At 38.3% G+C, this 72,089-nt stretch overlaps 5 protein-coding genes across 6 annotated transcripts; 2 read left to right on the forward strand and 3 right to left on the reverse strand.

Moving 5' to 3' along the window:
* The first annotated feature begins 4,704 nt into the window (after positions 1–4,704).
* LOC143555760 (uncharacterized) lies at positions 4,705–6,742 on the forward strand. Its single transcript, XM_077045264.1, has 5 exons — positions 4,705–4,957; positions 5,487–5,737; positions 5,842–5,980; positions 6,186–6,405; positions 6,490–6,742. The coding sequence occupies exons 1-5, from the start codon at positions 4,705–4,707 to the stop codon at positions 6,740–6,742; spliced, it is 1,116 nt and encodes a 371-aa protein (XP_076901379.1).
* A 3,348-nt stretch (positions 6,743–10,090) lies between these two features.
* On the reverse strand, positions 10,091–12,922 carry LOC143555751 (DNA-directed RNA polymerases I, II, and III subunit RPABC5-like). Its single transcript, XM_077045255.1, has 4 exons — positions 12,841–12,922; positions 12,669–12,727; positions 10,935–11,029; positions 10,091–10,359 (listed from the first exon to the last, which is right to left on the reverse strand). Exons 1-4 carry the CDS (start codon positions 12,874–12,876, stop codon positions 10,334–10,336), a joined length of 216 nt encoding a protein of 71 aa, XP_076901370.1. The 5' UTR covers positions 12,877–12,922; the 3' UTR covers positions 10,091–10,333.
* A 9,697-nt stretch (positions 12,923–22,619) lies between these two features.
* On the forward strand, positions 22,620–26,323 carry LOC143555752 (FHA domain-containing protein FHA2-like). The gene is made up of 3 exons (XM_077045256.1): positions 22,620–23,247; positions 25,534–25,691; positions 25,929–26,323. Exons 1-3 carry the CDS (start codon positions 22,680–22,682, stop codon positions 26,136–26,138), a joined length of 936 nt encoding a protein of 311 aa, XP_076901371.1. The 5' UTR covers positions 22,620–22,679; the 3' UTR covers positions 26,139–26,323.
* A 693-nt stretch (positions 26,324–27,016) lies between these two features.
* Positions 27,017–29,535, reverse strand: LOC143555753 (uncharacterized). 2 transcript variants are annotated; one of them, XM_077045258.1, is made up of 4 exons: positions 29,409–29,535; positions 29,138–29,200; positions 27,383–27,487; positions 27,017–27,287 (listed from the first exon to the last, which is right to left on the reverse strand). In XM_077045258.1, the coding sequence occupies exons 2-4, from the start codon at positions 29,184–29,186 to the stop codon at positions 27,028–27,030; spliced, it is 414 nt and encodes a 137-aa protein (XP_076901373.1). In that variant the 5' UTR covers positions 29,187–29,200; positions 29,409–29,535; the 3' UTR covers positions 27,017–27,027. The 2 variants fall into 2 exon arrangements, with proteins under 2 accessions (XP_076901373.1, XP_076901372.1); XM_077045257.1 differs by lacking the exons at positions 29,138–29,200; positions 29,409–29,535 and adding an exon at positions 27,620–27,856 and having other exon boundaries at positions 27,383–27,582.
* Positions 29,536–31,317: 1,782 nt separating this feature from the next.
* LOC143555754 (ethylene-responsive transcription factor-like protein At4g13040) lies at positions 31,318–59,133 on the reverse strand. Its single transcript, XM_077045259.1, has 7 exons — positions 59,060–59,133; positions 58,221–58,284; positions 57,964–58,079; positions 57,397–57,496; positions 56,829–57,003; positions 56,426–56,547; positions 31,318–31,761 (listed from the first exon to the last, which is right to left on the reverse strand). The coding sequence occupies exons 5-7, from the start codon at positions 56,942–56,944 to the stop codon at positions 31,622–31,624; spliced, it is 378 nt and encodes a 125-aa protein (XP_076901374.1). The 5' UTR covers positions 56,945–57,003; positions 57,397–57,496; positions 57,964–58,079; positions 58,221–58,284; positions 59,060–59,133; the 3' UTR covers positions 31,318–31,621.
* Between the last annotated feature and the right edge of the window lie 12,956 nt (positions 59,134–72,089).

The raw sequence follows: 72,089 nt of genomic DNA on the forward strand, positions 1-72,089 counted from the left end.
AGAATATAATTTTTATTTAAAGTTGTATAATATTTAAATATTTGTTTATATATATAAATAAAAATACATTTGTATTGTTATTAATAAAGATTTCTTGTTAAGTAAATATTGTAAATAAATGATTAATAGATACTAAACAATTTATAAATAGCATCCCTTACAAATGACTTTTTTTTGAACGGCCAACTAAGTAACGCCGGGTACTCTATACGCGGCCCCCATTGGCTAAAGGTAGCCCGAGCCAGCCACTAGTCCGGACGGACGGAGCCCCTAGCGGTCCACCTATTGAGGGATTCACCGGATAAAACCCGACCCTCAAGCCCGCCAAATGGCACGACAGCGAGGAGCCGGTAAAACCGGGTGAGATCAGGACTCGAACCCTGGCAAGCCAAGGTCATCCCTCATATCTCCCATATAATATATATTTTAATTATGTTAATTTACGAGATTATATTATGTATTTTAAATTAAAACCTTATTACGATCATAAATCCTTTAACAATTTTTAACAAATATTATATATTCATATATATATATACACACACATATATAAACATGGTTTTTAACAAATATTCGAAAAACGGCTAGTTTTCATGTAGGTTTTAACAAAATATAATTTATTCATTGATCAAGATGATTATTATTAATTAAAATTGATTAGTTAACAAAAATTTCCTAAAATATACCAAAAAGGGGACGGCTGGGACTCGAACCCACGTCTAGCCGTCTCACTGTGTTTAACTCAAAGGTGCACCACCCAAGTTGGCTGGTGGCTAACACACTTACAAACCAGAAACTTTAATTATTATACGCACAATTTAAAAATCCCCAAATCAATTATAAAACCTAATAATCCAATCGTTTAATCTACAAATCCTTTGATTAGTTAACCATAGGGTTAACGTAGTAGGATGAACGACGAACACAATCAAACATTTAATTACCTGTTTGATGATCCAATGCGGGTTAACAAGATCGAAATAATATCGGCCCTAAATGGATCAACAACTCAGCTCCAGAGGTTGTTATAATCGAATTGGTTAGGAAATTTTTTGTTGACGAGGTAAAGAATATTTGCAGTTTAGTCCTTGTTGTATGAAGTTGGAAACATATAGGGTTAAAATTATTGTTTAGGGTCATTTTTGTATATACTTGAAAGTTATTATTGTTAAATTAAATACATATAATAAATAATAAGAATAAAATAATACTAACTTGATAAATGTGACGTTTATTAATTAAAATTTTTCGAAAATGAAAACGGGTCGGGTAGTTTAGATTTGGAAAACCCGAGTTGTTACACCAGGTTTCGGCTCAACCCGAAAACTTTTAGTTTTAAAATCATATGTATTTTTAGGTATTAAAGGCTAAGCCTTAGCCGCTGACGCTATCAGAATTTAGTCCAAGTCGATTGTTCTCATTCCACATATTATGAATCGAATGTTTATTGTTTATTATTTTGAGTATAAACCATAATAAACACTTTAATTAACACTTCAAAATTTACTAACCGTCTCTTGTCAATCCATATGGAGAATACTTATTGTATGTAGTAATTGATTTAGTTGGAATAAACTTATAACTTTAATGTCATATATTGAAATGATTTAAAAGATAACGACCATATATGAAAATTGGTTGAAAAAAACGTGAGGAGGGTTATAGTATTAACAAGTGACAAAAATGATAGGTTTTTATTAGAATAGATAGATATGTCGTATTCAATATGAGCGTATTAAATGACAACTTTCCTTAATCGGACAAAGGGCCTCTTTCTAATTTAATACACATGTTGAGTTTAGTTTGCTTTTTTGTCTACATATATACAAATGAAACGCAACTGAATTCAATTTGTGATTATTCATTTTGCGAAGTAACACTTAAGCTGTAAAATAAACTTTATTTTTCTTTATTTGACTTTATTTTAATTGTTTGGTCGGTGAATCTATGTTGATAGTTTTACTGTAAATGATTATATAAAAATATATAAACGGTAATTATCTCTTTTGCTAGTATTTTACGTTCTAATTTCTTTGATAGGTCTATATTTTAAAAGGGGAAAATTTCTAAACTAGCCCTTTTCTTGAGGGAGAAATATGTTTTAGCCCAAAATTCTCCAATATTCCAAAAATAACCCACATAATATTGACTGAGGTGACACATTGGAATAAGATCCGACGAGATTTCTAAACAAGTTGTATTTTGACACGTGTAAGAATTCCTAAAAATCCGGCCAAATTTTTGAAAATCTTGAGGGACCCGTCCATATTTTCTCACTAAAACCTCAAAAGCAGTCTTCGCGGACGATTTTTTATGTTTCCAAACTTATCATTCCAAATTCTAAAAACGATGAAAATGTTCATTTAAATTTCGCCTTTCAAGACGCATTTGAGACGAATTTGTACCAAGGAGACGATATTATGGTTTTCTTCTTATAAGTTGAAATCTCGTCCACACCGACAAGATTTAAGTTTAATTCGTTCACACCGACATGTAATATAAATACTTTTGATGAATTGATTTTCCTCATTTTTCATGTTTATATATATTATCCTTCATCTTCTTCTTCCTTTCTTCATTCTTCCATTGTTCTATGAAATTTGACAATGGAACAATCTCTAACACATTTGAGAAATGATGTCTTTCAGCATTAGAGAAATCAGACACCAGTTGAGTCTTCATTGGAGAATGTTAGTAATGGATCGAGATTACTTCAAACAAGCGTACTAACATTCTGTTATGGCTTTATTAACTGTTCTAATATTAGCTTAGTATTATTGGAAACAAGCAACTTCTTGTTTTATGGCATGTAGTATCTATAATCTATCTAACGATGACACTTGTCTCTGTGTTGATGCATTAGCATTCTAAATGTATGGTTCTTTATGTGCAACCGCGACATACATGCCTACATGTGTATTTTATTTTTTAAAGATCAGGTGGTATGAGAAGTCGGTTATCCTGTTTGCCTTGCTAGCCATTTTCTGTAGGTTATTTTTATCATCCATTTATTGGCATAGGCATTAGTCGAGGGTCCCTTTGTCATGGGACATGTTTTTTTTTTGATGATTGAATTACCATATCCACAGGTAACTTGTATATCTGCAAATTATTGCAATGTGATTAATTTAATCATCAAAACAAACATGTCCCATGACCAACGGACCCTCTAGAGCCTATGCCAATAAATGGATGGTAAAAATAACCTACAGAAAATGGCTAGGAAAGGCAAACAGGATAATTGACTTATCATACTACGTGATCGTTAAAAAATAAAATACACATGTAGGCATGTATTTTATTTTTTCATAGAACAATGGAAGAATGAAGAAAGGAAGAAGAAGAAGATGAAGGATAATATATATAAACATGAAAAATGAGGAAAATCAATTCATCAAAAGTATTTATATTAAATGGCGGTATGAACGAATTAAACTTAAATCTGACGAGATTTCAACTTATAAGAAGAAAACCATAATATCGTCTCCTTGGTACAAATTTGTCTCAAATGTGTCTTGAAAGACGAAATTTAAAGGAACATTTTTCAAGGTTTTTAGAATTTGGACGGTAAGTTAGGAAACATAATAAAATCGTCCGCGAAAACTGCTTTTGTGATAAATATTTAGTGAGAAAATATGGACGGGTTCCTCAAGATATTCAAAATTTTGGCCGGATATATTAAAGAATTTTGGGCTAAAACACATTTCTCTCTCTAGTATGGGAATTTTTTCCCGTTTTAAAATATAGACCTATCAAAGGAATTAGAATGTAAAATACTAGCAAAAGACATAATTACCCTTTATAATATTTTTATATAATCATTTACAATAAAATTATCAACATAGATTCCCTGACCAAACAATTAAAATAAAGTCAAATAAAGTAAAATAAAGTTTACTTACGGCTAAAGTGTTACTTCGCAAAATGAATGATCACAAATTGAAATCATTTGCGTTTCAAATGTATATATGTAGACAAAAAAAGCAAGACAGAAATAGAAATTTTGTCCTTTAAACAAAGTCAATTTACGGTTCGTGTCCTTTATTTAGTTTGTTTGCAGGCCGTGTACTTTGAACATTTTTTTCTACACGTTATTTCATTTACGTTAACTAGGTTAGAAAAACTCAGTTAAATACCCTTACATGAGGCGCATGTGAGGGAATATTGGTCTTTTCGTTTGTACCTGCAAACAAAAACACTTTATCAGTTTCCCCCACCCTTCTTCGATTCATTTTCCGGTGATCCTTCAAAAACCCCTATTAGAAATCAAAAACCCTAAATTGAATGCTTTAATTGAACAACATTCTCCTATCCGAAATCAAAAACCCTAAATGGATGATCCATGATTCTTCATCCGTGAAGCTTTTGAACAATCGGATGCTGAGAAGTTTTATGGTAAGTTCGAATTTTAGGGTTTATAATCGGGATTATAGTAGAGATATTATACAATATATACTAAATATATCTAACTCTATTATCTCTATTATTTTATTTAGCTAATAATTGTTTAATCTTTTATGTGTAGTAAATAATCCTCATTTGTTCTCGATCAAGTTGCACCATGGTGGTACTTTCACCAAATGAGATATGAATGTTCTAATGATGATGAACATGTAGAGGTTTGTCCAGTTAAGAAATCAAAGAATGCTAAGAAATCAAAGAATGTTAAGAAATCTAAGAATGTTATGAAAACTAAGGAGGGTGATGAAGATTCCGGATAGTGATTTCAAGTATGAAGATGGTGACACAGATGATGTAGATGTAGATATTAGGGATTTCAGATTGCATACTGATTTTGAAGTTGAACAGCAGGATGCAATTGGTAGTTTAAAGGGTTTGGACATTGCAATGGATGATGTTATGTTGGATAATGATAGGTTGTATATGAAAAACAAGGAGATGAGAGGGACATGGATTCTCTTTTCCATGTGGGACAAGTTTTGGTACAAAAGCAGAGGTGAAGGATATGATCAAGACACATGCATTTGAAACAAGAAGACAAATTAGGATAAGAAAAGATGATCTGATAAGGGTGAGGGCAGTATGTGAAGGGGATATGGAAGATGGGTCCCACATGCAGGGGGTTGGATCTAGCAGTGCCAATAAAGATCAGGGACCAATCCAGAAAAGTATTGGGGGTAGGGGAAAAAGGAAAGACACACTTGTTAATAGATGCCCTTGGGTACTGTTGCTGTCATACCAAAAGAGAACAAGTTCATGGAAAATTACAAGGTTGGTAACTGAACATAAATGCCTTCAATCTAGGCAAATTTATGCTTGCACAGCCGGGTTCCTCTCAAACAATTTGACTACTGATCTTCAAGATGACCCAAAGCTGAAAGTTAAATCTATCAAAGAAAGGTTTTAAAGGAGGTTTGAAGTTGGTGTGTTTAACATGAAAGCTTATAGGGCAAAGATGTTAGCCAAGGAACATATAAATGGAAATTTCAGAGGCCAATAAGGGTTACTGAGGGATTATATTGAAGAGTTGAAGAGGACTAATCCAGATACAACAGTGAAGCTTGAATTAGAAGGATGCACAGATCCAACATCTGAGACAAGACAGTTCAAGAGGATATATGTTTCCTTGGGGGGGTCTTTGAAAAAGGGTTTCAAAGCAATAGGTAGGGATCTCTTGGGACTGGATGGGGCTTTCCTTAAAAGTGCTTGGCCTGGTCAACTTTTAACAGCAGTTTCTCTAGATCCAAACAATGGATACTACCCTGTTGCAAATGCTGTAGTTGAAGCTGAAACAATGAACTCTTGGGAATGGTTCTTGGAATGCCTTGGTGATGACTTGGATTTGAACAACAGATATAAGTTTACCTTTATGAGTGACAGGCAAAGGGTCTTATACAAGTTGTAGATAAGTTGTTTCCTTCTGCAGAACATAGGTTTTGTGTTAGGCACATTGAAGACAACCTAAGAACTATACTCAAAGGAAAGATTTACAAAGATGCTCTTTGGAAGCTAGCCAGATGTACAACACCTACACATTATGAGAGAGAGATGAACAACCTAAAAATTTAAACAAAAGGGCACATCTTTGGGTATCTAAGATCCCACCAGAAACATGGTCAAGGTCACACTTTACCGGTAAATTTTCAATTTTTATCATTTATTCTCTTATAACTTTCAACTTTTGTCCTTTATTTAACAATGTTTTAAATGTTTTGTTATAATAGGTAGAGCAATGTCTGATGTGTTGGCCAATAACATGTGTGAATGCTTTAATTCAAAGCTGGTAGATGGAAGGGACAAGCCTATTATAACTTTGTCGGAATATATCAGGGAATATTTGATGAGGAAGATTGTTAATGTGTTGAAGGTAATTGATAGGTCATCAAGGTTACCAACACCATATGCTACACAAATGACGGAGTCGGTGAAAAAGGAAGCAAGCAGGTGAGTTGTATGTCAATTTTTACATGTGTTGGAATGGTGAGTTGTATGTAACATGTGTGAATGTTTTACATATTTGGATGATAGGTACTCTGTGCATTGGAATGGTGAGGATCATTATCAGGTCACAGGACCAAATGGTGATCAGTATGTAGTGAACATGACCACAAATACATGTGCATGTAGGAGATGTGAGATAACTGGGATACCTTGCAGACATGTGGTGACAAGTATTTGGGTGAAAGGTGCACATGACCGAACTGTTGGCAGGCTAGAAACATTTGTCAACCCAATTTACACAATGGATAGGTGGAAGGAAGTGTATAGCTACAAGGTGTAACCTATCAATGGTACGAGTATGTGGCCCACATCACAAGTCCCAATATAGATCATAGCTCCTAAATTCTAAAAGCAAACTGGAAGACCAAAGAAATCAAGGAAAAAGTCAACAGTGGAGAGGGAATATGGTGGTTCAAGGAAAAAAGTCAAAGGTTAATGCAAAGGGCAATGGAAAGGTTGTGGAGGGTGAAGGTCAGAAAGCTAAGGAAGTGAGAAAGTCAAGGCCAAAAGGATCCAATACTTGTGGGACATGTGGTCAAAAGGGTTATAACAAGAGATCATGCATGGCTTCAGTTGATGATTAATGTTATCTGACTACTGTTTGACTTTTTATGTAGCTTTTAAGTTGTTGACTTTATGGACAAGTTCCTTTTGTTTAGTGTTTTATGGATGTTTTAAGTTGTTATCTGACTAATGTTTTATTGATGTGTTACATGTGTAATGGTTGTTGAATGTTTAATAGTTGTTTAATTGGCAAGTAGCTTTTAATATGGTTGTTCATCATTTAAGTTAGTTGTTGCTCATCTTTTAATGGTTGTTTTTGGTTTAAAATTGTTGTTGGTGATTGTGACTTATGCTTGGACATATTTGCCCTTGGGTCAGATTTGAATTATTTTGTGCATATTGCACTTGAAACTAATTTTACTTATTTAGGACATATTTTCCCTTGGACCAGATGTGAATTATTATGTGAATATGTGCAGATGGATGTGAATATGTGCATATGGATGTGCATATTGTGCAGATGGATGTGAATATGTGCATATGGACCTGCGTATTGTGACTGTTTGTGCAGGTTGTGCAGATTGTGCATAATGTGTCAACACATTGAACAAACTTATTCAGCACACTTGGATCATACTTTGGCAACACATTATTCAAAACACTTGAACACATTATTGAACACCTTATTTAGCATTAACACATTACATCCATTACATCATACTAATGATGATACATTGCTTAAAAGGATCCCAAATTACTTCCAAAATAAAGTCAAAATACATAAAGTCCAAAATAAACTAATAAAGTCAAAAAACAAATAGTCAACAACTTCAAATACAGTCAAGTAGCTACATTTTCATTGCAATTACAATTGCAATGAAAATGACCCAACTAATGACCAATCTCTTCTTCATCTTCCTTGCTTCTTCTTTATAACTCTTTAAACTTTGTTAAACGTTGTTTTTTGACTTCAACAAGCCCGGGATAATCTCCATTGCCCGTTCACACATTGGCGGGTCACACCATCCAAGAAAGGGGCAATCTGATGTCTGGAAAAGAGGAGAAAGATGAAGGATAAATGATTCACTAGAACTGAAATCGAATTACAAACTTACCATGTTCGGACAAGAGAAAAAGCGACGACCGGGATTTCTATCAGTCCATGAAGTTCGAACAACAGCTACCTTGCCACAAACACAGTAAGTCGTCCTTAATTGAGCCCTAGTATTTGAATTTCGCATCGAGCCCTAATTTGGGTAATTGAATTGAAGCCCTAATCGGGGTTGGGGGGTTAAAAAGAGGGGGAAACTGATAAAGTGTTTTTGTTTGCAGGTACAGACAAAAAGACCAATATGCCCTCACATGCGCCTCACGTGAGGATATTTAACTGAGTTTTTCTAACCCAGTTAGCGTAAAGGATATAATATGTAGAAAAAAATGTTTAAAGTGCACCGCCTGCAAACAAACTAAATAAAGGACACAAACTGTAAATTTGCTTTGTTTAAAGAACAAAATTTGAAATCCTGTCAAAAATCAAACTAAACTCAACTTGTGTATTAAATTAGGAAAAGGGCCCTTTGCCCGATTAAGTAAAGTTGTCATTTAATATGCTCATATTGAATACGACATATTCACCCATATACAATGCTTTTTAATATGATCAAATCACATCATATGAGGGTTTTCTTAGAAATTAGGTTGGTGTACAGGTTGGTGTACGTGTAACCATGCCCTTTCGATACACAATATATATAAATCGTTTTATGATTGATTTCTTCTTTTTTTTTCAAAACAAAAAACTATGAGATTAACATATATTCTTTACTTGTATAAAAAGGACTTTTTATAGGGTTGCAATTCGACCGGCTATAATTAGAGTAACCGAGAAAGATTAGAGGTCATCGGTATTGCGAATAAAACTAGGGAGGGGAGATTGGGATGGTTTGTACATGTGAAGGGGGGGGGGGGGGGGGGGGGGGGGGGCGATGACAACACCGGTTAGAGCTGTGGAAACCCTCATCATGGAGGTGAAGAGGGGTACTAGAGGCAAACCCAAACTGACTTGGGTCAAACGAATTAGCCAGGATTTGCTAACTTTCACATTTCTCAGGACATGATCGGGAATAGGGCTTTGTGTAAACGTATGGGTTCAGGATCTCTAGGGGGTGTATAAAGTTATTAGAGTCAGAGTGCTGGTGATTGTTGCATGTTAATTTATAATTGTCGTTTTAGATGGTTGTCTATTATTATAAAAGTAAACATGCGAACACACGTTGTCACATAGATCATAACAAGATTCTCAAACTTTGTATTTGTTTTTTTTGTAAGGTACATCTTAATCACAATTCTATAGGTTTTCTAACGTCTTTATGTGTCAACTACGACTTGTTCACATTTCTGTGAGAATGATCGTGTGGCAACTTGTCTTCATGGGTATGTTGTTAAAAATATCATAAGATTTATTTTACATCAAAATTCAATTTTGGGGTGGAGTCATGACAAATGCTTAATTAAATGCATGTGAAATAGAGGAAAATAATACGTTTAAAGTAACTATATTAAAGGCGTTTTTTTACAGTTTCTTATATCTTGTTTCTCTTATATATCTATTAAATGTTTATGTAGTGTGCATCGTGCCGTATGTATACCTTACTTGTCCCGTCCATTCATTAAAAAGAGTATGGCTTCACTTAATTATGCTAAAATTGTACCAAGTTAATTTGAATCTACTCTGTGACCATCATATGTGGCCACCAGTACCGCCTATAAATGCTGCCACCACCATTGCCGCCACATTATTCTTTTTAATAAAACTGGCATTTGACACCATAGTTTTAAAATATGGATAGACACATCATGCATCAAGCAAAAAACAACATGAAGAATATTTTATTTGATTGCAAACATGAGTCTGCATACACATTACCATATCCACATGTAACTTGTATATCTGCAAATTATTGCAATGTGATTAATTCAATCATTAAAACAAACATGTCCCATGACCAACAGACCCTCTGGAGCCTATGCCAATAAATGGATGGTAAAAATAACCTACAGAAAATGGCTAGCAAAGGCAAACAGGATGACCGACTTATTATACTACCTCATCTTTAAAAAATAAAATACACATGTAGGTATGTCGCTATTGCACATAAAGAACCATACATTTAGAATGCTAATGCATCAACACAGAGGCAAGTGTCATCGTTAGATAGATTATAGATACTACATGCCATACAACTAGAAGTTGCTTGTTTCCAATAATACTACGCTAATAATAGAACAGAACACAAAGCTATAACAGAATGCTAGTACACTTGTTTGAAATAATCTCGATCCATTACTAACATTCTCCAATGAAGCCTCAACTGGTGTCTGATTTCTCCAATGCTGAAAGACAAATCATTTTGGTTAAAAGAGGTAACAAAAGAACAAATTTACTAGCGGTTAAGAAAACAAAACTGATTATATGCATTCATATTGTCCAATAAATCAATAATAGTTAGTTAGACTTATGCAGCTCTACTAGATTGTGGCTTCACATTAAATCCTCATGTGTACCATGAACAAAACAACATTTTCCATAATTGAATTGTCGCAAGATTAATGATTTAAAAATATCCAAATTAAATAGAGTTTTCAAGTTACAATTACTTGGAGAGCATTCTCGATGTTGCAACCTGTCAGAGAACTGGAGAAGAACATCCGGGTCCCAAGTATTCTCACATTTTTTTATATTATTGCAATAAAAAATTTAACATAGGCGCACTGCGCAATAAAATGTTGCAAACTTAATGGACTGAATATAATAACTAGTTTAATCCTAGCATAAAAACTGAGTCCCATGTAGCCAGCTATCCCACCCCACCCCACCCCACCCCAAACACACACATTTTTTCTTTAAAAAACAAATGTATTTGGGTGTGTGTCTAATTTCAAGTTGATAAGGAAGGAAAAGAGATTACTGTTGTAGTTGAGAAGCTTTTCAATGAGATCAACATGAGTCATAAGCATTCTTCTGCAACAGTAGCGAACAAGCCCCAAAGCATCAAGAGCGTCTCTGAACAAATCATGTAGCAAAATTGGTAATTTAAAGTGCAAATGATTCATAGTTCACATGAAATAAAAAACAATTCATAACTTCATCGAGACAAATTACTAAAAGTACAAATCATGTAAGCATTTAAACCTATCTGCATAAATGGATAGCGTTTGATAGCATAGATCGCCGGATACTAGAAATGTCCCATATTTATAGGTGTACATCTATCACTATTTATAAGGACTCAAGATGTGTTAAAAAAAGTTATGGGTGTGGTATAGAGATTACAAGATCAAAAACATGTCATCTATGTAACATGTATTAATACAATGCACATGTTACATAGAAGAAAAAAAAAACTAAAAAGAAACCAGAAGGCTCTACTTAAAGTTTCAGTAAGTTTACACCTCACATGAATATCTAAATATCTAATAACTTCACACCAGAGCAACAAACACTACCAAAAACCTTATAAGCTCTGATGTGATTCAAACACAACCACACAACAAACCCACTTCGATACCTCACCAACTACATCCCTAGGTGAACTACCACAAAAAAACTACTTATTTCAATAGCAAGAGTGTGATCGTGGTTAACTAATACAGTTTACAGTATACTTTAAACTTATCACATTCATAACACCATCTCCTAGCATACCTCAATCAACAAATATACCCCAGCAAAACTGTGCCACTTCCGACTCTCACAACTAACAATTTACATTGTTTCTTCTTGTATAGATTCATAATGCTTTTAAAAAAGGTAAAAAGGTCATCACTAAATAATTAGCAAGAAACATACACCCGAAACCTAGAAGTTACCAAAAAAAAGGTAATTGAAGAAAATACATACTTAAAACATGCACATCTCTTACTTTTTATAAGGATTCAATACATGTCAAAATAAAGTATAGGTATGGTGTACATACTATAGAGCCTCAAAATCATGTCATTCACGTAATATATATCAATACATTGCACATGTTTTATAGAGAAAAAGGAAACCAAAAGGCTCTGCTAAAAGTTTCAGTTAGTCTACCCTCATGAAAATTTAATTTCACATTGTGGTTTTACGCATCAACAATTATGCAGCCATACAAGTGTGTCAATTCCAAGTTCCAACTACCAAAACTAACATTGTTTCTTCTTGCAGAGTTCCATAATGTTTTAACAAAAATAAAATATCATCAGTAACAAATAAGCAAGAAAACAAACAACCGAAACCTGAAGTAAAATGTTCCCAATCTTTCTTCAAAACCTTTTTGAAAGAAAAAAAAACAATAACAGTATTTATCATAGCGCTGTCCAGTGGCTTTCGTGTACTATTATTTAATAATGCAGCAACAGCAAGGGCAACATAACAATATAAACCGACTGTAGTAGTTACAATAACCATATCATAAGACCTATCTCAATGCAAGTTTCACTCTAACAACCATTGAACTTCATAGAGTGTATAACTAACTAAAGCAAGCAGAACTATAAATTACATATTCAACACGGTATCGGTTTTAGGTAAACAACTAACAAATAGAACATGGTGACATGAAATTTACATTCACATAGCAATTGCACAATACACATCACAATCTTCAGTGTTGAATGTTCTGTAAACCCTAACTTATTTCCATAAAACAAATCAAGTAACTACATACCCTTCGGTGTAATCAGACTGGAGAAGGTCAAGATACGTGTCCCATTTGTTTCCAATAACCTCACAAAAGAAGAAGAAGAAGAAGAAGAAGAAGAAGAAGAAATTATTAATATTTACATCATTTTAGGAAATTATGAAACCATGTGTGTGTATACTATTGAAGGATTGATTACCTTGCCGTAGGTGAAGCATCTGACCGGAATAATCATGTTTGACCTGGTGATTTTCGCCTTCACAAATTCAAGCAGAAGCTGCGGTTTTTCCCGAGGGTCTCATTTAACGAGGGGAGGGGAAGGAAGGGAAAGTCAAATAAAGTCACGGATAGGAAAATATGTGATTTTATTTCGTGTTCCCGAGTTTAATGAAATGGAAAGGGAAGTGAGAGAAATTAAATATTTTAGGTGTTCCTGAGTCAAGAGGAAAAGAAAAAAAAGATACATTTTCTTATTATACCCATTAAGTAAACCATTATATGAAGTTAGATATAAAGGTAATTTAGGAATTGATAAAAGTTATAATTAGACATAAGCATTTTCTCACCTAATGTGACAATCGTCAATTTCAGGTTAACTCCGTCAACTCAACTCCGTCAATTCAAACTTAAGATCATTGAATCTATAACGCACACCTCATTACATTTAAACTAGGGTTTAAATGACGCTTAACATTTACTACATGTGTAGTCTTTCGGGAATTGCACCGAAACGCAAACGAGTTGACGCAAACAATTGGTGAATAAACGAAAAACGTCAAAACAATAATTATGTGATAATTATGTGTTAGACTTATGTGTTATGTGGTAACATTGTTATAAACGTTAACTCAATATGCTAGAACTAGTTAATTAAGCTAGAAAAGTAACATTTGGAAGTGGAGGGACCTAGATGTAACATTATTATTAATAATATTATAAAACCCTAAACTCTCTTCTCTCTTTCTCTCCCAAACCTAGCGGCAGCCTCTAACCCCCCCCCCCCCCCTTGCGATCGGCCTTCATACACACACATACAATCAAGATTTTTCAAGTTTGATTGAAGATTAAGGTGCTAGGAAGGTATAAACGACTATCCTATGCATCCTTTATACTTAATTTCGATTTTTAATGGGTTAATTACAAACCCTAGATTCCGAAAATTTTATATATTGTGTTCATATGATTTTTGTTTGATTTGATGATGTATTGATGATGATTTGATAACTAGAATTGATATTGTTACATGTTAATTGTTGTGTCTTTGATTTTGAGATCAAATAAAACCCTAACCATGTATGTATGGTGTAATTGATGTGCATGGATAGTGGTTATGGTGTCTAGAGTGTCATATGAACGGATTATGGTCTATAGATGATTACTATGTTGAACTTTGTTGCAAACAGTTTATGGACAGATTGTGTTGTTGATGTTCAATTGACTGTAACGGGGTGTAAATGTAAAAATTGGTTGAGATTATTGATACTATAGTAAACTAGGTTGAGTCTAGTTTCTAAAGAATATAAATTTTCAATTTTTGGACGTGTAAAAGTTAACCTTTATGATTTTACAAAAACGTTGTGCAAAGCTGAGTTGTTAGACCTGCTGTTAGGTTGTTTTGTAAATGTTATATCTCATGAACCACGAGACCAATTGGGTTGGTTCCACTTCTGGAAGTTGACTTGTTGAGTTAGGAACCTAACCCAAGTGGTCTTGCATTTGTTGGATTTTTCATTTAACGGGAATTTCAAATAACATTCTGTTGCGCATGAATTTGACTGTTATGAGCTTGCTGTAATGTTTTGATCATTATGAGAAATCTATGTGGAATAAAAATAAAATAAAACATGTTCTGGAAATCTAACACATATATGCTTTTGTGATGATTTTTGGTAAATTAATTGAGATGCTATGATCGGCGGAATAGTACAATCTTTCAAGTAGAATTTCTGTCTCGGTGAAACTAGCTGTTGAATTTTGTGAAAATGCATGAAACATGATACTTGCTATATAATTGTTATGTTTTGACCAAATTGCGCCTGTGGGGAATACTTGTTAAATAGTTGTCGTGTTTTGACCAAATTGCCCTTGCGGGGAATAATTGCTAGTTAATTGTTATGTGTGACCAAATTGCCCTTACGGGGAGTAATTGCTAGTGATGTACATTATTAATACATGACACGTAAATAATTGTTCACACATGTATTGTATCACGAATGTACTGGTTAAAGTCACACACGATTCACAAACGAAACACGAAACACTTTGTGTGCATAGGTATTATGTGCCGAGTCTAGAGACTCGATAATAGTTCCGACACTTAGAAAAATCTCTTTGTTGTTTTAGAACGCTAGAGAGAGTTTTTCTGTGACGCGCATCCTTTGGTGATTTATTTTGGGAATTCTTCGCAAACAGTGAGTTCACTTACCCCTCTAAACTATTTTCAAACGCTTTTCACTTGGGGAGATAACATACTCCGAAAACGCATTTAAGATTTTGTTAATATAAATTATATATCACTTGTAAAGACTAAGTGGCAAACGCAATAACTAAAGTCCTTCATTCACATCGAACCGTTTAGTATTGGATAATAGCGAGTCATTGTTGAGTAGTACTACTGAGTTTGACAAACCCCACACAACGCTAAACTCGACTGGAGGTCGAGTGGGTGTAATCTTGGCTAAACACATACCATGGTCGGGATAGACCTGGTGGCAAGGCAAATGATAAACAGTCAGCTTCGGTGTCGAACACTTAGTAATACTTGTTTTATAGGCTAGCTACCTATAGATATATAATTGACATAACACTATCTGGTAACGCAAAACGCTGAACGCAAAACGCTGAACGCAAACGCTAAACGCTTTATTTTATATAAACTTGTGAACTCACCAACCTCGTGTTGACACTTTTAGTATGTTATTCTCAGGTAGCCGAGGCGGGCGCGCGGTATAGGATCATGCATGGTTTTTGAACATTCTGATATGCAAACATGTTTTTAACTATTATTACTTGAGTTTTAAGTCGTCATGCGTGACGCAACTTTTGTCTTTTGGTTTTTACGCTTCCGCACTTATTTTCATTTAAACGTTTTTTTATGGTTTGATTATAACTAATGATTCTGATCCTGTTAGTTCACACCCTCTGACGGTAAAACTCCGTTAGTGGATTTTGAGGGTGTGACATCTAATCTCTCCAATTTGGGAGGATGATAATATGCTTAAATATTCTAGCATTTTCCCTCCTTTCCCCTCCCCTCCCTTTCTTAGAAAATCTCTGAAACATTAATTTTTTATATTTTCCTCTCTTTTCCTTCCCCTCCCCTCGTTAAATGAGACTCGGGAACACAATGAGTTTGCAATTAGGGGGTGTTTGGGATTCCTTATTTTCATCAACTTATAACTTATAAACTTTTTGAAAAGTTAATAAGGTGTATAAGGTGTTTGGCAAACCATAAGGCCTTATGAGTTTTAACTTATGGGCAAGGCAGAATAAAGAGGTTTTGAAAAGTTAGGAAACTCTAACTTATTAACTTAATGGGTTTGATTTACCTATCACACCCTTCTAACCTTCAAAACTCGTTACACTTCTTTTAAAAATGAGTGTCCTTTTTAGTCATTTTGGTTTTCTCCAACACATAAGCTAATCCAAACATTTTTTTAAAACTTCTTTTAAAAAATTCATAAGTTAATAAGTTCTTTTAACAAGAAGTCCTTTTTCACTTAAATAAGGAATCCCAAACACACCCTTAAACTAGTTTTTATATATATTTATTATCAGGGGTGTGCGGGGTGCGGTTTTGGGTTAAAACCGAACCGAAAACCAAAACTTCGGTTTTTGGATTTTTTGAAACCGTTCGGTTTCGGTTTTTTTTTGTTTCGGTTTTTCGGTTTTCATTTTGGTTTCGGTTTTTTCCAGTTTTGCCATTTAAGCTTAAAAATTTTAGGCCAAAAAAAAAATTGACATAAAAATTAATGAATTACAGTATAAATAATTTTTTTCATTGTTAACTAAAAGACTATTATACATTTGACTAAAAATATTTGAGTTACATATTTAATAAATTCTTATAAATTACCTAAATAAAAAATAAAAATTTAGGAATTCAGTTTGGTTCGGTTTTTCAATTTTTATTCATGGAAAACCAAAACCGAACCGTTAGCTTGGTTTAAAAAAAACATAAAATCAAACCGTCGGTTTTTGTTTCGGTTCGGTTTCCAAACGGTTTTTCGGTTTCTTGCACACCCCTGTTTATTATCATATTTTGACCAGTCTTATAAACAAATTATGATTGTCCTAAATCACATGTATTGATATTATAGGTTTACGAAACAACTAGTCGAAAACGACAACTTATAAAACTACAATAGCCTATGCATCAAACAACAAAATCGACTACACCCAATATAGCAAAGCAAAGATGTATGTGTGCACGATATAACATTTTACTTTTGAGTTGATGACACAAATAACCAATATGGTTTTGTAGTGGTCATACATTGGAAGTCTAAATTTTAAAAGTTGCATATTTTGATGTAGTTTTATTTTGTAATGCGTTTAGGTTATATGACTAGCTTTCATTGAAAATATGTTGACTTGGGTCCGAATAAGTATGTTACCTTTTGAACATAAAAGAGTTCACCCGTTTATTTTCGTAGAAAATCAATGGTTCAATCTTATCATGCAACTTTTTATTATACTCTGTGCCATATACACCCAACCTGCAACAAGTCAACTACATCATGATTAGATGAATAAGCAATATACACAAAGCCAAGGCCTACCCGTTAGTGTTAAAAGGTGAAGCTAGGGCTTTAGACCCCCAAAAGTTTGAGGTACAATTTAATAAAAGAAAAATAGATAGATTATATACATTATATAAATATTGTTTTGTATGCCTAAAGAATAAATTGTTCCGGTGAAGTGGTGATAGCGCAGTCTGCTTTTTGTAATACCAATAGACCATTGTTCGATTCCCATTCTCCACATTATTTGAACTTTTGTATATTAGAGCAACAACTGGCCAAATCAGCAACAGCTTAACATTTGGGAATAAAAGTCCAAATCTTTTATTGATATATATATATATATATGTTTTCTAGTATTTTTAAGTAAATTTTCCTTTTTTTCTCTCGAAACAATGATTAATTCAATAACTGTTTTTTTACAATTTCAAGTACTTTTTTTTGTGGTATTCATATATTCGTCGATAAATTTATAATCATTACGTTTACATCTTTCAGCACCTTACACTTATGTTGGTTTCTTTTAAAAAAACAAATGTAATATTCATGCACTGGTTTATGTTATATAAGAGTGACAAATCAAACTATTTGGGTTTCATAATTAACTTGCTCATGTAATTGAAAGTGCATCAGGATGAATGAAATTTTCGAAAGCAAAAACCAAATTTTTATATGAATAAGGGCCTCAATTTTTTTATTCGCTTTAGGTCACTAAAATAGTTAGGTCGTCTCTGCACAAAGCTTTGTTGCCACCCTGTCCCCATTTTGATTTATATATTTAGGATAAAGGCATGCATCCACATTCAAATTGAATGGTCGTTTTAAGGTTTTGTGCGACTCATTTTTTGTGAAAGAGGTTATGAACAAGAACAGGGCCTTACTTTGTTCCCCACGTATACTAGCGGAGGTCTTTGGTGTATTCAAATTTGGAAACGGGAGATGTGTTGGGGTTGAGGGTTGTTTGTTTTTATTTTAGTTTAACTAATTATATAACACATGTATATTTCTTAAAAGTATGCATTGTTCATTTAAACCTAACTTAATATGTTTCTACCGACATATTGGGTTATAAAATTTATTTATATATACAATAAAAGCCACTTAGTATTCAATTTAGCCTGCTAAACTTATGTGTATAGTGTGCAGTTATGGTTTTTGAAAACTATTTGTATAGTTGACTCCTTTTTACTTTTTAATAACCTAATATACACTTTTAAACAGATATATAGATACAAATCTACAATTATGCTTGTATTGTTCAGAGAATATGTATCAATCAAATTTCAGTATACATATATTAAAAACAATTTGTTATATACTCACTAAAGTTATGATCCATAACATCTTTAAAGACAACTATACACTTATTATCTATATAGAGTAAAACACAAATTTTGACGCCACAGAATCAAGGTCCGTATATTTAATATATGTTAGATATTTGTGCTTAGTAAACAAATTGATAAATTGTCAACTCTGACTAGGTGGCTATCTTGGTGTTGTGGTTTGACTTTTATTTCATAAGCTTCTCAGGTTTGATTCCCGTCAAAGACACGTATTTCAATTTTTTTTCTTTTTCTTTCTTTATTGTTGTTTGTGTGCCACATATAACAAGATGTCCTTTACCTGTTTCTTAGTTTTTTAATTGCATGAAACAACATATTCCTCATTTTCTAATTAGGTTTTTGTCTACTAGTTATTTACTGTTTCTCTTAATTTCATATAATTATAATTTTTCATGAGTGTTGAGTTTTGTATTTTGTATGTGTTTATGCTTATGATCTATATAAAATTCAAAAGTTTGGTGCTGCAAATGGCCCGTTTTGGTCGGTAGATTTTGTTTTTTCTCTTTTTAGTTTAGTTACCATAATAAACATAATGAAAACGACCAAATATCAAATATTTTTTTTGTTTTAGTTTCAGTACCATAACAAATCTGAAAGAAACCGACCGAGTTCATGCAGACTCACTGCCTTAGGTTTATATATTTTCGTTTCTTAGTTCTGGTACCGTAAGATGCAAATCAAAACCGACCGAATTCGTGTCAAGTTATCGCCTCAATGTCTGAGACCGACAACGCCTGAGTTTTACCACCGACCGGGTTTGGCAACCAAAGAAACATCGTCTTAAATATTTTGTTTTTTTATATGTTAATGTTTTTATATGTTACTTTGACGAATTTACTTCCTGGGTTAAACCTCAAATTTTACCAATGATGTCTATATCGTAACGAACGCAGTCAGTCCTGACCGAATTTGTGTCGATTCATCTTCATAACGCTCGGGTTTTACCAACGGTCGGGTTTCAACGTTGGAATTTTACCAGCTACCCGGCGCAATGCGACAGGTGAAAAACTAGTTCTCACTATTTTCTCTTTTTCAAATCAACTCAGGTCTTATTAACCACACATCTCATTCTTCTATTTGACTCACGTTTTTCCCTCTCTCAATTTAATATTATATACTTAGCATCTATTTATTTTCAAACTTTCTAAGCATAATGATTTTTTTATGGCAATAAGTGATGATTGCATTATTGTTGTGATTTTCTACCATGCTTGTAACATTTGAAGTAGCATATTAAATGCATCACAACTAAGGTTGGTTAATTAGAGTAATGTTTTATATCTTACAGGTATATATAAAAACTAGTATTGATGTTCCCGCTTTGCGGCGGGGTGTAAAACCGTTTATTAACTCATCCACCTCACTTGAAAACATGAAGTCACCAACGTCAACTCCTCCTTCGGTCACCATACCCTCACATGTGGCCTGAAGTTGACATAAAAATGTTGAACAATTTATGCCTGTTGCGGTGTGTTAATGCATAAAAGTTAGATCGAAACGTAAAACACAATACGACTATTAAACGGGAAAAGTTAGAAAACGTTAAACCACACACTCATGTTGTGGTGTGTTAACTTGCAAATTTTATACCAAAACGTAAAACGAAAAATGTGTAAAAGATTAAAAAGTATAAGGGACCACACATGGCCGTTTAATATACAAAAATACACCGAAACATAAAATATAAGAGAATAACTGAGTCGTCAGGGTTGCTAAACGGAAAATAAAATACACGTAAAAATAATGACGCACGGCCAATTAATGTTCAAAATTACACGGAAACGTAAGAACCGATAAATGAAAAAAATAGATGTAAAAACAAATAAAAATTTATGACAAATTTGTAAATTATTAAAAGTAGGATGGTTAAAAGATATAAAGAAACAAGGTTAGAAACCACCAAGTGACCAACTACAAAATGGTACAATAAACTAAGCTTGTGTTACAACAAACATTGCACAACCATGTTGCTAATTGTATATATATGTAACGTTGAAGAGAAATGAGTCGATATGATCATTTACTAGAGTCTAAGCGTGGGGTGGTAACCAACCGCCCGACATGGGGCTTAGAATACTTGTTTATATAAAATCTTAGCATTTCCCTTTCTTCTTTGTAACGAAGAGTTGTTATCCAATTCATTAACGAATTACAGTTTTAAGAATATACCGAGTTTTGTTCTTTAGTTGATTTTAGGGCAAAGATACGAACCAAATAAAGGTGTGTGTAATGAGCATAATGTTTTCACGATGCTCCCATCTTCCTCTCTAGATCCACGACATCTTCCCTCAACCTCTCTAATCCCTCCCACGTTAAACTTCATGAACATCCGCCGTCATAGACAAAACTGACTCTTTAATGCAACAAACACCCCACAAATCATCCATTAATGGATGTTATAAAGGACCAAAAGTGTGAGAAGTTTTTTATTAGGACTTGGCTTTGGTACACCACTTAGGATTCATACATCAAATGAGTTGTGTTGTAGACCCTTGTTTACCTTTGTATAACTGATAATTCAAGGATGTTTAGTGGTGTATAAAAACATAATTCTTTTTTTTTAACAAGCAACAAATCCTCTAATATACTACTGGTACAATATCGGGACATACTTGCTTTTCGATTTGGAGAAAACTCTTACCTAAGGCCAACGCTTATAAACACTTGCTCAAAGGCACGACAGTGCAGTAAGATAAAACCCGTCAGTTCATAATCCAACTAGTGAACACCACCTACTTGTCTAGTATCACATCATCACTCGGTACCGTCAAAACTAAATATTGTGGACAAGAATCGGACTTCCACTCCATCACAATATATTTAAAATTACATTATTTTAATGACAACCAACAAAAAATTGTTTAAATACTCCATACAAGGTGATCCAATGGCAAAATGTCACCGTCAGCTGTGGATCGCAAAGATGATGGGGGAAAACCCAATCGTCCGAATTCCTACTGGTGGTAAAACCTAGACGCTATGAAGATAAAAAAGATCCAAAACTCCCTTCATTAATGCGCTAGCACCCTTGACAGGCACTCAGAACCCGCCAGGCCATCGACGCTCATGAAAACCCGGGTCGGTCGGTCCTCCATTCATCCGACCGGAGAGCCACCCAAGTCTCTTGAAATATTGTAAATGAAGATTACGCTGTGTTCCAGAGTCTTATTTAAAGAGGGGAGGGGAAGGAAATGAGAAGAAAATGTGAATGAATCATGTTCCAGAGATTTTTTAAGGATGGGAGGGGAGGAGAATGGAGAGAAAAGACTAGAAAATTTAAGTGTATAATCATCTTTCCAAATTGGAGAGATTAGGAGAGAAAATGTGTTTGTATCATTAATTGCCTATTAACTCCTACATTTTCTTTCCCTTTTCTTCCATTTTCATTAAACTCGGGAACACGAAATAAAGTGACACATTTTCCTCCCCATCTCTTTCTTTTCTCTTTTAATTCTCCTCCTTTTCTTTTCTCTACTTGTAACAGTGTTCTCGAGTCTTATTTAAAGAGGGGAGGGGAAGGAAAGGAGAAGAACATGTGAAGGAATCATGTTCCAGAGATTTTTTGAGGATGAGAGGGGAGAGGAAGGGAGAGAAAAGACTAGAAAATTTAAATGTATAATCATCTTTCAAAATTGGAGATATTAGGAGAAAAATGTATTTGTATTATTAATTGCTTATTAACTCCTACATTTTCTTTCTCTTTCCTTCCATTTTCATTAAACTCGGGAACACGAAATAAAGTGACACATTTTCCTCCGCGCTCTTTCTTTTCTCTTTTAATTCTCCTCCTTTTCTTTTCCACTCCTTAAATAAAACTCGGGAACACATATAACCACATTTTTAAGATAATATATAAATTCAAATACATTTTTCCTATTTTTATAAACATCCCCATTTCACCATCATAATCATCATCTTTCCAAAGCAAACCCTAGAATTGACTTCCTCCCATGGGAAGCAGTAGCAGCGATGTAGAAGCCGGATTCGCGAAGCTACAAGGCGAAGACTTCGAATACTACATGCAAACCTACTCCATCATCCTCGGCCGCAACTCCAAGAAATCCACCGTCGACGTCGACTTATCCTCCCTCGGCGGCGGCATGAACATCTCCCGCCACCACGCCCGCATCTTCTACGACTTCCAACGCCGCCGCTTCAACCTCGACATCCTCGGCAAAAACGGATGCTTCGTCGAAGGCGTCCACCACCTGCCCGGCACTTCACCCGTCAAACTCGACTCACAGGATCTCTTACAAATCGGTGATAAAGAGTTTTATTTTCTCTTGCCGGTCAGGAGTATTTTATCAGGTGGTCCGATTGCCCCGCCACGTCAGCAGTTTTCGAACCCGAATGCGGTGGTTAGTTATGGTGGTGCTAGGGTTTCCGGGATGAAGAAGAGTGGGAGGAGTAGGGGTGAATTTGAGGATGAGTATGAGGAGGATGATATTAGTGGTGGTGGTAAGAAGATGAGGATTGGCGGTGGGGATTACGCCGGTTCGGGTGGGAAATCGCTGTCTGGTTAGTGATATGTTTATTAGGGGGTGTTTGGGATTTGCTTATTTTTAAGCAACTTATGACTTTTTTTGAAAAAAGTTAAAAGGTGTTTGTGACTTATTAACTTATTTGAAAAGTTATAAGGAGGTCGAATAACGAATCCTAAACACCCCCTTATGTGTACACAATTTGATGATATACTTGATGTGGTGAATGGGGTATAATAGTATTATAGTGATGAGGGTTACACGAAATAAATGTGGTTTAACAAGTTCATATTATATATATAGTCTTTATTTGTGGATTTTGCAAGTTTGTTTATAAAAGATAAAAAAGAAGCAAATTTGAACTTGATGTTGATAATATAAGTTATTACTTGGTAAAATTACCAATAGGCTTTTGTTTTTGTGGAATGGCGATGGACTAACAGGCTTTTAGATACTGTTACGCGTATATCAGGATGTTGTCATGGTAGTTAGAATGTTAGATTGAATTATGAGTTGTAATCTAGAGACATTGATTATGCGATTAATATGTTAGGCAGAAATAGTTGTTTCACGAAGTTTGTTTATACCAGATAAAAATGAAGATAATTGGAGCTTGATATTATCACTATAGGTTAACATTGGATTAAATAATATGTTGTAGTCTAGTGACGATTGTGCAAGTAATATGTTTGGCAGAAGCTTAAGTATTGGCTGCACAAACATGTAAAGTTGCTTTAATATGAACTGTGTTATCTAATTATAGTAAACAGAGGCCAGTAACTGAAAGCCAGTAAACAGAAGCCAGTAACAAAAATATGAGATATGACTCTTTAAGATAATGACATAATGCCAATTCTGTTTTTAAGTTCTTTGATTTGTTCCATCGAATGTCCATAACATACATAGTTAAATGTACTATAATTTATTACTGCATAATAACCTTGGAGAGTTCTTGGTTACACCTTTTGGCAGTCATCAACGTCTGTCAAATTGGTTAGTGATATTTTATTATATGTGCACAATTTGACATGTGGTGAATGGGGTATAGTGATGACGGTTACACGGAATAAATGTCATTTGAGAAGCTGATACTACACAGTTTTTAATTTTTTATTTGTGGATGTTGCAAGTTTGTTAATACCAGATAACATTACCAATAGTGTTTTGTTTTTGTGGCGGAATCAAGCTTTTAGATACTGCCATGCATATATCAGGATGTTATTTTGGTAATTGCTAGTTAGATTGAATAATGTGTTGTAGTTTAGAGATGTTGATTGTGCGATTAATATGTTTGCAGAAGCTTAATTAACTGTTGCACAAAGCCTCAAAGATTTGCATGAACACGTAAAATTGCTATAGTTTGAAGCGTGTAAAATTTAATTAATGTGAGTGAACCGTGTTTTCTAATTCTAGTAAACAGATGCCAGTCGTGGATAGCAAGTTAGTAGAGTCAGAAAGTTATCTCTGAAAAATATACAGTATTGTTTGAGTTGTTAATGCTTAATGCTCTAAAGTGGAGGAAAATGAAAATATGAAATATAGCTCTAGGAGATGTTTATTTTGTCTGTAAAGATCTTTGATTTGTTTTAACTACTATGTCTATAACAATATAACATACATAGTTAAATTCTCTACAATTTATCACTGCATAACCCTTGGAGAGTTGTTGGCATACACCTTTTGACAGTTACAAACGTTTGGTTTATCTTCTTTTTGCATCCTTTTGAAAAGTTTAATTTCTTGCAACATATTGTGTGTTTTAGGATTTTAGCTCTGAAATCAAATAGGGGAGGTGGTTTGAGAATTTTCAGTTCAGAGCACATGATTCCGGTCTGAACAAGCATAGAGTGCATTCTGCTCAAATTCTAGTCTGAACAGCTGAAAGTGGTCTGAAAGACTGAACCATTCGAAAATGGCCTGGAACTAATCTAAACTAGCCTAAAATGTGTCTAAAACCACTAAAAAATAGTTTGTTTATACACTGTGCTGCTTTGCACCTTGCTTAAAAGTTAAAAGTCATTATTGACCAAAATATTATTTTGTTGATCTATATGTGTAAGCATTATTTATATTCGGTTTTCCTGGTAGAGCCTAGACTACTGTGTCATACTAATGCCATAATAGAGGTGGCAAAATGGGCGGGCCGGAACTCGGGTTATGGCTCAAAAATTGTCATGGTCAGGTTGGTTGGGTAGTTCTTTTGATCCATTTAGATTGATTTTTATAGATAATAAAGTGCTTAACATGACTACAAAAGCTATATTATTACGGTAGTTACATAGCATTTGATTAATATTTTGACTGAGATGAATTTTTTTTATAGATAAAAAGTCTGAGGGAGGATCAAGAGTTGCTCGAGAGGCTGACAACCTTCAGCTGTTGCAGTTAGAAGAGAAAGATGTTGTATCATCTGTGGCTACTGTGTTATCGGATCTTTGTGGGCCCAGTGAGTGGATGCCTATGGAGAAACTTCATGCTGAGGTAAGATCCATTTTATCCGTTGATCTGTGGGTCCACATTGAGGTGGCAAGTTGCTGGTTGAATAACGGGCTCATGTCAAATTGGTCGGGTTGGGTCGATTCACACTATTATGTTCATTTTTGATAGTTTGTTAGATAAGTATTCTAGTGACATATGAACCTGAATGTACTTGTAGATCAATCACAACAATGTGGTCATTGTGATTTTTTGACTAACGAGAACGCTTTTGTGATGCAGTTGGTGGAACAATATGGTAGCATATGGCATCACGGTCGTGTTAGGAGATATTTAACATCTGAGGATCACACGAGTCCTGAAGCCAAGGGTAAACCATGGTTCGGGCTGCTTATGTTGTTGAGGAAATATCCCGAACACTTTGTTATAAACACTAGGTCTAAAGGCAGGGTCACATTGGAGTTTGTATCACTTGTCTCTCTTATTTCATGAGATGACAACACTGCAAAGGATCAAAGTATTGAGTTTTAGCATTTTTATTGCCTTTTCATTGCTTGTAAATTATTAGTGTTTATAGAGCTGTATTATTAATATATCTTTCGTTTTTCCTATGTAATGAAACATATCATTTGATGTATTGGTGACCGTAAGTGAACGGAACATGTTTTTTTATATTATTAAGTAATTGATTTGAGTTTGGCTGATTTCTGAACACTTTAACACATGTTTGGTTTGCGGAAATCAATGAAATGCGGTTCGAATGTTATTTCTTAGCATGTTTGGTTTGCCTAAGTTGTTGAAATTTGAGTATAAATTCTGTTTTTAATATGTTTGGTTTATAAAGTGGAGTAGGTACATTGTGGGTTTGTATATTTCATTTAGACCTGAAGTTGAAAATTCGTCCGAGACTGCCTCCACCAACCAGAACACTTAGCAGAGCTCCTGTATCAATTACGCCCATTTCTTTTGTTAGATCGTCATAGCTTCGGCTCTAACTCGATTGCTTCCTAATAGCTAAACGAACGTTAAAGTCCATGTCTTTTTAAGTGTTTTCCAAGAATTAAATCAATACAATTTTTTTTATGTTTTTACATTGGTAAAATAATATTACTTGTGTCCGTTTATTAAGATGCTAAACAAACATAGAGCCTACAACCAAATTGGGCATGAAATAAACAAATGCTACATGTTCAGGCTTTTATGATCTGAAAATTACTATCATTTTTCCAACATAAAGCATAAAAACAAGTTCTCTAAAGAAGAATTTACATGCTTTCCTTCAAATCTTCAATATGGTAACAGATGCTTAGCAAAGTGTATACTGTATACAACTATTATTAAAATTCATAACCAATACTCATCAGAAAAAACAATAATAAAACTATGACTCTTCTTTAGTCAGATCACGGATCCGGGCCCGCAATGCTTCCTCTCGTGCACGCTTTGCAGCAAGAGTTTCCTCATCAAGAACTTGAAAGGGCAACCATTCGGGCCACTTGAACCAGCCCGTTTTTTTCTCATCACCAGCTACCGACTCGTACATGTTCTTGAAAACAGGCCTTAATCTGATAGCAGCAAAATCGACCCCGGTTCCCACAACACCTATCACAATGGAGTAACGAACCGTACCAGCCCGACCACCTGATATCAACATTTGAGTAATTGGCATTAAACATACAGAAGAAACAAATAAATAGTATTAATCTATAACCCTAAAACACATATCAGTAACTAACCTTGCAGTCCGCCTAGAATAGCACCCGCAGCAGATCCAGCAATTACTGAGTCAAGTAGATCATCAGGCTCAGAATGCCTGCAAAGTCTTACAACCTCTCGAGTACCTGTCATCAAAATAGGCAAACTCAAGGTTCCGATTCTTTGCATCATTTTCATCATTCTCCTTGCACAATTTAAAGACACCCAAAGCAACATTTAACTTTCTTCTCACATTGTATAAACAGAACTCACAAAACAGAATGTTAATTGTATTGATTCTCTTAGAGTCACTGTCATCAAAATGTAAGACATGTCATGTCCAATCAACAGTTGTCATACACTTAGTTTTAAAAGCGTGTGGCGCTTCGATGTGTTTAGATCCCAAAAGTCAATGCATGCTGAGCGTGCGTTATGTATAACGTTTAAACAGTAAATTATAAGATATCCTCATCATTTCTAGTCAGATTTGTTCAATTGACGGTCTAATTTGTTCAAATACTCATTTACAGAAATAAATGAGATTTGATGGTGAGATTTGTTCAACTCTCACCCATTGCTCAATCGATGGTGAGATTTGTTCAATCAAATTAGAAAAACTCATGACTCATTGCAACCGACAGTGTACTATGTTCAAATACTAGTTAACTACATATAGTGCCACATCTGCCATATCACATGCGCATCATGTGATGCGCACATTTTAAAGCCATGTATATATATATACCAAATAGACAAATACATCTATAACACATTTACAGAAATTAGAGTATGGAGACTACTGTTTTGCACTGATATTTTCCATTAGGGGTGGCAATTGTGACCCATTGGGTTGAATGGGTTGTATTAAAATGTATATAATGGGTCAGAATGGCTTAAACTAAAAAAAGAAAATGATTGAAACGCGTTGACATTTCTCAAGTTTTTTTTATGGAACGAGAAAAACGGAGGAAACATTTTAGTATTTTTACTTTTTAAGTTTTTGATTTGTATTTCGAGTTATAATTTTTTAATTATTTTTTTTTTGAATTTTTTAATGAGGGGTTTCTAACATCTCAACCCATTTTGACCCATTTCAAAAGCCCCTCATTAAAAAATTCAAAAAATATAATTAAAAAATCATAACTCGAAATATAAATCAAAAACTAAAAAATTAAAAGTACTAAAAAGTTTCATCTGATTTTCTCGTTCCATAAAAATAAAAAAAATAAAAAAAAACCTTGAGAAATGCCAACCCGTTTCAATCAAGTTCTTTTTTTAGTTTGACCCATTTGGACCCATTATATACATTTTAATACAACTCATTCAACCCAATGGGTCACATTTGCCACCCGTAATTCCCATAGCATAAGATCTGTTGATCCAGGAGCCGGTGAATACACCGTGTGAGTTAATAGATAAACTGCAGCAATCCCATGGCTTTATAAATTGTAATCATTTGATGCTTCCAAAAACAACATTCACAACATCTGGTAGTGAAAAGCCTCTATTTTTGTCTCCCATTGCTACCGGTTGGTCTTAAACTGTGTTTTCTGATACCATGTAAGGAAATTAAAGTACATAGAGTAATGTTTGTACTAATATATTCTGCATACTCATCAATGAAGTGACTCACGTCTGTATCCGGTGCGAGTTTAGTATAGTAGATAGCATAAGTTAACTGTTGTAATAACATTTACTAGAGTTTCTTTGACTTCATCATGCAAAAGGTTTTCACTAATGATAGATTTTATAACAGTTTGATACAATAATAATAGTAGAAAAGAGGAGATGATTACCGCAATAGCAACCGGTGATTAAGGCAAGATTGGTGGCAAAGGTAGACATTACTCTCACAATTCCTAATAAATAATATTACTTCAAAAGATGATTAATAATAATAATAATAATAATAATAATAATAATAATAATGTTATAGTGAAAGCAATTGGTGTAGTGTAGCTATAATTGGTTGCATATAATAAGGCATGCATATGACATGTAAATAAGTAAATGAGCTTTGTGTTGTGTTGTGTTGTGCTGTTGGTATTGCATTAAATTAAATGAAACCTGAACTCACACGACTTCTCCAACTGATTCCGTTAGGGTTTTGATTTCACCGGCCGGTCAGCAAACTGGTTGATCGAGGTGCTTCTGTTTTCATACTCCAACCGGCAGGTTGGTTTAGTAATGTAAAGGCAAACTGAACCGCTTCTGTAATTGATCAATTTTTTTTAACGGATGCTTAGGTTGAATTTGACTAAATAATAACTTAAGTTTCATATATCTTTTATTTAGTTCCTTTTTAGGGGCGCGTTTGTTTCACGGAATGGAATGGAATGGATTGGAATTGGAATTTGTATAAGATTTGGAATCTGAACATTCCAATAAGAGTTGGAATTGGGGGGAGTTAAAATCTAAATACATTCTTAATGTGTTCGTTTGACAAATGAATAGAAATCAAGTTTTTTTTTAACAATGACAACGGCGAAAACATTTTAGCTTTTTTAGATTTTTTGTTTTTTATTTATATTTTGCGTTATGATATTTTTATAATTTTTTTTTGAGTTTTTATATGGGTTTTCTATTAAGATTAAAAACCCCTCAAAAAAATATTCAAAAATAATAATAAAAAAATCATAACTCAAAATATAAATTAAAAACAAAAAATCTAAAAAACTAAGATGTTTTGTTCGTTGTCCTCGTTAAAAATAAAAAAAAATAAAAAAAAACTCGAGATAAGATTCCAATGAATTTCCTTGAATTCCTCCACATTTTGGAAGGATTTGAAATCCTTATATTTAAAGGAATTTGAAGGAATTGAATTCCAATTCCAATTCTTTGAACCGAACACACCACAATGGAATTAAGATTCCAATTCCAACGAAACGAACACGTCATGTAATGAGATTTAAATTCCAATTCCTTTGAATTCCCACGAATTTCGTGAAACGGACACGCTTGCTAGAAAAAGTAAGAGTGATTTTATTAAAATACCAAAGGGTCTAAAGATATCTATAATTAGACCATGTGTAGTGTATGGAGCTTCTATAGAGACGTTTTGTACCATATGATGTCACGTCACCTTCAGGATTTTTTGGTTAAAAAGAGTATAGTGGATGGAGCACATTCAGATCATTACCTTATTATTATTATCCTTATATTGAAAAAACAAGTAAAACCAACCAACCAATCAACAAAAGCCATCTTCGAAGCGCCCCCACCCCAAAACAGTCCATAACGCCCCAGGGGGCGGTGTTCTCAGTGCTATGAGGGCTTTTAGGGTGGGGAAAGCGTCACACTACGCATGGTCTAAATATATTGGATATGAATTGTACTTTAATCAATTTGAGATCTAGCTCATTATAGAGAGGCTTGATTTCTTATGTGGGTCATGCTTTAACACTCTGCTCTCACAAGGTGAAGATGTAGAATGCACACCACCTAGCCATTCATCAATCTGTCAAACTGTTATATGCCGGTTTAAATTGCGATACATAGCCCTGATGCGGGAGCATCTTGTTTAAAATTAAAATTTTGTTATCTTTTATTATTTGTTCAAATTTCAAATTCCTAGTTTTTTTCTTGTTTAGTATAAAACTATAAATAGGGCTATTAGGATTATGATTATTGTTTAGTTAGTTGAGAATAATTTGGTTCAGGTTATTTGATAATGATCAATTATTTTGAGCCATTTGAGTAAAGCTGTGAATTCAGTATCAAGCCCGCTCTTTTGACGCATACTATCTTTTAGTGCTTTTTTTTATGTATTTCTGTTGTATATATTTAAAAATTAAACAGATGCTCTCTACTTTAATACAACCATTTATTTATTTACATATTAAAATGCCCCAACACTTTCACTAAGCAGTTCTTTTTTTCTACTTAAAATGTGAATTCAGATTCTTACCATATAAACCAAAATCAAACAGGATTCACTCTAAGATTATTAGGTTTGCCAGGTAAAGAAACTTAACCTGAGAAGCACAAAGTAACCAAAATTCGACCCGATAAACACCTTTGTTGTATATAAAATTATGATAAAAATAACACATACATCACACAGGCTAACTCTTTTATCCATTTAACCATTTGTTGTCAAATGCCAGACCCCGACCAAAAACAAATGGCACAGTTATTGCGGATGCCTGTTTTGTGGTAAGGGTCTACAAGCATCACCAGATTGTATCAAAACTAAATATTAACAACTTTCATGTTTCGTCGACAAATAATCAAGGGTTCAAAAATCATTAATAAAATATAGTTCTAGAATAGATAAAGCATCAAGCTGGTGATGTATCTGTATCATCAGAACCCGAGGAGCCATTTCTCTCTTGATCTGCTTCTGCTTCTGCTTTTGCTTGTGCTTGAGCTTCTAAATAATGTTCAAACTTCATCCTTGAACTGATCCTTCTCTGGATTTCTGAATATTAATGTTCAACATAATTAATCAAAATATGGTTCAATTATTGACCAGAATCAATTACAGGTCAATCCTGATTTTCACAGTTACTATAAGTTAAGCTAACGGTGTAAACGAGCCAAGTTGGCTCGTGAGCTACTCGACATCGGCTTGTAAAAAGCTTTGTCGAGCACGAGCTAGCTCGCAAGCATAGACGAGCCTATTATTTTTATAACTTTTATTTAATATATCAAATATATGTTTATATAATAATAATTAGTCTATATAAAATTATGATAAAAAATAAAAAAAAAATTAGAAAAAAGTACATAGATTAATTTAATAAATGATAAAGAAGCCAAGCCCGATCTTGAAAAACCGACTCACGAGCCGAGCTCAAGCTCTTGTAAATCAAAATGAACTGACCTCTGGCTCGGCTCATTTGCACCCCGAAGTTAAGCTAATATGTCATATATTTGTTTCAGTTCTTCAACTAGTAATTCTAGTAAAATTATTGGTTGGAAATTTTATGTCATAAGCACATTTTGGCTCATACTTATAACCATTTTTTGTCAATTTTGTTTAATCATTATTTTTTTGTCAAATTGATAAAAAAATTGAAATTAAATTGATCCCTTGCTCGACTTTCATGCCTATGTGGCTATGTGTATTATCTGACACTGTAGATTTCTAAATACAATATGAAGGGGTATGTACCCGCCTTAACATCGAGCGGGGCGGGTCAACCCACAAGATATAGACAAGAGGCTTGAAATCAGGATGTCATGAAGACACAAAGCCAAAACCTATGCGCAAGCGCATGAAACATCTGCGAGTGGCGCATATCACATATGCACACAACACACACATTTAGTGTGAGAATAAAGAGAAGACCTTGCGCATCCCCGGGATAGGCGCATAAAGGCCGCGTAAGCGACACACAACAAATGAGACAATAGTCTAATCCAAATCAGGATAAGGACAACCATGATTGTACTCATCAGACAACCTTCCAGAAGGTATCTTTTAAGGAATAAAGAATGTGCTGATGTTGACAGCTGCCAATGAAGGGTGGACAACTCAGCAAAGCCCATGTGCCACCGCGTGATGGCACATGGGTCAGGTGAAATACCTTGGTCAGAGAATAATCAATGAAAAAGCACCAGGTGTCCTAAGTACACGTGGCGCGAAGCAATAGGAGGAGGCCAAAAAGGCCCTAATTGGGTCTGAGCCCAATCATTGGAAACCCTAATACTATAAATACCACACCACCTCCACAGTTGGAGGCAGGCAAGAAAATATATTCTAAGTCCTTTACTCATTTTCAGATTCTGATTATCCTCTCCTACAATATCTGATTCTCACACCGGAGGGTTACCCCAAAGAGGACCCCTCTGTCCCTTTCTGAGGGGTAAGCTCACGGTACTGTTCGTTTTGTAGGTGGAAGAACTTGTATCTCGGAAAACCATCGGTGATATAGCACACTCGTACCCGAGGAACGTTGATCGTATACAAGTAAGTCGATACACGCTTCTTCATTGGCGCCATCACCTGTTACAACGGCAACAAAACTACTATTTCATCAACTTTCTCTCTGAAATCTTCACCATGGTTTCCGGTGTTCGAAACAACGATCAGGTTCTGGAGGATAATGAGCTTGAGGATGTTAATGAGGGACATCAGGTTCTGAGGGCGCCGCGTGACACTGCGCGCACCACCAGTAACCATCCCTTCAACACAACACCTCATAGTCAAACTGAAACTCCCCCAGACGATCTCACGTTCCAAAATCTGACTGGTACAAAACAAAAAGGACCAATGGGCCCTGAAGTTGAAACCAATGACCCTAAAGAATGGCTCATAAACGAACAACGGCGTTTAATGGACAAATACAATGAGTTGGTAAAACACAAAAAGTTAGCCGATTTAACACAAAGGCTCGCATTTGATAAACAAACCATTCAGAGAACAACAAAAAAGACGCGCGCGCTGGAAGACGGTCATTCTGTTCACACCGAACAAGTTGATATTAGTGATGAGGAAGAGGTGCACAGCATGAAGAAGACGCGAGATACTCATGAAGGAGGTTCACAGCTTCACGCACACATGCACATAGCACCTGGAGCCAAAGCTGATATGGATTTATACACACCATACAACCCACAAGCGAAAGGGCAAGTGGACGTAACCACACCATATAGGCCAGCCATCTTGGTAAAACATTCAAAATTCGCTGAGCGCATTGCGAAGGCTCCCATTCAACACAAAACCAAGATGCCAAGTGGTTTAGGCAAGTACGATGGTATAACAAATCCAGATGATTTCTTACAAGGTTTTTATAACACTGGAAACTTAGAAAGTTGGACGATGCCAACATGGTGTCACATGTTTGCTCGCTGCCTCACGGGTGCAGCGCGTGTCTGGTTCGAAAGCTTGCCGACAGGACAAATCGATGGGTTCGAAGAGCTATTGGAAAAGTTCCAGGCTCACTTTGTACAGCAGCGCAGACACACGCGCGACCCCGATGACATCATGCACTGCGTACGCAGGAATGATGAAACCATTGAAGACTACATAACTCGTTTCAATCAGGAATCTCTTGCAATTAGAGGCATCACTGAACAACTCTTGCGCGTGGCCTTTATACAAGGTGCGCGCAGTGATCAACTCCGCAGAGCTCTCGTGAGCAGAGAGGGCATGCCAACCACTTGGGCTAAGCTTATGGAAGCATCGCGAGTCTTCGCGCGAAATGAAAAACAAATTGCCCAAGACAGAGCAAGAGATAAAGGGCATCAAACAGAAGCACCACGCAACAATGAAAGGAGGGGCAAACAAAACTCCGTATGGTCCAGGTTGCAACAAACCAATTATTCTCCTGCAGAAAAGCAAGCGCAACAAAGTTCACCCCAACCCCAAAAAGACATTCTTAATCGCGGAGAAGGTTACAAGAAGGAAGGCGGCAGAGAGCTTAACAGACCTCTACCAAGAATATGGACTCCCCTCACCAAAACGCCCTCACAAGTGTTAAGCACAGAGAATGTCCAGTTTAAAAACCCCAGGCCATTACTCCATAAGGGACCACCGAACAGTGGCAAATATTGTGAGTTTCACAAATCCACAGGGCACAACACCGATGCATGCCATCATTTGAAGGATGCGATCGAAAAAGATGTGAAATCAGGCAAGTTGGCTCACCTGGTAAAAAATCCAAGACCAGAGAACGAACAACCAGACGGAGCCTCAGCCAGTAAAAAATTCAAAAGAATCTGTGTAGCTGAAGGAAGAAGGCAAGGGCAAGGATCGAGGAAGAGAAGCGCGCAAATCCAAGGGGATTGGCGCGAGCAACAAGTAATCTTTCCAAGAATCAGAGGAGGCCCGTCTATCAGCAGTCCTCTAGTCATCACTGCACACATCGCTCATTATGAGGTGTCAAGAATCCTGGTGGACACCGGTAGTGAGTCAGACATCATGTATGAGCAATGTTTCAGGAAGTTGGATCCAGCGGACCAAGCAAGGCTCGAAGTTGTGAGTGCACCAATCTCGGGTGTCTCAAACGAAATTATTCACCCCCTAGGTCAGATACAATTCGAACTAACTATGGGGGATGAGAAGCACAAGCGAGCTGAAATTGTCAACTTCCTGGTCTTGCCCACCACTTCATGCCATAGTATGATCTTGGGTAGAGGAACGATTGCCCAATTCAACGCCATACCGTCACCAGCGCATGGCGCGTTGGGGTTCCCAACACCAACAGGAGTAACATTTGTGTACCGAGATCATTTATGCGCAGTAATAAGTATACCTCGAGAGGGGAGAATGAAGCTTCCAGTGGCAAACAACGCGCCAGAGGAATGGATTCTCAACCCAAAATTCCCAGAACAAACAATCACAATCGGAGCTACGATATCAGATGACACAAGAGTGAGAATGAAAAGATTGCTCACAACGTATATGTCAGTCTTCGCGTGGCAACATTCTGATATGACTGGGGTCCCGCGAGACCTGGCGCAGCACTCTCTCAACACATTCAAGTCCGTGGAGCCAATTGCTCAAAAGAAAAGAGTCATGGGAGACGAGAAGACAGAGGCCATGAATGAGCAAGTAGAAGATCTACTGCGCGCGAATATCATTCGCCCAATACGATATCAAACATGGGTAGCCAATCCTGTGATGGTAAAGAAGAGCAATGGGTCATGGAGAATGTGCATTGATTTCAAGGACCTCAACAAGGCGTGTCCAAAAGATTGTTACCCCCTCCCAAACATTGACATGAAGGTGGACTCTGTGGTGCCATTTAAGCTCAAATGTTTAAAGATTGAGAAATTGCTTAAAGAAAAGCCATTTCAAGTGGACACCTGAGGTCGAGCAAGCTTTCAGTGAGATAAAAGAATGTCTGATAAATCTGTCTGCGCTCACAGCTCTACTACCTGGTGAAACTTTAACGTTGTACCTGTCAGCAGGAGAGCGCGCCATTGGCGCAGTATTATTGGTGGATCGCAAGGGAATCCAAACACCAATTTATTATATAAGTCGGGTGCTGACAGATCCTTAGACGCGCTACACCATCATAGAAAAGTTAGTTTTATCACTAACGCATGCGTCGCGCAAGCTTCACAGATATTTCAATGGTCATCCTATTGAAGTCCTGACTGATTACAACATCCAGCAAGTCTTGCGACGTCCCGCGCTCTCAGGAAGGCTGACAAAATGGGCGCTGGAATTAGGGGAGCACATGATCACCTATAAGCCTCGTCCAGCAATCAAGGGACAAGTCTTAGCTGATTTCATCGCAGAAATCCCTGAAGGAAAAGTCGAAGAGGCTCAGCGCGAAGTAGACCCTCCGCAAGCCAATAATGAAGAAAACGTTTGGAGATTATTCACTGATGGAGCTTCAAACAACGAAGGGTCCGGCGCAGGCCTCAAACTGGTGGATCCAGAAAATCATGAGTATACTTACGCAATCAGGTTGGATTTCAAGAGCACCAACAATGAAGCTGAGTATGAAGCCCTGCTGGCTGGTTTGCGCATCGCGCACAAGTTCGGAGTTAAAAAGCTAGAGGCTCATGTAGATTCATACCTGGTAGCAGCACAAGTTATTGCCTTTATGATGCCAAGGAGAACACCATGCCTCTGTATCTAGAGCAGGCGAAGGAACTCACCGAAAAATTTGACTTTTTCAAAATCATACACATTCCGCGCAGTGAAAATAAGTCTGCCGACGCGCTAAGCAAGATGGCATCAACCAGCTTCGATCATTTTGGCAAAGATGTCAGGGTGGAAGTAATGAGCAACCCGTCAGTGGGAGCGAAGTCTGTTCTTGTAATTCATACAACACCTTCATCATGGATAACTCCAATAATGGAATTCTTGAAGGAGGGAAAGGTACCAGACGATCGCGCACAGGCGAGGAAGATAAGACACAAGTCGCAGAACTACGAAATGCTCGATGGTACGTTATATCGACGCTCTTATCTTGGACCACTCATGAAATGCCTAGACGCTGAGGAAGCAAGCTATATGATCAGAGAGATACACGAAGGAATCTGTGGAATACATGCTGGCCCGCGCATGGTGATCGCCAAGGCAATGAACGCAGGTTACTATTGGCCAGGCATGTACTTGGACGCGTTAAAAGAGATCCAAAAATGCAAAGCGTGTCAGAGCTATGCGCCAAATACCATGCGACCAAAGAACAACTTGATTCCGGTGACCTCTGCATGGCATTTCCACAAGTGGGCAATCGATATTGTGGGTCCCTTACCACAAGCGCCAGGGCGAGTAAAGTTTTTGGTAGTGGCAGTAGACTATTTCACAAAATGGGTTGAAGCCAAGCCACTGGCAAAAATCACAGCCGAGGCAATGAAGCAATTTATATGGAGTCACATCGTATGCCGTTTTGGCCTGCCCATGGAAATCGTGAGCGACAATGCCAAACAATTCACTGACATGAAGATATCCAGTTGGTTCAAAAAATTGCACATCAATCAGGTCTTCACTTCAGTATACCACCCTCAAGGGAATGGCCAAGTGGAACGCGCGAACCAAAGCTTGCTGAATGAGCTGAAGAAAAGGTTGGAGGGAGAGTCCCATGCATGGGTCGAGGAGTTACCTAATGTCCTGTGGGCGCACAGGATATTAAGCAAAACCAGCAATGGCGAGTCCCCGTTCAGCCTAACCTATGGAACGGAGGCTATGATTCCAGCAGAGATTGGATGCCCATCCTATAGAGTGCTCATGATGAGTAAGACGGATAACGAGCAAGAAAGGAGGTTGAATCTCAATTTACTTGAGGGACGCAGAGAGGCGGCTATCATCAGTGAAGCCAAATACAAGAAAAAGCTAGAAAAATACTACAATCAGCGCGTGAAAGAATGCCACTTCAAGAAGAATGATTTTTTCCTTCGGAACAATGAAGCTAGTCGCGCAATACCCCCGGGAAAGATGTCTCCCAACTGGGAGGGACCTTATCAAGTCTCGGAAGAATTGGGAAAAGGCGCATACGCTTTAAAAGATTTAAATGGAAAGAAGATCCCGCGCACATGGAACGCAACACAACTTAGAAAATGTTTCATGTAAAAGTTGTCAAGTTTGTAATCAAGGCTTTTTAAGCCATTATGAATAATGATACGCTCTATGCGTTCTATTACCTTTTGCATACATGTTTCACACTTCCCTTTATTAATTTTGAGCAATATGACAACATTGTATTGACATCAAACTAAAAATAAAACGAAGTAAAACATACATGCGCGAGCTTCAAGCTCAGACGCGTTAACGAGTTTTAACTCTAAAACGTCAGGGCCTTAGCCCAATAATATGAGCCTTAGCTCAAATTACTCATAGCATCCATCCTACGTATTGCGCAGCTGGACCATAAAAATACCTAAAGCACAACTAAGGCAAAGCACATGCCAAAGCATAGTTGTTAAGGTCTCAGGTCGGGGCCGCGCATAGGATTATAATGGATATAGGCAGAGTAACACATACTGACACGTAAAGGCTAAAAAACTCATTCATAATTCCCTATAATAAATGCACGATAACGTCGGGCAAAAGAGGAATAATGAAATGCCAAGACACGTGTCAGCATATTCAGAATATTGCAAAATAACTTGAAATATGACAACTGTTAAGGATTAAGTAAAAATAATTTCCTTACAACCTTGTTCAAGTTTCAATGTGTAAGCATACCTTATATTCAACAAGCACACACATGCAATATAAAGAGATGAATTGGGAATGCGCAAGATGCGAATAAGGGAAAAACAAAATTTCATTCCGAAACATAGAAGTTTACAAATTTACAAATGATGAGGTAAAAACTACAAACACAAAAAAAAAAACAAAAAAAAACAAGAAGGGCTTTTCAAGTTTCTATGTTAATATCAGCCTCTTCATCTTCCTCATCATTATTTCCTCCCTCAGCATCTGGCGCAACCCGCTCCTCGTCATCTCCAAACTTACCATAATCAAGCTGTTCGTCTTGAATATAGTCGTCTTCTGTCATGATAGCGTCAGGAGTAGGTCCTTTGGCCACGCCAGAGCCGCTGGCAGAGGTAGCGTTGCCCGCGCCATCATCATTGCCACCAGTCCCTTCACATTCATCAAGTAATTTCTTTAAAGCGCCAAGATCGGGCTGGTCAGCAAGCGCGGCTATCTGCAAGTCAAAAGGAACAGTATAAGTACAAAAGATTATGAAAATAAGTCAGGTAAACTCATTAAGGTTAAAATACCTGCTCAAGGATGGGAATTGGAGTATTCAAGTACTTCTCCCCCACCTCAGCCATGTCAGCGCAGACAGCGTCGAGCTGATAAGGGTAGTCGGATGGATTCTTCTTTAGCATGCCATATTCATAACTATCCTTAAACCCCTCAGCCCGACCCACCAAGCGCGACGCCGCATTACAGTCCATCACAAGAATCTGAAACTCGTCTGAGTATTTCATGGCATAAGCGCAACGAGTCACACCCTGTGAAATCAGCCATTGACGGTCCTGTGCGAGGGAAGAAACAGACGTCTCAAGAGCAGGGGTTTGAGAGTTTAACAACTTAACAGTTTCCTTGGCTTGTTTTAGCTCTTCTTTGTCAAACGCTGCTGCCGCCAAGGCTTCATTCTTTTCCGCTCGCGCAGCATCGAGCTCTTTCTTCAGGCGCGCAACCTCACTCTCCAATAAAGATTTTTCAGTATTAACCTGCGCAATAATTTGGTCATGCGCCTCCACTGCCAACTCCAGGTCACGCGCTCGACGCGCGTACTTGGCCGCATCTGCCTCTGCCACTTGCAGTTTCTCCCGCGCAGTTTGCAGCTCAAGCCCGCGCTTCATAAAAGCAGCGTTGGAACTTGCCCGGTTCTCGCTAAGTTCTGCTTGGAGTTTCTCAGCTTTCTCTCGGGCATCAGAAAGATTCCAAGCAGAAATCTTAGCCTCTTGCTTGGCCTTCGCAAGGGCATCACGTATTTATATAATCATTGCGAAGCTCTTGGGAGGCAGCAAAAAACGCAGACCCAGCAAAAAGGTGGTCATTAAGCAAATCCACGCGAGCGCGGTCCTCTTGAAACCTCCTTTCAGCTGGAGGAACAGAGTGAGCCCAAAAGTCTTCACATACGCCCAAGGATTGGAATGAACTCTCTTCAGTGATACTCCAGCTCGGGCGGTATATGTGATCGGCTCCCTGTAGGTTCCTGGACGGATCGTACACGGGATATCGCTAACAACGCAGGTGCGGAATCCCTGCGCAGGTAGTTACGAGTGTAGAGATAGAATCACACAAGCAATAACTCAACCACGTTATATTGATAACCGAACACGTGACTCACGGTCACTGTTACAGACTATGACACGAACACCAATATGAAACACACTGAAACAAACCCTAAACGACCAACACTCAAACTGTTTCAGCGAAACAGTTTTATACACGACAACTTCGCCATTGGCGAAGTTGTCCATAACTTCGCTGATTCAACAAGTTCGCCATAGCGAACTTGTTGACAACTTCGCGTATTACAAAACAATCATAAACAAAACATAATTACATTACAGACTCGATTACAAATGCTAGACTATGAACTACTGACACACATGTACCAACAGACTCCCCCTTGGCAGTAGCTTCATATCTTGATCTTCAAATCTTGAGTCTTGTAATCTTCACCTCTACGCGTGCGCCCCTTCTCTCACACATACCGACACTACCCCTTGATATTTCCTAGCTTGATCCTTCCAAGCAGGAATGTAGAAGATCTTCTTCTCGTTGAGCACTTTCAAATCAGCCTGCGACAGATTAACAAGATGCATCGGGTCGTAAACCCGAAGTACTTCTTGTTCATCCTCATCTTCCATTACTGCCTCAGCTGTCTCGCAATCTACGTACCACCATTTTAAATCTTTTAGGACGTTCTTGGGCATAACTTTCATCGGTACTTCTTTCAAATGACGGACTGGTTTATACTTCATAACCATCCATGGTTTGCCGTCAGCCCTCATTCCACGATCTTTGTCTTCTATCAACTTTCCTTTTTGAGGCTTTAGCAGTTCAAACTTTTTGTCTTTAATGGCTTCTTTCCATACAATCTTCTCAATGATTCTTGCCATATCATCATTGCTTCTATTGATCAGCCCCAATCTCGCTAAATCTTTCACCTCACATTCTGGTAAGGAATTCAGAGATCTCAACAATCGCTTAAAGTACTGAATGCCGTCGTACCGTTTGATCACAAATAGTTTCAGCTCTTTGTCGTACAACCAGCATATGATTCCCTTCTTTGACTCTGCATAGCCCTTTATATTATAAGTCTTTCTGAACATCGTTGGCACTGCAGGCTTCTTGGTTTTAACAAACCACTGAGCACAGCCTTCTTTCCAGTTCGGCTGCTCCTCCCATACTGTATCTTCTATCACACTCTCATCCCCCAATTCTGATCTCTCAACAGCTGGAATCTCATGTTCCACTGAATCATCCACAATCTCACCTTCTTCTAATACATCTTCCACATTAATCTGTTCTCCAATCCTCTCAATCTCATCCATAGGCAACACGTCGTCATCATCCATCAACTCATCGTCCTCCTCCTCATCCAACTCCTTCAAAGCATCGATAACGTCTTCAACATCAGCGTCGTCATCCACAACTACAACATCATCACCAGCTGCATTTGTAGACTCCCCCTCAGTTGTGGAAGCCCCAAGAGCCTGAGAGGTTCTTGGCAGCTCATCACCTGCACCGGAAGGTGCATTGGGATCATCGTCATGATCTTCTCGTCTTTTCGTTCTCAACTCATCGCCCCTACAAGTATTCTCCCCCTGAGATGCCAAGTAATCCTTGAAGGCATCTATTATTCTTCCATGTTCAACCAGGAGGGCAGCTTGTAGTCGATTGGATTCCACTAGGCGGTCAATAGTCTTTGACTGTTCAGTAAAAAACCGCTCTAGCGAAAGAATCCTCTCGGTATCTGAAGTAGGCAATGGAGTTGGTGGAACATCAGTAGCTGAAGTGACCGCAGGTGGTACACTTGGTAACACTGCAGTAGAAGTGATTGTCGACTCCACAAATCGTGCAACTACCACCGGTGGATTAAGCGGTTGGGGTGGTAGGAACACAATTGCTGGGGCCGACGTCTCGACCGCTGTAACCTGTGCTGTAGTAGTAATAAGAGACATACCAGACAAGGCAGGTGGAGCAAAACGTACTAGTCTTGAAGATTCTCCAGCTCCCGAACCTATATCTCTCTGTTCTCTTCTTGAACGTCTAAGCACAATCTGCACTGCCTCCTCTTCATCAACTTCTTCCTCATCCTCGTTTTCCGTTCTCGGCCTCTTTCCCGTAGTCCGTTCCCGAGACACCATAAGTCTTCTTGCCTCAGCAAACGTTTCGTCTAAATCGGAGTCAGCTACCGAAGTAGCTCTTCTAGTAACATCAACCAACTGAGGACCCGAGATATCCATATCAAACAAACCATGTCCACTAAAAGCAGCATCTAGATCAACGTGTTCAGCAGTGGACACAGCCTGAGATATAGTAGCTGGCACAGCAGCAGAAGATACAACAGGCGCAGCTGATACAGCATGAGGTGCTGCCGCCTGATGTGGTTGCGGATCCCTGAACTCGTCCCCTCCTGCAGGAACATACTCCGGGTTGATGAGATACCCGAAAAGTGGAGTATGCCTGGGACGCCGCTCAGGGTTGCTACGAGTGCTCGACGTCCTGCACTGAGCAAAGATACGTTTTGTTACGCACTCAACGTATCTGATAGGGCGTCTTTGCGGTATAGACGGAGCGACATGATTAATAATCATTTGTAGAAATCGAGGATACATAGTAAAACGCTCGCGCGCCGTCGCCCGTCTCTGACGATCAATCTCGTAAAAGATTAGCTGACTAAAAGAATATCTGCGGTTGTAAGTCAGCGCAATCATGGCCGATTGCATCGTCGCACCCATCCCGTCTGTTCCTGCCTTTCTGCCGGACATGCATACTATTAACACATGCATCAGAAAGCGCCATTGATCCAGCAGAAAGCCTTTCCTCCTCTGCGAGTCCCCCAGCGGACCCGAATAACCCATCCTCAAATAAGCTCCATCCCGGAAAGGAGCTACGAACTCCGTTGGGTCATCTCTAGTTTCTTCACCGAACTGCAGAGCCAACCGTATGTCTTCCGAGGAAAACTGTATGTTGTGACCATTTACGGTTGCTCGCATCACCGGAGGCTCAGGTCTGCAATCATAATACACCGTCTGCCAGAAATCTTCAATGTTAGGCAGAGATATGGGTAGTGTATTAGTGATCGCGTGAAAAACTCGTGATCGTTGGAGAAATGTGATAATCTCCCTATAGTCTTCAACGCCTCGTGCGTCTGGATCCAAAGTGATGTATTGGTTATGGGCTGGAAAGAATTGTCGTTGCTCATCACCATCATCACCACCAGCACCTCCAACAGCAGCCATATCTGCATAAAACAAATCAAGTTAGAGACCATATAACCATCTCACAAGTTCGCTGTGTACCATGTGCGAAGTTGTGATGTACACAGAACAGGCGAATTTAAAGGTGAGGCGAAGTTGGGAACAACTTCGCTTCATCTGTAAGTTCGTCTGAAATCTTATAAAAAAAATTTGAAATAGGCGAAGTTGTGTTCAAGGCGAAGTTATGGATAACTTCGCCATAGGCGAAATTAAGCTTCAAGCGAAGTTGTGGATAACATCGCTGAAGGCGAACTTAAGCCACTGGCGAAGTTGAGAATAACTTCGCGTAAACCTTAACTTCGCCTGAATCTGAAACGGCGACTGTTCAGATTCAAACAAGTTTTATCCGACGTTTCGGACCGATTTAAGGATTATAACAATGTAGTCCAACATATTTCAATGGTGTTAGGACGAAAAGGTCGTCCATGAACACGTAACGTGAGGTCGAAAAACTTGGTTTCGAAGGTTCGACGGCCCGAGAGTCTCGAACCGGGTAAAACAATAAAGAGAAAGATAGGATGATATTGACAACACATACCACTAGTATAGTAGAAACAAGGAACACAAGATCGAAAACGGAATGAAAACAAGATCGCCGGATATAATGTATTTGATAATATGTTCGCCGGAAAATAAGAATTTATGTTACTGATACTGTTTCAAAATCCTTATATAGGGCAGAGTTTGTTCAGGCGAAGTTACGTTTAACTTCGCCTAGGCGAAGTTAAGCACAACTTCGCCGAATTCAACAACTTCGCCCGTATTTTCAAAATCAGCCCTTTAAGTTTGAAAAATCTTGCAGTTAACACTAGAAGTTTCCAAAAAGAGTTAAACAAATATGATCAAGACCCAGTAACCAACAATAAAATAATATAACTACAAAAACTAAAAAACTTAGAAAAATTTTAACGAAATAAGGGATCAAATTTCAGTCTAGTCAGAGACCACTACGTTTTAGAAAAGATCTTAACAGGAATCATACTAACGATGTGACTGTCACTTAGATCCGTGTTTAGCTGTATTATGACATAGAGACACAGGTTGTAAGCATGTAAATAACGTAAATGGTTTTCATCGTTTCTGTGATACGGATTAAGGTTCAGTTAAGCTCAAAATTTTAAGGTGGCAACAACTCAGAGATAATGATGTCTTCTATCTATTCTCAAAGCGTATTTGGCTATACCCAAGTCACCCCGAGTTGACTTCGACCCATAGTGTCTGATTAATTTGTATATACTCGTTGACTGCATCCCGTTCTCTTCTTACTCCAGACATGAGAAGTCTTGATTGTTACTATGTCTCATAAGTACTAAAAATATACATTTTTTTTTTTTTTTTTTTTGTAAATCAACATTTTTATCGACTTCGGAGTACTAAACCACTGCAAGTCCCGAATCTGGATCACTGCAGTATCTTGAAATGCTTTCTTCACGGGAATCAGAACACTCACGGGCTCGTGTATGACTGGGTAGTCGCTTTTCTGCCTATCCTTCGAAAAGATATGTATGAAGACATACAAAACTCTTAAGAAGTTTCCACGTAAATTCGAGTAAATTTAAGTTAGTATCACATACACTTTTACGCACCATAAAAAATACCATGACATACAATGACTGTTCTAAAGCCTTTTAAGCCTAATAACTTCACTAGTTAAGCACACACAATCAGTATATATATCATTTTCCAAGGTTGGATCAATTTTCTGTTAAACACAGCATTGAACTTCTTACGAAGTAACAGACTTGAAAAGTAATTTCATTTCCCGAAAAAACTTTAATTTCAATCGCCCCAATCACGTCAAAGTCGTCAGGTAAACGGCTATCCTGAAGATCCAATGGATCAACTGGACCGACCACATACAAGTATGTGTCCTTCTTACTAAGTATGACCGACTAATTTTCAGCAACTGAAAGAACACACGTCATAGCTGCCCCGGTTACTTTCAGTCTTCCGGTTAATGGCTATCCTTATTTTCTAAGTCGAAAAACGAGGACCAAAACATATCCGAGGATATGTCCATCAAACTGAGGTAACCGACTAATTTTAAGCAAAAATGACCCTTGTTTTTTTTTTTTTTTTTTTTTTTTTTTTTTTTTTTTTTAACAAAGACATGGTTACTCGGGATTGATCATCCCGTTTAGCTCAATTAGGTTTTGAAATCTGGATTTATCAAACGCTTTTGTAAACAAGTCAGCAAAATTTTCAAGCGTATCAACTTTTTCGATCTTTATCAGTTTCTTCTCAGCACAATCCCGTATGAAGTGATGACGAATGTCAATATGCTTAGTTTTACTGTGCTTCACGGGATTGTTAATTACTGAGATGGCGGCAGTGTTATCAATTAAAATAGGAGTAAGTAAGAAATTCAGACCATAGTCGCGCAATTGTTGCTGAATCCACAAAACCTGAGAGCAGCAGTTGGATGCTGCCATGTATTCAGCTTCGCATGTTGAAATTGCAACTGATGTCTGTTTCTTGCACTGCCAGGAAACTAATCTTCCTCCAAGAAACAGACAGCCTCCTTTTGTTGACTTCCGACTCTGATTACATCCACCATAATCAGAATCTGTATATGCCACCAGTTCAACGTCTCCTCCCTTTGGGTACCACAACCCTAGTTTCGGCTTGCCCTTAAGATACCGCAAAATCCTCTTCACACCTTTCATGTGAGATTCCTTTGGGTTTGCCTGAAAACGAGCACAAAGACAAACAGAAAACATTATATCGGGCCTAGAAGCAGTTAAATACATTAATGAACCTATTATCGCCCGATACAGAGTAGGGTCCACATCTGCGTCACCATCTGATTCAGCGCCCAATTTGTGATTGACGCAGATTGGGGTGTCATATGGAGAACTGTCCTCCATCTTGAATCTCTTCAGCACATCATGAACATACTTTGTTTGATGAATGAACATCCCATCCTTCTTCTGATCAACCTGCAATCCTAGAAAGAAGGGTAGTTCACCCATAGCACTCATCTCGAATCGTTTCTTCATGACAGCTTCAAAATCCTGACACATGGATACTCTTGATGCAGCAAAAATGATATCATCCACGTAGACTTGAACCAGTAAGAAGTCACATCCTTCTCTCTTCACAAACAGCGTACTGTCGATCATTCCTCTTTCAAAACCATTTTCCAGCAAGTAGTCTGATAACGTTGAATACCAGGCACGAGGTGCCTGATGTAACCCATATAACGCCTTGCTCAACCTGTATACGTGATCCGGAAAGTCTGGGTCAGGAAAACCCGGAGGTTGCTCAACAAACACAACCTCATCAACTTTCCCGTTAAGAAACGCGCTCTTCACATCCAACTGAAACACCTTCATCTTTTTAGATGCAGCAAACGCCAAAAACAATCTAATCGCTTCTAACCGGGCAACAGGAGCGAAAACCTCATTGTAGTCAATACCCTCTTGCTGATTAAAACCTTTAACAACCAGCCTCGCCTTATTTCTCACGATAATCCCCTTTTCATCTCTCTTGCACTTGAACACCCATTTCGTGCCTATAGCATGCACATTCTTTGGTTTTTCAACCAAAGTCCAAACTTCCATTTTTTCGAACTGAGCCAACTCTTCTTGCATGGCTTCGACCCACGAGCTGTCCTTTAAAGCCATTTGATAATTTTTCTGTTCAACTTGGCTTATGAAGCAAGAGTACAAACATTCGTTCATGATACCTGTATCTTTAATGCTTGTATAAACACAGGTGTGCTCATTCAAGCTACTTCTGGTTTGTACACTAGAGGACACATCACCTATAACATTCTCCAATGGGTGATCTTTGTGAATTCTCGTGGTCGGAACAGCACCGACATGCAAATTGTCTTCCAAGTTTGAAGAGATCTCATCTATGGTAGTTTCATGCTGAGAGTGAAAAGGATTAATAAACTCATCTTCAGTTGAGGCCGCAGGGGTATCGATAGGGTTTGATGTGGAAGGCTGAGATTTTTCTGTCATCTGATGTTGCACTACCTCCTCTTCCTCATCAAATATCATCTTCGTCACTGCTCTTTCGTCTTCTTCAGAAATTTCCAAAGTAGGTACGTTAAACGACTTAAAAAGTTTAACATAGTCAAACAGCTCAGCAGGTCCATTGCTTGGTTTTGGATGTTGGTAACTAGTAATGTCGGTGTTACAAACCACCTCCACCTTGCAAGTTGTCGTATTGAAGACCCGTCTGTTGGGAGTCCCAACAACATAACCGACTAGGATTCCCTCATCAGCTACTTCACCAAATTTCGAATTAGTCTTCAAAATCGAACAAGGAGACCCAAAAGGTTCAAGACCGCACAAGTTGGGCTTCCTTCCGTGTATAAGCTCGTAACAAGTTTTTCCAAGTCTCTTAACAGTTAACACCCGATTCAGAACATAGCAGGCTGTAGCAACTGCTTCAGCCCAGAACATCACAGGAAGCTTTGAGTCTGCCAGCATAGTTCTGGCTCCTTCAATCAACGTTCGGTTCTTCCTTTCAGCTACTCCGTTCTGTTGTGGAGTATACGGAGCGCTGTATTGATGCTCAATACCCTTCTGAAGACAAAAGATTTCCATCTCAAAGTTCTTGAACTCTGTTCCATTGTCGCTTCTGATGAATTTAACTGATTTACTCATGACGTTCTCGACTTTTGTAATTAGATTCTTCACCATCTGAGTCGTCTCGTCTTTCGTTTTCAGAAAATATACCCACGAGTATCGCGAGTAATCATCAGTTATCACCAAGCAGTAAGAAGTACCGCCTAGACTTTGTACATTCACCGGACCGAAGAGATCCATATGAAGTAGTTCTAGAGTACCAGCAATTGAGTTGATCGTCTTGGTGAGATGGCTTTTCTTGTGTTGTTTTCCCTTCTTGCACGCTATGCATTTATCTTCAAAGTTAAAACTCTTTAAGGGAACGCCCATCACAAGCCCATTTTTGACAATGAAGTTCATCTTACGAAGATGAATATGTCCCATTCTCCTGTGCCATAATTCTGATTCTGATTCGCTTGCCTTTGTCATTAAACAGGATTCTCCGGTGGCCATTTCAGTAGACCTCATATCCATCACGTATGTATTCGTTTCACGTGGAGCTTTCATTACTATCCATTCTTCTGGTATATGAAAACCAGGCTTCAATACAATCGCTTCATTCTTAGTGAAATGGACAGTGTATTCTTTATCACAAATCTGCGACACACTCAGCAGATTGTGCTTTAATTCCTCCACAAAGTTTACATTTTCAAGTGTCATTCTCCCATTCGACACAGTTCCTCTACCGGTAATCCTTCCACCGCTTTCACCAGCAAAACTAACTCTAGCTCCCTGAACAGGTTTTAAGTCTTGCAACAAGTGTTTGTTGCCTGTCATGTGCCTGGAACAGCCGCTATCTACAATCCAAAGATTGTTTGCAGCCCTGTTCAACTGTTCCTGCACAATAAAACAAAGAGTTAGAATCTTGGGACCCAAGACCAATTGGTCTTGGATCGATACGTCCCGTACCCTGGCTTTCTCAAGTTAGCGTCAGGATAATTTCTGTAAGTCCTGTTAGGGTATCTCCTTGCAGATTGGGTGTAATGCCTTCCAAACCTTTGAGAATTGAAAGTGTTATATCTTGAGGTTTTGTTGTAAAAATGAGGTTGGTTTTTATGAAAACTTGAATTCGTTACATTTTGGCATTTTTTAAAGTTTTCATTTTTAGCAGGAACAAAATGACGCTTATTCTCATTTTTATTTGGCTTCACACCTCTGAATCTCGGCTCCAGAGGGCAATCTGCAACTAAATGCCCTAATTTGTTACACCTAAAGCAACACCGACTCTCCAATTTCTTGTCAAATGTTGGTTAGGATGTAGAGGCAGTGTTACCAGCCGTTCGTCTCACATAAGGTGGGACATACGGGTTGAGTGGAGTACACTTTTTAGAAGATTTATTTTTATCTCCACCGGTGGGTAACACTACATTCTCTTTCGTCTTACCAGATTCGGACAACTTATCCGAATCCGATGAGACTGGACTCGTAACAGAAATATTTACACTAGAAACAGGCGAACTCGTTTCGCCACAGCTAACACTTGATTCTACCCTTGAAATCTTAATTGGAGTTGTCTGATTAACCTCGAATTCAACAGATTTCTGAACACTCGGATTATACGTATAATTGTGGTTAAAGGGTGGTGGAACTTCGTGATATCCGATTCCTCCCCTCTTTGCAGAGGTACCTGGATCACTCACGAGGTGATCAAGGATGGTCGAGGAATTCCTGAACTGCTCAAGTTTGCGGTTCAGTTCCACCACCTTTACCTGGTGGTCAGCAATCTGTTTATCCCGATCAGCAATCACTTTAGTTTTTTCCTCCAAAACTTCATAACTAAGATCAATTATTTCAATTTTCTCAGCAAGTTTAATTTTTAAGCTTTGAACGTCTTTTTCACATGCTTTTATTTTAATTTTATAACTCGTTTCTCTTGCTTTCGTAAAATGGTGATCTTCTTTAATAGTTTTAAAGTCAGCATCTAAATGGACATACTGATCAGTTATTGTTTTAAGTTGCTCAGACAAATTCTCACAACTAGTACAAATAGTTTTAGGACTTACCTCGGAGCGATTATCTTTGTCATTTGCCATGAAAGCGGTTTCTTCTTCATTTGCTTTCTCAATTTCTTCAACCTTCTCACATTCTTCAGCTTCAGACTCAGCCATGTTTGCTTGCTCACCAGAACCACTTGAGCGTTGATTCCAGTTGTACTCTCCTGCCTCTCTGGTCAACATGGCATTTATCTCTCTGTTAACTCCTGAGTGTTGTGTAGGTCGACCTTGTCCTCGTTCAACCCTCTCATTTCTGCATTCCTTGGCAAAGTGCCCGTACTGTTGACAATTATAGCACCTTACCTTGGACTTGTCGAACCCGGGCCTACCACCAACAAACTTTCTTCCAGTTTTGTGCATAAACCGTTTAACACGCCTCACAATCATTGCCATTTGCCATTGCAAATCCATCTCCTCCAGATCATCAGCATCGATCTGGTCGTAGTCCTCATCCAGAACAGCAGGGTCCACAATCTTCCCCTGGATGTAGTTTTCATAGGAAGCAATAAATGATGCATAGACTGCAAACTGCTCTTCAGCAGATTTTACACTCATAGGCATCTTGGAATAATTATTGCTTGAGGCATGTGCAGAAAAACCACTTGAGGACGCTTGAGGCTTTGAAGTACTAGATCCTCCAGCAACGAAACATACATCACCATTCATGTTAACAGAAACATTTCCTTCATGAGGTGAGTCAGGACCTGACTCCCCTTTCGAGTAAAAAGCAGCAGATTCAGGCCTTGAACTTGAGCCTGAGTTAACCTTAGCACCATACATACCAGGGTCTTGTATCTGATCTGTTGGTGTTTCCTTTCGAACCATATTTAGCTCATAAGTTCTGAGCTTGTTTACTGCTGTTTCTAGATCATAGGTTGGAAAGTCTCTGTCTTCCCTCATAAGGACGGTGTACATTTCCCACTTCGGTGGGAGAGCATCGAGAAGCTTTTCAACGATCTCTTCTTCTCGGTAAGCAATTGAATAATTGCTGAGCTCTGTCATTAGATGATAGTATCTGGTGATAATATCATCCAGTGATTCGTTCTTCAAAAATTTGAAGACGGAGAACTGGGTCTTCAAAAGTTTTACCTTCGATGCACGGATACCCACATTCCCCTCGAATCTATTTTCAAGAGCATCCCAAAGCTCTCTTGCAGAAGTGTACTTTCGGAACGTATGGAGAACCTCTTGAGGAAGTGCCATTGTTATCGCAGCATGGGCCTTGCTTTCGGCCTCGTACATTTTCTTCTCTTCGTCCTCCATTTTGCTGTACTTCTTAACCACATCGCGACCTTCGTACACCATGGTTGGTGGGATATATCCATCCTGGATGCACACCCACATCTTTGCATCCTGATATTTAATATATTGGATGAATCTGTCCTTCCATGCCACGAAGTCAGTTCCTTTCATCAGCCTCGGGGCCTTAGTGGCAGACCCCGCTTCTACTTCCATCTTGACCAAATCGGAGATGTTGATCGACGACATCCTTGCAAAAACCTGAAAAACCTGAAAAAAACAAAAAAATATTAAAACAGCTCAGTAGGCGAAGTTAAGAATAACTTCGCTTGAAAGTTAACTTCGCTGAAAAGAGAACTTCGCTGAGTTCTTAAATTCGCTAGATTTGGCGAAGTTAAAAAATAACTTCGCTTAGCTCTGGCGAACTTATGAGTTGAGCGAACTTGGGTATGAAGCGAAGTTATCCGAACTTATGAAGTGAGCGAAGTTGTGGTTAACTTCGCTAATCCTTATATCTTCGCCAAAAACCCTAATTCCAGCGACGGCAACTTCGCCTGAAGAATGGTAACTTCGCCCGATGAACGGTAACTTCGCCCGATGAACAGGGAAGTTTGTTCAGATCTGTTTTCGTCAATCCAGCAGCTCCCGATCAATGCAAAGGCTTGAAAAAGACTGTCAAGCACTAGCAAAACTCAATCCCAACAAAAACACGTCCCGCGAATAGGTCAAACGAGACGTTTTCTACACCCGCGTGAAATCCCGAACCTCACAATCGAGCCGATTGGCTCTGATACCAATTGTAGGTTCCTGGACGGATCGTACACGGGATATCGCTAACAACGCAGGTGCGGAATCCCTGCGCATGTAGTTACGAGTGTAGAGATAGAATCACACAAGCAATAACTCAACCACGTTATATTGATAACCGAACACGTGACTCACGGTCACTGTTACAGACTATGACACGAACACCAATATGAAACACACTGAAACAAACCCTAAACGACCAACACTCAAACTGTTTCAGCGAAACAGTTTTATACACGACAACTTTGCCATTGGCGAAGTTGTCCATAACTTCGCTGATTCAACAAGTTCGCCATAGCGAACTTGTTGACAACTTCGCGTATTACAAAACAATCATAAACAAAACATAATTACATTACAGACTCGATTACAAATGCTAGACTATGAACTACTGACACACATGTACCAACACTCCCTACAAACACAAAGCAACGCAAAGAAACATTTTAGTTATCTAAACACTAATTTGGAAGTCTGCACAGCGGAGCAAAATAAACTTATACCTGAGGAGAACCGGCAGAAAGATTAGCGCCAGCTGATGAGCTCCCGCCTGCCCCATGAGAAAAAGGCTGCGCCACGAAATCTCGTGGCGCTATAGGGCTTACGCGGCCACCATCAGAATTTTCAAAATTAACCTCCTCATCATCCTCTATAACAGGTCTCTTCTCCTGCGACTTGGAAGAATCAAAAATAGTCTCACGAGGAGGGCTGCGCGCAGGAGGAGGTGAGGGAGGTCTTGACGCTGTTAGAGCAGCGCGAAAAATAGTCTCCTGCTCCTTAGTGATCCCAATGAGGGGTACTTGTTGGAGCAGGAGCAGAACTAACGGCGCCAGCGCTAGCAGTGCCACCAGCAGCTTGTGTGCCAGTTATAATTCCTATGAAAAAACCAACAAGAAGAAATGATTCATGACTTGAACTAAAGGAAAAAATCAGACAATCAAAGCGCAATAAATACCTTGGCGCACCGCAATCCGCGAATTAAGCATCGCCATGAAGTCCATTTTCCCCCTTTTTGAGGGCAAAACAGAGGACTTCAAAACAACCTTCGGCATAGCCTTGGCACCTTGCTGCGCCTGAGGTTGAGCCACCAACGTTGCCGGCTCTACAAACATTTGAGTGAACAAAGCTTCATTAATAACTCTATCGGAATCACGCTCATAAAACCACAAAATATAAACAAAGTATACCAGTTGGAGAAGACGAAATAGAAGGCGCAGCACTGCTTCCCTTGTCCGCCGCGCACAGAGATGAGGTGGCAGCACCATACCTCGTGTGGACTGGAGGATTGCCCACACCTTGAGGCAAAGAAGACAAGGAAAACTTGGAAGTAAAACCCTTGGTTTTCTCAAGTCCTTTCACTTGAGTAGGAGGAAGATTCTGGGCAACAGAGGCATCTTTTTTCTGTTTTTTACTGGCCCCTGCGCCAGTTTTGCCTTTAGCCTTGCGCTTGAGTTTTTGCGCTTCAGCTTCTGCCTCCTCCCCTCCCTCTTCCACAGGCTCCAACTCATAATTAGCGAGCGTATCTACAATACGCGCAACAGAAATGTTAAAACCAAATTTGGTATTCTAAGGGCCTAAACACAAATACAAGGGCTTACCAGGCGCATCGCTGTCAAAGCAAAATTCTAAGTCGACATGGATGAACATATCATCGAAGCGATCAGGGAAAGCAACTTCCCCAGCGTTCAGGACGACAGAGCCACCTTCTGTATGCTCGTCATAGACGGCGTGGATGTATTCCTTACTTTCTGCATAAAACAAGACAAGTGATATCAGCAAAACGAATTATACTCGCGCAAAATTAATGCAATGAACAAACAACCCACCTGAGCCATCAACATGGATGACAGGCTCAGTCTCGCTGTCAGTCCACCTCTTGCTCATACCAACCCCCACCAACGCTTCCTCGCAAATATTCTTGGCGGGGGATGGTTCAGCAGTTAATTTTTTAACCCACGCGCCAGATGGATTCTTAAGAACGTCATCATCCGCGGGCGCGGAAGTAATCACGCGCATGGTCATACGAATGGGAATAACACCAGCCTTGATATAAAAGAATTTTTCAGCCCAGTCATGAAGGCTTTTGAAGGTAACAGTGCAGCACTTAACCTTCTGACTGCGCGGTGTGAATGAGTACTAAGAATCTTGGATTTTCGGCTTATAAAAATATTGAAAGCGCCGAGGGGCGGGCTCCTCGCGCTGAGCTTTGCACATGAACTCAAAATGAGTCATGCGCACTAATCCACAGGGATGGACTTGAGATATATGAATCCCGTAAAATTGGAGGAGCGCACCTATAAACCTCGTCATCGGAAGACGAAGATTACAGTGGGTAAAAAAGTGAGAATATAAAGAGATATAGCCGGCGGGAGGATCCGCCGCCGTTTGCCCGGTCGCCGGGAGCAGACAACCATACTCAGGGAGAAAACCCTGAGAGGCGACGAGATTATCAAAATCAGGTTGTTTCAACTTGCAGGGAATCTCATCCCATCTCTTCACCGCCTTGTTCTTCCCTCCCTCCTCCGACAAGGCCTCGGCAACCCGAGTACCCTTGCCGGTTTTCTTCAAAGTAGACATAACCACTGATTTTACACGGCCTTTACTAGGGGAAATTGTGGTGTCTGGGTTATCAGACATACAATTGCGAATCGAACAATATGGTTACTTTAAGCACGGAATTCAGGGACAAAGACGAAAGCTCTTAATCGGAATGTAAATGATAGGCAAAAGCTCTGAAAATGACAGTGGAGATGAAGAAAAAACCGTTCAAAAGGTTTGGTTTTATAGGCCCAGGAGAGAGAGAGAGAAACAAATAATAATCAGATCTACGCTCACGCGCCCCCACTCGCAGGCGTAGGTCAACATAAGCGCGACACGTGTTCCTGACACTGTATGAGGAGACGTGAAAAGCCACTGTAGCACCTCGAGCACACGAAAGGTCTGACACATAACGTCTCCAACTCTGATGCATGTCAACAACAACCAACCACGTGCATTGACGATTCGTTTTAACCAAAGGGATGGAATTTCGCGCAACGCGCGTACAAGAAAAGAAAAAGAAAAAACAAACCCTATTAAAAAAGCAAACTATTAAGTCTAATATCTATCTTACCTCGCTCGCGCGAGACAAGACACACATTAGACTGGGGGGCTTGAAGGGGTATGTACCCGCCTTAACATCGAGCGGGGCGGGTCAACCCACAAGATATAGACAAGAGGCTTGAAATCAGGATGTCATGAAGACACAAAGCCAAAACCTATGCGCAAGCGCATGAAACATCTGCGCGTGGCGTATATCACATATGCACACAACACACACATTTAGTGTGAGAATAAAGAGAAGACCTTGCGCATCCCCGGGATAGGCGCATAAAGGCCGCGCGTAAGCGACACACAACAAATGAGACAATAGTCTAATCCAAATCAGGATAAGGACAACCATGATTGTACTCATCAGACAACCTTCCAGAAGGTATCTTTTAAGGAATAAAGAATGTGCTGATGTTGACAGCTGCCAATGAAGGGTGGACAACTCAGCAAAGCCCATGTGCCACCGCGTGATGGCACATGGGTCAGGTGAAATACCTTGATCAGAGAATAATCAATGAAAAAGCACCAGGTGTCCTAAGTACACGTGGCGCGAAGCAATAGGAGGAGGCCAAAAAGGCCCTAATTGGGTCTGAGCCCAATCATTGGAAACCCTAATACTATAAATACCACACCACCTCCACAGTTGGAGGCAGGCAAGAAAATATATTCTAAGTCCTTTACTCATTTTCAGATTCTGATTATCCTCTCCTACAATATCTGATTCTCACACCGGAGGGTTACCCCAAAGAGGACCCCTCTGTCCCTTTCTGAGGGGTAAGCTCACGGTACTGTTCGTTTTGTAGGTGGAAGAACTCGTATCTCGGAAAACCATCGGTGATATAGCACACTCGTACCCGAGGAACGTTGATCGTATACAAGTAAGTCGATACACGCTTCTTCACAATATTTTACTGGAGTGAATAGTAAAAAATGAGATGAATATATTTATCAAATAGGCTAAAACTATAATATAGATAATTTTTTTTGGTAATAAATAAGAAGAAAACATAATTACTTTTGCTGTTAATTGCAGTGCGAGTCATGGCTAAGAAATCATCCCAACTTAGTTTACTGAGTTCATCCTTTTCTTCAACAGTGAGCTCAAAGTTTGGCTCCCTTCCACACAAAAAAGCAGCCCTGAAAAAAACAATATTAAAACTGCAAATGACCAAATTGTCCTTGATGCATAACTCATTACAAATGGTTGTTTTTGGCAACAAACAAGTGGTGTATGTATGTGATGTTAGCATCATTAATCACACAAGTGCGGTAATACTTGCAGGAAAGCATCAAACAATGGATTACATATTTCAAGAAACAAGTGAAAAAAAGTGATTAGACCAACTCAACCAGTTTGACCCAAACTCATTTTTGACCCGTGTGCGTGTGTGATTCAAGATGCTAAAACTAACACTTACCTGTCATATAAGCGAGCAGCTTCTTCTTGGGATCCGACTGTGCCTAGATGAATTTGTTTTTTGTCAACTTTAATTGCAGCTTGCCATTTCATGTTTTTGAAATACACACCTCTCATTATACACTCTTCTTGGTTCTCAACAATCTTTCTTCTATGTCTTTTTCGTCTCTTGAACGCTGAAAATAATTAAAAAATGGTATTAAAGAGAATTACCTATTTATCCATCATACCATCTTTTTTGTTTCAATAACAAGTCAAACATTGCAATCTTTATGTTTGAAATATACGAGTAGAAGCCCACCTTGCATGGTTTCGATGTATTTAGAAAGAAAATTGAAACTTTTGATATGTTTCGCTTTAACATATAGGACGAATTTTATATATCACCTCAAAACTTGTGTAGCATCACATACACCCAAAACACAAGTTTTAAGTCTTGATGAGAATATATAATATTGCCCCCAACATACACATAAAGTCGGTGATTGATTACAGCATATTAGATTGGATTTAATGAACTTAAACAAAAGAAAACGATGACAGTAATCGATATTAATAAGATGACAGACCTGGATACTGAGAAGGCTGCTTACTAGATGAGCTAGACTCATTGACAATCGAGGGTTCAGGTTCTTCAGATTTTGTATTCTCCTGCTAAACACGTGATTACTATAAAGCTTGTACAATATGAAAAATAAAATACCACACCCCTTACAAAAAGAATAACTCATACTTGATTCTTAAATAACAAATGTGAGTTACTTGTTCCATTCTGAGTTTTGAGTATAAATTATGAAAATAGTAAATTTTCTTCTTTTTAGTTTTTTTTGTTTTAACTTTTGACCATGTTGTAATGGAGCAAATTGCATAATACTCGTTTATTTTTGCCAGAAAACAAACATAGACCATTTACTTTTTTTATCAATCAATCAATCAATCATACCCAGTAAAGTCCCACCAATAGCATAGCTATAAGTAGGGTCTGGGGAGGGTGGGATGTAGGCACACCGTACCTCTATCCACATGGATAAAGAGGTGGCTTCGGTTTTATAGGGGACGCTAATGGTAACATATGAATATAATGCTAATGATGGAAGACAAGCATTAAAACATGATTTATAATTTTATATGCTTACCGGCTCATCAACCGAAGGCGAAAAAGAATGCACGCCAAGTCTTGTGCTTCGCACCCAACTTCCAGTATATTGCCTATTGTTTTGTGATGAATAATCATCAAGACAAGGGGGTCTCCCTAAATTAAAGCATTTAAATATCATTATCAATAAATTAATAAAATAACAAAAATACGAGCAATAGAGTAGCAATACCGTAACATGATAATATATAGTTTAATAGGACTAATAAAAAATATACAACTTAGACAGTTACTTACCGTAAAGCTTGATGAGTCTTTGTCTACGGATGCTCACCATAGTGTCTTATATGTTAAAACAATCCTACCATCATTCAAAAACAATAGTTATTTATTTAGCAAAACTATCACATATGTCAAGTTTCTGAAAAAAAAATATCAAAAAGTTCAAGAATGATAACGGAAAAGTCGAACAGACATAAAAATGTACACTTTTTTACACTTTCTTAGGGTGATAAGAGTGCCCTCAGTTGTCGGATGGGGGAGGTCTTGGGAACGCCGGGAACACCACCCCGTGTCCCTCGGGCCCGACAAAAATCCCCCCCCCCTCCCCCGACTCGGAGTCACCACACCAATTTGGGAAGGTGCCAGAGAAAAAAAGGCATTGACTCATTGAGGCATTTGATCAAACACATAACACTCACATTCAATATACTTCCAAAAGCCAACTCACTAATCAATCAAAATTAAAATAAAACAAAACCCCCAAAACCCATCAAGATCATGACACACAATGCTCATAATCAATCAGGTAAACCACACAAAACCCACCAGTAAAAAACCCTAATTATTATTAAAAAAGATTAAGTCCACCCACCAACCTACCACCTTTCATTAAGTACAATCAACCAATCTTGAACACATAACTTACCAATCGATTAAACAGACCACACAGATTAAACACAAACAACTTCAAAACCAAAAAACCCATCAACAAAAACACGAATGCGTTAATAATAAACGAACGATTACAGAAAACAAGAAGTGGGTACAAGAGAACAAGTGGGTTAACAGCCAAAGAAGCCATTGCAGAGTAATAATAATATTATTATTAAGAGTAAAGGCTTGGTGTTGGTTACCTGAGAAGGTGGCGGTGAGAGTAAGAACCAAGAACCAAAACAGCGAAATTAAAGAATAGAATTGGATGAATATAAGGTGGTGAGGTTTGGGGGATATAGATAGATAGGTTTATATAATAAAGACTCAACTTAACACCCAAGTTGGCAATTACTTTCTTTGGGTGTTTTCTTTACATTTGTGGGCAAAAAAGAATTGGTGTCATTATCATCTTTAATAGTAAAATAAAATTAATAATTAGGGTCCGTTAAACTCGTGTGTTTTGACGGGGACGGAAAAAAACTGGGTTGGTGTCGGATCGGTTTGGTATGTTAGTTTATGTTCAATGGCAGACCTAGAGCTAGCGTCGAGGGGCCGGTCGCTCGCTGTGAAAAAAGAAAGAAATAAAGCACTATGTATGCATTAAGATTCTAATTGACTCTATGAAATTTTGACACCGACTTTCATAATAAATTATGTGGGTATAACTATATTTGTTGACATTTATTATTTTGTATTTAAAAGTAAAAAAATGAATCTTATTAAATACTTAACTCAAGTTTAGGAAGAATTTAGCTAAACTATTATACCTAAGGGACTGAAATTGTCAAATAAGCAAGTTGTGAACAAATGAAAAGTGTGAGTGTGGGGTGGGGGTGGGGGGTGTTGTTGAACTAGCCCAATGGGTTCCGAACCCAGGTCTCAACTTTGTCGAACCTTAACTACAACACACTTAGGGTATGTTTAGTATAAAGTAATGAAATGAGCGGGAGAATGGATGAACAAGGAAATGAAATAGATCATTACCGTTTCATTGCCACATTTGGTTACCCTTTAAGAATGAAATATATTATTACATTGTGTTTTTTAGTATGCAGGAAAAGGCGAAAGAAAGTAACACAATTCATTAAAATTAACAAAAATACTCATTCTTCAAAATAATATTGTTTTGCCAATTTTCACAACATTATCCGTTTAATATATATAATAACTTAAACATGTTTTGTAATTTATATAAACAAATATTAGTAGATCGAAATATAAAATGATATAATAAATCACAATGGAATTAAAAGATTTTTTTAACATTCTATTGCTACGTTTTGTTATAGAATTATGTAACCATTATCTAAAGACAAAATGAGAATTAACTTGAAAATAAGGTAAAATGGAAAAAAAAAAAAAAACAAGGTGGATTTTTTTTATTTTATTTTTTTTGAACGACAAATTTCATAAAAAAGCCTAGCGAGAAGCTAGTAAAAATCCTAAGACAAAAAGCCAACAAAGCCAAAAGGCGTAAAAAAAAACACCAAACAAACTACTACAATACCAAAAATACTCAAGATCAATGAAGGCTTTTAAACCCTTCTTCTTCTTCTTCTTCTTCTTCTTCTTCTTCTTCTTCTTCTTCTTCTATAATCTTGCGAACAAGATCTTCCATGCTCTCGAGATTCATTCCCAAGTCATGAGTCAACCTTATCGTAGCATCAACCTCCTCCTTTGTATTGTCAAAAGTCGTAGGACAATCCTTAACAACATTTTCTAACTCATAAAAAGCTTCCTCGCTTAGCACATCATCCCGGAGATGCTCTTCGAGCATACGATTATCAATAATCTTCTCCACCGCCATAGGCTCCGGGTGGTTAGTGTTGACATTTCAGCCACCAAATTATTATGTTTAACACTAGCACTGTCACAACCCGCCAAAACGGAAGGGCGGGCGAGTGACGTAATGTGTACCGTAAACATATGATCATCGCCAACATTCATGTATTAGGATACCAATAGTATTAAAAATCGTTTACAAATCATAACTTATTTTCAAACAAAGTTCGTTGAAAACAATTAGGAGATTTCTCTTATATCACCCTAAACATCGATAGGGTTATACAAGCAAAATCTTCCAAAATGGTATCCTAATAATGCATTGAGGTCCCGTCTTCATGAATCCTTATATGCGTTGTTAATTTCCTGAAAAACATACGTTTAAAAAGTCAACACAATGGTTGGTGAGTTCATAAGTTTTGAGACTCGATATGAAATCACGTTATTCATAAAACGTTGAATCAGTTCACAAAAAAAGTATACGATAATATGTTGAAACAAATACGATGATCCTCCGTAGACTAGCTAAATCTACGAATTAATATCACGAGCCTGTTTCGGTCAAAATTAGCAAACTAACTTTTGATCAAATTAGTGCGTGAGACGGGGTGCTTAATGGTAAAATGATTGAACACAATGATGTGATTACGAGGGAAAAAATCCTTGATTATGATAATCTTGTCTCGGTCAAAAATTAATAATGTAATCTTTGGTCGAATTGCTTCGGTCAAAGATTAACAACGTAATCTTTGGTCGAATTGGTACGTGATTATGATAATCTCCGGCACAAAAAACCCCCGGACGATAAAAACTATCACCGTCACTCTTATTAATAATAAAATGGTGGTTACAAATGATGGAGCTGATAAGTGATCGTAAGCTAAGTGTTATAGTGTATGCTAGTAGCTAGGTAAGTGAAGATGTGTGTTCTAGTGATATTATCAGCTCGTTTATATAAGATAAAGTTACAACTGTTATCCCGAATAATCTGGAAACCCTAGACTATTTCTTCCATAATCCGTTGCTTGCCCACGTTCCATTTGACGAAGTTCAAGCACTAGCCGTTGTAAATCCACGTTCATATTAGCATATTTAACACGTGATCTTATCTGCAAAACAAATAAAAATAATATAGGACAATTAAATTAGTCAAATATCATCCTCGGAATATTAGCGTTGACAGGATAGCTCAAAATCCTTGAATCGTAGATCATCCTGAGGATAGAAAATCTACACCCAACAATTGCCCCCAATTTTTACAGATAACGTGTGACAGCTGTAAAAATTTCAAATTTCGAAAAGTAAAATATCTTCTATCAACTGAAAGGACATGCACGCGGATTGAGGAGACCCTATAACCGTCCTTCCAAGTTATAATCAATCCATTTCCCAATCTCAAAATAATAATTCCTCCACCGGTTTACAATCAGGTCAGTTCCTCTTTCTCGTCTTCTTTAATTTCTTGAAATTTTTCTTCCGATCTGAATGATAATGAGGAAGAGAACCTCTCGAGCGCCCAATCCTTTCTCCTTCGTAACCTCGGAAGACTTCGTTGATCAAGCTCACATTCCGGCCACCGATGATGACCAGTGTCTTTTTAGAGATCTAGACATTAGATTTCTGAAAGACTCGGGTTTACTACCTGCTGAAGCTGTTATTAGGCCATATGATCCCAAAGTCAAGGCTGACTTTTCCTCTAAAACCTGGATTTGCTTTTTCTATTACCCCTTTTCGATTGGCCTTTCATATCCGTTTTCCCCGCTTATCAAGGAGTTCTTTGATGCCACCGGATTCTCTTACTCCCAAATCATGCCGATGGTGTGGAGAGTCTTGGCCACCTTAGATCGATTGAATACAACCCATGGGTTCCCGACGGAATGAACTTGCCTATTAAATGGGTTCAAAAGGTAGGAAATCTTTAGGATAGAATCTCTTTTGCAAATGTTTTATGTTAATATGGTTTATTTGTTAGCAGTTGTGTTTGAGGATTTGGTAAAGTATAGGAAGGATACAAATAGAAGGCTCAAAGCGTTGTTCAAGGTTCCGCCAGAGGATAGAGAGTTCTGGTTAGAAGAAGAAACGGGAGAAACAAGTGTAACCGCTGCAAAGTCTGCTGAGAGCATGTCTTCTGGTAAGTACTTTGGGTTTTTTTTTATAGAATTCTTAGGATTTCACTTTCTTGGGAATAATTTGGTAAGCTACTACTTCAGCCGAGCCTGAGCCCTTTGCCGATATGAGCACTACTGATGCTGTGGAGAAGCTACAAGCTCTTGCCAACTTTCTTGGAACAGTAAGTACTTTTGTTTATCCTGAAAATAGCAAACTGCAGAAAAACTTATGTTAATTCGGGGATAACAAAAAACTGAAGGTTACCGTCGGAGATCCCAAGATGCTGGGTTGGCTCAGAAAGAGGCTGAGGTCAAGGTTGCCGATCTTCTGCATGCTGTTGACATCAAGGATAAGCTGCTCAAAAAGAAGGATAAAGAGATTTCGGATCTCAAAGCCTCATTTGAGTTGGAGAAGACTGAGTTCCTTGAAGAGGCCAAGAAGTGTGCAACCACCAGTATCCTGGAGTCGATGCTCAAGATTTCAGAGGAAGTTCAAGCGAAAAGCTACACGATGGATTCCCGGAACTCTGCGGCTTGGAGGAAGAAGCTGAAGAAGCTGAAGATGCTGAGATGCGAGAAGATTGAGGAAGATGATGTGGCGGGCACTTCTGAGGTAGTCAAGGAGGCAGGTGTTAGCTTGGAGGTGAAGGAAGCCAAGGCTGGTGAGGTGACGGAGTCGGAGAAGAAGGAGGGTGATCAAGGTGAAGGTGACAAGGTTTGAACCGGGTGAACCGGTTGTGTTAATGTGTTTGTGATGGTGGTTTTAAACAATTTTTATTTTGGTTATGTAAGGATAATGTAGCACTCTTAGGATAATGGTTTGGGTGGAGGAATCCTGGTTCAGGACAAAACCCAAACCGTCTTTTATTTCCTACTCTAGAACAATATGATGGTTCGGGTGGATGGGCTCCGTTTTGAGTGAAACCTGAATCATCTTTTCCTGCATGATAATATTAGTATAACTTTTTATGACTTATATTGGTATCCTTTCCCCTTTTTCCGTTTAGAGAAAAATTAAAGTTTGTTAGAAATGAAAAATCTTTTAGTAATAGCTTAAGTTTTATTCAAATTCAACAAACCAAAGCAAGTCATAAACTTTATCTTGTAAATAATACGAAAGATAGAATATTCACAAATAGGAAATCATACCAGAATCGTATATCAATTAACCTGGATAATGTCTAGACCATCTTATTTTTGCAATAAGACCATTGTTTAGGATGCTCCTCTAATTCTGGGGATATAGCGATGACATTGCAATATCAACATTATCTTGAAAATGATGGTATAAATTCTGGCGACAAGGCCTCAACAATCTGGCGACAAGGACTAAATAAACTGGCGACAAGGCCCTTAGAAGAGCTGAAAACCCCTTAAACCTTAGGAAATTGTACGTCTACCATAAACTTGAGATTCAAACCAATAGCTGAGGATAACGAGGTAACAAGTCACTATATTTCATGTGCTGGCCCCGTCTCTCAAACTACGGCCGAATAAACGTGCACTACAGGCGATCTTAAGAAGAGGTGAAAACCCCTTAAACCTTAGAAGGCATTTAAGTAATACCTTAACTGGCGACAAAGGCCGAAGAAACTGGCGACAATGCCCAAGAAGACTGGCGACAAGGCCCAAATATACTTCATCCCATGTGGGGATACCACATATCTTCAGGCTACAAAACAGTCAACTCTAAGTGAGGGGTGGATGTTAGCCTTGCTAACACCCCTCTGATGCTTAAGTCAGTACCATGATAGAAGAATAATAATAAAAAATGAATAAAAATGTAAATTCGAATACATACCTTAGTCGTGTTAACATCACTGTTAAATTTCTCAGGATAACAATTATCTTCGGGATAGGAGTCTTACATAAAATATTTTTTGAGGTGGATAGCGTTCCAAGCCCTTGGTAGTAAGTCACCATCCAAAGTGGAAATCTGTATGCCCCCTTTCCTGCTTCCGAATCTATCAAGTAAGGACCTTCCCACTTTGGTGCAAACTTTCCATCTGCAGGATTTGTAGTATTCTGAAAGGCTTTTCGGAGAACCAAATCCCCTTCTTGAAATCTACGAACCCTGATATTCTTGTTGTAGGACTTTGCTATCTTCTGTTGATAAGAGGCCATTCTGATCTTCGCCAAATCCCTGAGTTCTTCTACTGCATCTAGATCTTCAAGTAGACTTTGATTGTTATCTTCGGGATTTTGATAACTGACTCTAGCTGTAGGGATAACCATCTCTGTCGGGATAACTGCTTCAGTTCCAAATACCAATGAGAAAGGAGTCTGACCAGTAGCATTCTTTGAAGTGGTCCTATCTGCCCAAAGAACAAAAGGTAGTTCCTCGGCCCACTTTCCTTTCTTAGACCCCAACTTTTTCTTCAGGTTATTGATAATGATTTTGTTGCTTGACTCGGCCTGTCCGTTAGCCTGAGGATGGACAGGTGTTGAAGTGATCATTTTGATTCCCCAACTGGCACAGAAGTTGGTGGTTCTCTTGCCGATGAACTGCGAGCTATTGTCACACACTATCTCTACTGGGATTCCAAATCTTGTCAGAATATTGCGTTTGATGAATGAGATAACTTCTTTTTCTCTTACTTGAACAAAAGATTCAGCCTCAATCCACTTTGAGAAATAATCTGTCATTACCAGCATGAAGACTTTTCCTCCCGGAGCTCTTGGTAGCTTTCCCATTATATCCATACCCCACTTCATGAAAGGCCAATGGGATATAATAGGATACAAGGGTTCTGCTGGCTGGTGGAGAATGTTGCTATGTCTCTTGCATGCATCACATTTCTGGGAATAACTCATAGCATCTCTCTTCATCGTTGGCCAAAAGTATCCGGTCCTCAGGATTTTGGAGAATAGTGCTCTGCCCCCAGTGTGATTCCCACAGTCTCCTTCATGGATATCCTGAAGAACTTCTTGAGCTTCTGCCTTCTCCAATCACCTAAGATATGGTCCTGTAAGAGATTTTCGGTATAATATATTATTCATTATAGTTTATGGGATTACCTTTGTGCGAAAAGCTCTTGGGTTTTCATCCTTGGGGATAACTCCATCCTGAATATATCTCCTGATTGGGATAATCCAGGAATTTTCATTATCCTCAGGGTTCTCGATCCTTATATCTTCACTGTCCTCTGATATTTCATTGACACCTTGTTCTTCTATTGCTGGGCTCAGGATGTGTATGATGGGAATCTTGACACCTTCTGGTATTCTGAAGGATGAAGCTAAGTATGCTAGGGCATCTGCTTCAACATTCTATTCTCTAGGTACCTGTGAAATATCAAACATTTCGAAACGTTTTGCTAGTTTTTTGACTAGCTCTAAATATTTCATTAGTTTTTCTCCTCTAACAGTATATGAACCATTAAAATGATTAGTTAATAATAATGAATCAACATGTACTTGAATAAACCTGATTTTCATGTCGATTGCTAATTGTAATCCTGCTATCAAAGCTTCATATTCTGCCTCATTGTTTGTGGCTTGGAATCCGCAGGATATGGATTGAGGTATAATGTCCCCCTGTGGCGATTTCAGCAGGATCTCGAGACCTGTTCCTCTAACATTTGAAGCACCATCAGTGTATAGAGTCCACTTATCTTTGGTTTCTTCCAGTTGTTGGACTTCCAAGTCTGCTTCTTCTTTAAGTTCACTGGTGAAATCAGCCACAAAGTCTGCTAATGCCTGGGATTTGATGACAGTCCTGGGTTCATATGCTATATCATATGCACTCAGTTTTACAGCCCATTTTGCCATCCCACCTGACATTTCTGGTTTCCTCAAAACAGACTTAATAGGGTAATTAGTTTTAACAAGAATAGGATGAGTTTCAAAATAATGTCTAAGTTTGGTAGATGCCATAATAAGTGCTAAAATTAATTTCTCAAGATAAGAATACCTGGTTTCAGCATCCAATAAACTCTTACTTACATAATAGATGGGATGTTGTTGACCTTCGAGATCCTTAGCTAAAACTGCACTCACAACATTATTTGATACAGCTAGATATAGAGATAGAGGTTCACCTTCTTCGGGTTTTACCAGTAGAGGAGCAGAGGAAAGATAAGCTTTTAAGGATATTAAAGCTTCCTCATGCTTACTGGTCCACTCGAACCTTTTGTTTTTCCTCAGGATATTATAAAATTCTTTGCACTTTTCTGAGGATTTGGATATGAATCTGTTGAGTGCCGCTATTCTGCCAGTTATCCTTTGAACATCTTTGACTGATGCTGGGGATTTCAGATTCAGGATAGCTTGTATCTGCTCTGGACTCGCCTCTATTCCCCTTTTGGTGACCATGTATCCCAAGAATTTGCCAGCTTTCACTCCGAAATGGCACTTTGCAGGATTCAGCTTCATGTTATATTTGTCGTGGATATCAAATGCTGTCTTGAGATCCTGGAGGTGATCCTCAGCTTTCTTGGACTTCACCACCATATCATCAATATAGACCTCCATCGTGTCCCCCAGTTGCTCTTTGAACATTATGTTAACTAACCTCTGATAGGTTGCACCTGCATTTCTAAGTCCAAAGGGCATAGCAATATAACAATAAATACATGTGGGAGTCATGAAGGTTGTGTCTTCTTGATCTGAGGGCTCCATTTGGATTTGCTGAAATCCTGAGGATGCATCCATAAATGTCAGCATCTCGTGGACGGCAGTAGCATCCACCATTGAATCGATGTGTGGTAGAGGGAATGGATCTTTAGGACAAGCCTTATTCAAGTCTGTGAAATCCACACAAACTCTCCATTTTCCATTCTTTTTCTGCACAACTACTACATTTGCTAACCATCGGGGATATTGGACTTCCCTAATCATATTTGCCTTCAAAAGTCTTTCAACTTCTTCCTGGATAATTGTGTTTCTCTCAGGTGCAAACTTTCTTCTCTTTTGATGGATTGGCCTGAAAGAATTATCAATTCCAAGTTTATGTTTTATAATCAAGGTTGCAAAAGTCGCTAGGTGCTCCCAGGGCGGTCGACTAGGGAGTTGCAAGTACTTGGTCTAGGCGGGGTGTACTCGAGGAGTACTCGGACATGGTATTTTATAAAGAAATTCATTTTTTGGAGATTATATATATGTCAAATATGAAAAGTTTACTGAATATTTTACAAAATACAAATGAAAATTACAAAAACAATCAATAACACATACATATTAGTTCAAGAACATGTCTCAGTTGATGAAAGATGTACCTAAATTGTACTTAATTAAGATGTTTGCGTGTTTAGAACTTCGAATCGGATGATAACAATGGTGGTTGCAAGTTTAGAACATAAATTAGGTTGCGTCTTAGTGTGAAAAGGAAAAAAAGCAGTGGTAAGCTCTTGGAGAAATTGAGTTTTTTTAATAAAAGTCAAAATTTTGTTAAGACCGAGTTGGACCGCCTAGCCCGAGTAGAGCCGCCTAGGTCCGAGTTGGCCCGCCTAGGACCGAGTTGGACCGCCTAGTGCCGATTCCGAGTTTTTTGACCTTGGAGAAGAAAAGCGATGCAGTGAAGTGCCGAGGAGCGCCTAGGCGCCGAGTACTCGGCCGCCTAGGCCGAGTTTTACAACACTGGTTATAATATCTTTGGAAATACCTGTCATATCTTCATGTTTCCATGCAAATGTTGACAGTCTCGACTTGAGGAAATCGAGCAATTTTGGCTCAATATCCTCAGGAATGCTTGTTGCCATCAGCACTTTGACTTCAGGATCCTCGGGATAAGGAAATACTTCTTTAATTTCTTGTTCCCTGGCCTCCATTACGTCTCGTGCTGGCTTCTGTAATTGCTACGCCAGCTGGGGTTTGGCAGTACATTTCATAGAAGAGGTGTAGTAATTCTTTGCATTTTGTTAATCGCTGATGATTTTGATAACTCCCCACGGACTTGGGAGCTTCACACATTGGTGATAGGTGGAGGGGACTGCTTTCATGTTGTGTATCCAAGGCCTGCCTAATATAATATTGCAACAAGACAAACAGTCAATAACACAAAATTTTTGTATTTTATTTACCCCTTCGACATATACTGGGAGTTTTATTTCCCCAATAGTGCTTTTAGTCTCTCCGCTGAATCCAACCAATACTGAGGAACTGGGAACGATCTCATCCTCAGGAATATTCATCTTTCTAAGCACATCTAATTGAATAATGTTGACAGAGCTTCCACCATCTACGAGGATCCTGCGCACATAATGGTTAGCTACATATAATGTTATTACCAAACTATCATGGTGAGGATCCTGAATGTTGACTCTATCACTTTCATCGAAGGTCATGGTCTTTGTTGAGTGAGAACGGATGTCTTTGTTGGTCTGTCAGCCACTTCTAACTTCCTCTTATCAACATTTTTTTTGCAGCAGAATAAGAGGTTCCGCAGATGTCGGATCCTCCGGATATGAACATGATTGTTTTTGCATTCATTGGTGGAGGAGTTGGCTTTTCAGGAATATTCTCAGGATTTTGTTCCTTTCCCTTCTTCCGGCCAAGTAGCTCTTTCAAGTGGCCTTTGCTGAGAAGATAGCTAATCTCCCTTTTGAGTGCGATGCAATCATCAGTCAAGTGCCCAAAGTCTTCGTGGAATGCACACCATTTCGATTTGTCTTTGTAGGCTCCTTGTCTTTCTGTCTTCTTTGGCCACCTGGCTTTTTCACCTAAATCCTGCATGGCACACATTAATCCACCAATATCAACAGAAAAACAATATTCAGAAATTTTAGGATATTCTTCATCCTCCTCATCATCTACTGCATTGATCCTGGGGTTATCAGGCTTGTAGTAAGGCTTTGACTGATATGATTTTCCTGGGGATTCGGCCTTCCTGTTCGTCTGATCGTACTTCGGGATACCGATCTTATAGTTTTTCTTATCACCTTCTATCCTGATATACCTCAGAGCTCTGCTTCTTGCTTCGTATAATGACCTGCATGGAGTCATAATAAGATCATCATAGAAAGAGGAGCCTTTTTCTAATCCAAACTAAAGAGCTTCCACTGCCAAAGCCGGGTTTAGATTTGGAATTTCTATTGACTCCTTGCTAAACCTGGTAATAAAATCTCTCAAGGATTCCCCAGGATTCTAGGTAATCCTGTAAAGATCACCTGTCATTTTCTCAAATTTCTATTGCAAGAAAACTGGTTATTGAACAAGTTAATTAAATGAGAAAAAAAAGTGATAGTATTAGGAGGAATACTCAGTAGCCATTTCATGGCTGCTCCGGTCAAGGTAGACCCAAATCCCTTCCAAAGACATGCTTCCTTGATTTCAATAGGGATTGGGTTAATCTCCATACGCTCTCTATACTGTGCGACGTGTTCCTCGGGATCCGTTGAACCATCGTACAGTTTCATATTTGGGTTTTGAAACTGTTTTGGGATCTGTACGTCACCAATTGATGGCACAAATCGGGATATTCTGTTACTATCAGTGGGAGCTTCAGCTATGGGACGGGTAACACCAGGAACATTTGATATCATGTCCTTAAGCTTCTGTAATTCTCGAGATAAATTTGAACTTATGCCTGCATCCTGCAAAAATCCTTGATTAGCATTAAAAGGAATTGTATTGAAAGCGTTACCCTGATTGATATTCTGAGGAACGGTTTGGGTGTTGTAGCTGGTATTCCCAAACATAGTATTTCCTGGGGTGAGAAATGGAGTGGCCGAAGTGATAGCCTGCATCGGGACGAAGTCTCCCTGGTGCATCTCAGAAGACCCTGCAAATTGCTGAGTCTGGGCAAATGGCAGTTGAGGGTTGAAGGATCCTGATGGAGGTACTCCTGAGAATCCTGCCTGTTACGGAAATCCCGAGGATACCACCAGCAGGAGGAGGAGGCATAGAAGGCCTCACAGAGGAATCCGAAGCCGCGGCAGAAGAAGAAACAATTTTCGGTTGGGTAGACATGTTGTGGATATTGAGAGTAGGGTTTAGTTTGAGAGTTGATAATGATCAAAGCACCGTTTGCCCCACGGTGTGCGCCAAATTGTTTCGGTCAAAAATTAGCAAACTAACCTTTGATCAAATTAGTGCGTGAGGCGGGGTGCTTAATGGTAAAATGATTGAACACAATGATGTGATTACGAGGGAAAAAACCCTTGATTATGATAATCTTGTCTCGGTCAAAAATTAACAATGTAATCTTTGGTCGAATTGCTTTGGTCAAAGATTAACAACGTAATCTTTGGTCGAATTGATACGTGATTATGATAATCTCCGGCACAAAAAAACCCTCGGACGGTGAAAACTATCACCGTCACTCTTATTAATAATAAAATGGTGGTTACAAATGATGGAGCTGATAAGTGATCGTAAGCTAAGTGTTACAGTGTATGCTAGTAGCTAGGTAAGTGAAGGTGTGTGTTCTAGTGATATTATCAGCTCGTTTATATAAGATAAAGTTACAACTGTTATCCCAAATAATCTGGAAACCCTAGACTATTTCTTCCATAATCCGTTGCTTGCCCACGTTCCATTTGACGAAGTTCAAGCACTAGCCGTTGTAAGTCCACGTTCATATTAGCATATTTAACACGTGATCTTATCTGCAAAACAAATAAAAATAATATAGGACAATTGAATTAGTCAAATATCATCCTCGGAATATTAACGTTGACAGGATAGCTCAAAATCCTTGAATCGTAGCTCATCCTGAGGATAGAAAATCTACACCCAACAGAACCCTGAGCCTATAACCAAACCACGACTTATAACCGTTTGCCTTGTTCAAATCTCACAGATGGATTATACGCACCCTGTTACGATGCAATATCGGAGGTTAGCGCGACTAACCTAACAGTAGGGGGAAATGTCAACGTCAATAGTACTATTCGTATATTCATGTGGCTAACTCTGTTAGCTAATGGTTATAGTATGCAAGCAAGGGACTTATAACACTACATAGTTCAACTCATGTTCGCATAAGGATTGTGTGTTTTGTTTCTAATTATCGTATATAAAAGCAGTTGTGTATGTTTTCCACCCCCGAATAAATAAAGTAGTAAAACAGTAAAAAGGGGGCAGTGAAACTCACCTCATGAGTTCAGTGTTTAATTCGCTAGCAATTTCAGTTTAGAAGGTCCGCTGCCTTCACACGTCCTAAACGAGTAAGGTCAGTTAGTTTGTTATCGACTCGCAAGTCGGTTTATGCTAGTTTCTTTCACCCAAATAGTTTTTTCGTTAATCGTTTGTGTCTGTTTCTTTCACCAACTGAACGTTTCGTTTGCTTGTGTCGGTTTCTTTCTCCAACCGAACATTTCATTTGTTGTGTCGATTGCTTTCACCAACCGAACGCTTCGCTTGTTTGTGTCTGTTGCTTTCTCCAACCGAACGTTTGGTT

Source organism: Bidens hawaiensis, unplaced genomic scaffold (assembly GCF_021521415.1).
Source record: "Bidens hawaiensis isolate Kalapana, Puna unplaced genomic scaffold, B.hawaiensis_p1.1 tig00018312_1, whole genome shotgun sequence".
Lineage (NCBI taxonomy): Eukaryota > Viridiplantae > Streptophyta > Magnoliopsida > Asterales > Asteraceae > Bidens > Bidens hawaiensis.

Bases quoted from the DNA above. Each gene is read 5' to 3' on its own strand.
- LOC143555760 (XM_077045264.1), top strand. From the start codon at position 4,705: ATGAAGATTCCGGATAGTGATTTCAAGTATGAAGATGGTGACACAGAT. The intron at 4,958-5,486 runs GTGAAGGATATG...ATTATATTGAAG, and splicing joins GTTTTGGTACAAAAGCAGAG to AGTTGAAGAGGACTAATCCA. The intron at 5,738-5,841 runs GTAGTTGAAGCT...TATGAGTGACAG, and splicing joins ACTACCCTGTTGCAAATGCT to GCAAAGGGTCTTATACAAGT.
- LOC143555751 (XM_077045255.1), bottom strand. From the start codon at position 12,876: ATGATTATTCCGGTCAGATGCTTCACCTACGGCAAG. The intron at 12,728-12,840 runs GTAATCAATCCT...TTCTTTTGTGAG, and splicing joins GATGCTTCACCTACGGCAAG to GTTATTGGAAACAAATGGGA. The intron at 11,030-12,668 runs GTATGTAGTTAC...TGATTTGTTCAG, and splicing joins CAGTCTGATTACACCGAAGG to AGACGCTCTTGATGCTTTGG.
- LOC143555752 (XM_077045256.1), top strand. From the start codon at position 22,680: ATGGGAAGCAGTAGCAGCGATGTAGAAGCCGGATTCGCGAAGCTACAA. The intron at 23,248-25,533 runs GTTAGTGATATG...TTTTTTTTATAG, and splicing joins GGGTGGGAAATCGCTGTCTG to ATAAAAAGTCTGAGGGAGGA. The intron at 25,692-25,928 runs GTAAGATCCATT...TTTGTGATGCAG, and splicing joins TGGAGAAACTTCATGCTGAG to TTGGTGGAACAATATGGTAG.
- LOC143555753 (XM_077045257.1), bottom strand. From the start codon at position 27,578: ATGTTGCTTTGGGTGTCTTTAAATTGTGCAAGGAGAATGATGAAAATG. The intron at 27,288-27,382 runs GTTAGTTACTGA...TGTTGATATCAG, and splicing joins TATTCTAGGCGGACTGCAAG to GTGGTCGGGCTGGTACGGTT.
- LOC143555754 (XM_077045259.1), bottom strand. From the start codon at position 56,944: ATGAGAGGTGTGTATTTCAAAAACATGAAATGGCAAGCTGCAATTAAA. The intron at 56,548-56,828 runs GTAAGTGTTAGT...TGTTTTTTTCAG, and splicing joins GCTGCTCGCTTATATGACAG to GGCTGCTTTTTTGTGTGGAA. The intron at 31,762-56,425 runs GTAATTATGTTT...ATTAATATTCAG, and splicing joins CACTGCAATTAACAGCAAAA to AAATCCAGAGAAGGATCAGT.